Genomic DNA, 72,089 nt, shown 5'->3' with positions numbered 1-72,089 from the left:
TTTTAAATTAACTGACAATGTGTTGAGATACTCCTACAGGGTGCAGACTTTCCACTGTTAGAGAAAAGTTTAAAAGCTGTTGTTATGTCTTTGCATTTGGCTCTGTTCTATACTGCGGTATCATCTGCACCATCCCCAAACTGTCTCCTTCAGTCCTTACAAAAAAGTAGAGACATGGGCTCAGTCTCTCTTCTCTCTCTCACTCACACACTCCCTGTTGATTGAGGCTTCCTCAGTGGCCAATCGCTCAGCAGCGGTTGGATTCCTGAGCAAGAGAGACAATTTAATCAAACTTCAACCAGGAAATAAAACTCGTAAAATATGAATGTTATATAAGGAATTATCAGCAGGGCTTTCTGATAAGCCTATAAATAATATAGATAAATGTTATGTAAAAGGGTGGAGTGACAAGAGGAGAGAACCTTTAGAAATGCTCCTGCCACTCATGCATCAGCTCATGACTGGTAGTGACTTATACCTTTCAGTATAATTCCATTGATTTATTCAAATCTCCAGAGAGTTTTACTCTCATATCAGCATTCAGTTTATTATAATAGCAAGTAAGAAACATCAAATTATGAATTCATAATTTTAGAGAAAGTCACTCCATCCTTTTCCTTCTGTAATGCATTTATCTTATAAATTATCCCGGGGTCTAGTTAGGAGTCTGAAGAGTTTTTGTCACTTGATTATTTTTCGCATTAGCATTATTTCCCCTAAAGCTCTGCATGTCACATTTATCATTCTCACTGCTTTCTCTCACTGCATGGTAATTATGCTGCACCCAGTTTGCTGCAGCCAGAGAAGCGAAATATGCTAAGAGAAAACAATTAACAGAACGTCAAACACCCTTAATTTTCACATGTTCCAGATCTTATCATGTACACCTGTAAAGATAGAAATGTGCTGCAAGGTAGAGGAAAGTCGCAGTTGGTGAGGGTTTGTTCCCGTGCAGCTTGTGAAAGATAAAGAGGAGTTAAAGTGAGAAACAGGAGGAGGACAGTGAACTGACTAAAAACAAGGATCTGCATGGGGGTTATAGAAGGTATAGGTAAGATTTAGTTGGGTTCAGAAGCATTGTTGTGTATATGGGTGTGTGTGCAGTAGGTAAACCAGTGGACAGATAGAAAGTAAATTTGACAAAGAGGCGTCTTCTAGAAAATTGGCCTATTATTGCTGCGTCAGGAAGTATCAACCAGGAAAAGGGATGTCAGGCAGGGGAAGCTGATTTTTGAAATGTAGAAGTTGTGGAAAGGAGGACATGGTAGTGGTTGGGGTTGGGGGCATGAGGAGGGAGAGAAGTGGATGCAGCAGTGAAAAAAAAAGAGGGGTGTTTCATTTGTGATCTGTGTCAGAGTTTTGTTATGCTGCTGCTGCACCACTGAATCGATGAGGAGAGGAGGGTAGAGGAGAGGAGAAAGGAGAAGGAGGAGGGTCTGCCTGATCGGGGTTGTTTCACTGCAGTGGAGGCTTTTTGTCCTCCCCCACTTGCTTCACATTGATAGACCCCATCTCTCGCTCTTTTATGCTGTCCTTCTCACTGGAGTCTCATCTATCTGTCTTTGGTTGACACTGTCTCTTTCTGTCCTTATCTTCATTTTCCTCCAGGCGGGACTCTGCTTTCAGATACCTGGCATCCTGCTGTCCAAAACTAATCTGGCAACCTTGTGTGAAGATTTTTGGCGTGTGCAGACATAACAAAGCTAGCCAACACCCACACTTTTCCTTATTAGCTGCATCAACGTCTACCATATAGTACTTTAGCACAATTGCACAAAACTTCTTCTAAGGTTTGTCTGTGAGGCACTTTAACACACAATTGGTGTGCATGTAAGGGGTGGCAGTCTTTCAGTAGGAATGCACTGATCCAGTCTGGTGGATTAGAATTGGCACAGAGACTGACCTCAGCTTATTGGGAATCAGTGTTGTGACATTATAGTTTTATGTTCTGCTACTGTACTCCCAGGAAAAATAATACCATTAGTCGTTTCAGCAAGTGCCCTAAAACAACATGTTTACGTTCACGTGATACTGCCATCTTGTGGCTGTAGTAATTATGATGGGAGCAAAGGAGGAAGTCAGTGACAAAGCTCACTTAGGGAGAAGGTCAGAGTGGACGGATGGGTCACAAAACATTGGATTTAAACATGGGAGATTGCCATTTGTTTTCTGTTTCCAACAGAAAGTCAACAGTTTTTTTTTTATGCATGAAGATGATCCTTCCCTAATCTTAACTAACTGTTTATTAATGTAAACATGACGGTGATGGTCCCCTAACCTTAATGAAGTAGCTTTTTTTTTTTAACCCAAACCACTATCTTTCCCTCAACCTAACCAAGTTTTTTTTGTCCTTACACCAAACTATAGTGTTGTCAAATCATTAAACAGATGCATTTTTAACAGTGATTTGTTGTGGCTTTGGAAAGCTCAGACAAATGTTGTTGTCCTACCAATAGAAACTGCTTATATGTGTCATTCTGGAGGGCATGGAAAAAAAAACATATTTTATTGTTTAATTTGGAGGACTTGTTCTAATTTGATTCTACACTTCCTTCACATGCTTCACAGTAAATGCATTTTAATGTGAAGGCAGTGGTAAGCCTTAACTATGAAACTAAAAGATTTGAGAGTGACATTCCAACCTTTACTCATCAAGATTCACTCAACTAAGATGTAGCTTTTGCTAAAGTAGATCTAAAAATTAAAAACACTGATGAAATAAATTTTATTACATGATTGGCATAACTTGACAAAGGATTTAAAGAGTGTTTTTGACGCTGACATTACATTTCATTAACTTAAGTGTAAAAACTGCAGGTTGTGGTTGTATAGGAGATTATACTGTAAACCTTCAGACAGAGCCAGGCTAGCTGTTTCCCCTCGTTTCAGACTTTATGCTAAGGAAGCTAACTGGCTGCTGTCTAAAGCTTCATATTTACTGTACAGATATGAGAGTGGTATCATTCTTCCGATCAACTATCAGCAAGAAAGCAAATAATTGTATTTCCCAAATTGTCAAACTAATACTTGAGAACTTATGCACTGTTGCAGCTTCACATTAGAAGAATGATCCTCAGAAAGAAGTTTAAATTGTGGGAAAAGGGACACCGATGTCAGATCAGATACTCAGTATCGGCTGATAACCTGAGTTTGGAATCAGATATATTATTATAGTCACATCGGTCCATTGCTACTTTCAGAGCTGTATAATCCCAGTCACGGTTTGGAGCAGGTCACACCTACTGCCCATGTGGGTTGCTATTTGCAGCCCCAGTGAAAATGAATAATCACTATGCTTTTGGTACAAGCCACGCTATGTCTCATTGATGATTCATAAAGAATGATACGTCTCTTTGAACCGCAACTAACTGTTCATCAAAGCTCATTCTGTGGAAGAACATCACAGAGTAGCATGTTGTTTTTTTCACTATGATCCATTTAATTTGGTTGACAGAGTGCTTAATGGCTGCGGTTTGTGTGTGTCTGTGTTTTTGTTTCAGTGTCATGATTTGGACTACAGAGAGAGGGAGAGAGACATAAAGACAGTAAATTTTGACAAAAGGGAGAAAGAGGAAGCTGATGGAAGGGAGCAGGAAACCAGACCAAACATGGGCACAGGTGACGCACAGAGGATACCCAGTTTCCATAGCAACAGGAAGGTGCAAGACACTGGGAGCTAATCTATCTTTCTATCTGCTGAGTTGAAACATTTGCATGCACATTGCAATGAGTAGTTCAATTCACACACACGCAAAATTTAAATTAACACAAAGACAGAGCTTTGGGAAATGCCTGATGCATTGAATCTACAGAGGGAATGGAAGAGAATGAAAAAGGGTTGACTAGAAGGGGGGAGGAGGAGAAGGATGAGGCAGGAGACTGAGATTAAAGGTAAAGAGGAGCTAGGGAAAGGGAGTGTTCATCCATACCCTGGGTGGCGGTGGAACCAGAGGGTGGAACCAGAGAGGAAGTGGTGAGAGGAGGAGGTACAAAGGCAGTTAAGGGAAGTAAAGGCAGCCATATACAGTACTGGGTCCTAAGATGTTGTCAGGTTATTTTGAAACAAGGACATGTTTGTGGATAAAATAAAGCTTTTTGGGCTTCTGACGCAATTGCTAGCTGGCTGAAATAGTGAAATATTTAGCTAACCAGCCCCCGTTGCATCAACATGTAATGTTTCTCCTTTCTTATTTTGGTTTAAAGCCTCTATGTGCAGAATTTAGGTGATTATAGCATCATTCAAATTATTCTGATGGCATAATGTTTTGAGTGTAGAACAAGACTAAGGCCCTGGATATGCTTAAAAAGAACAAGTTTGTACAATGTGTTGTATGACCACGGCCATCATAGAAAGGGGCTAGACACAATAATCCTTTAATAGGTGAATAAGGGCACACAGTTTTGGAAAGTCACTACAGGAAGGCATACATAGTGTTGCAGTCATTTGTACACACGAAAAATGTTTTGGTTAGTTGAGTTAAGGATGAAAATAGAGATGAAATTAGATGATAAGTGAAGGGATTACCAAAGCTATATCCATTCATCCTGAGGGGGGGAATGAATTACTGAACAAAATTTCATGGCAATCCCTCCAATAGTTGTTGAGACATTGGCGCTAAATGAAAAGTTAGGGGATCCCCAAAGTCATTAGGATTCATATGATTTATGGGGACCATATAATTAGTGGCTAATAAAAAAGCAAACAATCCTGATGAATATGGGTCAATTTTATACTTTTTCCAGCACATTCGTTCTTAGGGTCCCCAAAACATCAGATTACTGGGAGGGATGTCTGTGTGGATTACTCTACCAGAGTGTCTTTTTGCTACAACCACTGGGGGGTGCTAAAGTCAGAAATTTTCAAACTCTACACATACTGTAGTGCCTTTAATGGACTCGTTAAGATAATGTTAACACTAAAGTGAGTAAAATTGCTTTGAAAACTTTAATTTTCTCCACCTGTTGCCATCTTTTTTGGTCTCTAGATTTTAAGCTCCCTTTGTTTGAAGATATGAGCACTGAAGTCCTGTGAATTACATTAAAATTAAAGTCACAATGACTATCAGAAATTTGTACATAGTGGGATATTTGTATTTGTCAAGTTGGGCGTTATTGTTTTAATAGGGTCCTTTTATCAATAGGAAAAGAGGTCTTCGAGACAGGAAATGGGGAACAAAGTAGGACAGGCAATTGAAAGAGGGGCGTGAGTAGAGGAGATAGGTAAGTTAGAAGGCAAGAAGAGATGCATTTATTGCTAGAAGATATTAATCCATTTACTTTTACCATGTGCAGTTGTCTCTAGTTCCCATATAAACACAAAGAAATGTCCCTATCCTGATACATACTGTAGCTCATTGCATTTCTCTGCTCACTGGGCATTTCAACCCCTAGTCATGCAGCAGGGCAATCTCAGCTGTTCAAACATTCAGACACACACACAGTGACGTGCACTTTTATATATGCACATATGTACATATGGGAGATTGAGAGTACGCACATTTCGAGTTCAGTCAGCAGCAGTGTGCCGCTTCCTGTGAGCTAGCCAGGAGGGACGTTAGATTCTGGGCCAGTGCACCATCGCAACTTCTCTTCTGTGTGTTTCCATTTCCTCTGTTATATTGTTACATTACCTTGTGTTTCATTACGTTATATTACCTTATCTTGTGTTACTTACTTGACACTACCTAGGGTTTGTGTGTGTTTTATTGTATAAGATTAAGATACTTGATAACTTATATGGCTGCAAGATGTATTATGTGGTGCTCTGGTGTTCTGCTCAGACTGGCTGCTTCGCCCTCTCAGTCCTGTTCTATCTCTTTTCTCTGCTCTATTGTGCTTAGCAGTTTACATACAAGCCCCCTAATTCACAACCATCCTCACCATCGGATACAAGACCTTCAGTCCCACACTTCAACGTTGCCACTCACTCCCAATCTATTAAAATCTCAATTATCAGACTGAATATCACTCTCCCCAATGGGCTGAATGAAACTGTAACCAATTCTTCATGCATGTCTTTGTTGATGTGCATTCGCTCAAAGCTCAGCACCTCTGCAAAGGCTAAAAACAATACAACAGGCCTGCAGGTAAACGCAATGTGAAATAAAAGAGAATTTTGCTGAGCATAATTGAGTCAGCTATGTTTATGCTATAAAACGTAGTGTTTATATACATACTTTAAATACACATCAATAATCAGTGTTGTAAAAGTGAGATAACTTCTGTTATGATTTGACACTATATAAATAAAATTTAATTGAATTATGCCACAGCCAGTAATGTGGGCACACAGGATACACGAATGTAAATTTTTGAGGTGGTACATGTACAATTCATGTTACAAAACTTACATAATACATTTAGTCATGTAATTATACACAATATATACATATCTTTTTGTAAATAACATTTTTACCGTGGTGGAATTAATATTCAGAATCTTTACTTAAGTAAATTTAATAATACTACCATATAAAAATGTTCTACATTTATTCAGTTAAATTCAATTTTATTTATATAGCGCCAATTCATAACAGAAATTATCTCAGGGCACTTTGCATATAAAGCAGGTCTAGACTGTACTCTTAATAGTTATATTTACAGTGACCCAACATTCGCCCATGAACAAGCACTTGGCGACAGATGCAAGGAAAAACTCCCTGTTAACAGGTAGAAAACTTGAACAGAACCTGGCTCATTGTTGGCGGCATCTGAATACGTATGGATGGAGAGGGAGAGGGGGAGAGAAGAGCTTGGTGCATTATGGGAAGTCACCTGGCAATCTAGGCCTATAGCAGCATAACAAGGGGATGGTTCAAGACAAGCCTGAGCCAGCTCTAACTATAAGCTTTATCAGAAAGGAAGGTTTTAAGCCTACTCTTAAACGTGGAGAGGGTGTCTTCCTCCCTGACCCAAACTGAAAGATGGTTCCACGGTAAAGGACCCTGATAACTTAAGGTTCTGCCTCCCATTCTACATTCTGGGAGCGCAGTGTTCTAGTGGGGTAATAAGGTACTATGAGCTCTTTAACATATGGTGCCTGACCATTAAAGGCATTGTAGGTGATGAAATTCTATTCTGAATTTTACAAGCAGCCATTGTAATGATGCTAAAACAGGAGAAACATGATCGGTTTACCTAGTTCCTTTCAGTACTCGGACTGCAGTATTCTGGATCAGCTGGAGAGTAGACTGATTTGTTGGGACAGCCAGATAATAAGGAATTACAATCATCCAGTCTAGGCATCTTTTTGAGAAAGGATGTGCCTGATTTTTGCAATGTTACATAGGTGAAAAAAGGCAGTCCTTGAAGTTTGTTTTATGTGGGAGTTAAAGGACATATCCTGATCAGCTCCGAGATTGCTAACAGTGTTGCTGGAGGCTGGGCCATGCCATCTAGTGTAAGTATATCATCAGATAATGTATTTCTGAGCTGTTGGGGGCCAAGTACAATAACTTCAGTTTTGTCTGAGTTTAACGGCAGAAAGTTGTCCAGGATTTTTTGTCCATAAGGCACGCTTGAAGTTTAGCTAACTGATTGGTTTCATCAGGCTTCATTGACAGGTGTCAACTGCATAACAATGGATGTTTATGGATTGTTTCCCAATTTAAATTGACAAGACAATTACAGAGACAAGTCCTTTGTCCGATGTTATTAGAAGATCATTTGTGACTTTCACCAGTTCTGTCTCTGTGCAATGATGCACTATAAATCCTGACTCAAAATCCTCAAATAAACTATTGTTATGTAGAAAGTCACGCAACAGGTTAGCAACAGCTTTCTGAAGGATCTTAGAGAGAGAGGGGAAGGTTAGATATAGGTCTAGAGTTGGCACCTGGACACCTGGATCAAGAGGCTTTTTAAGAAGAGGTTTAATCAAAGCTACTTTAAAGGACTATGGTACATAGCCAGTTAATAAAGACAGATTGATTATATCTAGTAAAGAAGTGCAAACTAAGGTTAAAACTTCCTTAAGCAGCCTATTGGGGATGGCGTCTAAGAGATAGGTTGATGGTTGAGATCAAGAAATCGTTGAAGTTAGCTGGTGAAGGTCGATTGGAGAAAAAACAGTATAAATATATATCAGGTTTTACAGCTGTTTCTAAGGTTCCTGTTTTTGAAGATAAATCAGTGTCGGTTGAGGGCAGGAGGTGGTGAATTTTTTCTCTAATAACATATATCTAGAGCAAATACAGAAACCAATATACTGTATATTTAAATGCACTAACTGCTGTTTTTACATGTTGAATCTGCCCTGAGATACACAGTGCATTCAGAAAGTATTCAGACCCCTTCAATTTTTTCATATTTTGTTATGTTGCAGCTTTATACTAAAATTATTTAAATTAATTTTTTCTCTCATCAATCTACACTCAATACGCCATAATGGCAAAGCAAAAACAGAATCTTATAAATTTTTGCAAATTTATTAAAAATGGAAAATAGAATTATCACACTGACATAAGTATTCAGAACCTTTGCTGTGACACATGAAATTTAGCTCAGGTGCTTCCTATGTCTCTTGTCTGGAAGAGATGTAGAAAGATCTTATCTTTGAGATGTTTGTACACCTTGACTGGAGTCCACCTGTGGTAAATTCAGTTGATTGGACATGGAAAGGCACATACGCCTATATAAGGTCTCATAGCTGACAATGCATATCAGAGCAAAAGCCAAGCCATTAGATCAAAGGAACTGCCTGCAAAGCTCAGAAGAGGATTGTGTCAAGGCACAGATCTTGGAAAGGCTACAAAAGAAATTTTGCTGCATTGAAGGTTCCCAAGAACACAGTGGCCTCCAGAATTCTTAAATGGAAGAGGTTTGGAACAACCAGGGCTCTTCCCAGAGCTGGCTGCTGGCCAAACTGAGAGGAGAGAGAAGGGCCTTGGTAAGAGAGGTGACCAAGAACCCGATGGTCATTCTGGCTGAGAGACACTCAAGAGACACTCCACCAATTTTGGATTTATAGCAGAGTGGCCAGACGGAAGCCTCTCCTCAGTGATAGACACATGAAAACCCACTTGGAGTTTGCAAAAAAAGCACCTAAAGGACTCTCAGACTGTGGGAATCAAGATTCTCTGTTTTGATGAAAGCAAGATTCTTTGGCCTCAATTCTAAGCATCATATCAGGAGGAAACCAGGCATAGCTCATCACCTGCCCCATACCATTCCACCAATGAAGCATTGGTAGTGGCAGTTTCATGCTGTGGGGGTGTTTTTCAACAGCAGGGAAAGGAAGACTGGTCAAGGTTGAGGGAAAACTGAACGGCGATATCCTTAATGAAAACCTGGTCCAGAGCGATCACGACCTCAGACTGGGCTGAAGATTCACCTTCCAACAGGACAATGACCCTAAGCACACAGCCTAAACTACGCAGCCATGGCTTAGGGACAACTCTGTGAACATCCTTGAGTCGCCCAGCCAGAGCCCTGACTTGAACCCAATCAAAAATCTCTAGAGAGACCTGAAAATGGATGTCCACCTACGGTCCCCGTCCAACCTGAAAGAAGTTGAGAGGATCTGCAGGGAAGAATGGCAAAAAATCCCAAAATTCAGGTGTGCAAAGCTTGTTACGTCATAAAGAAGACTCGAGACTGTAATCACTGCCAAAGGTGCTTGAACTAAGAACTGAGTAAAGGGTTTGAATACTGATGTAAATGTTATATTTCAGTTTTAATTTTCAATAAATCTTCACAATTTTCTAAAATTCTGTTTTCACTCTGACATTTGTCAACAATTTTAACATAAGGCTGCAATGTAACATGATGTGAAAAAAGTGAAGGGGTCTGAATATTATGAATGCACTGTGAATACAACCTTAATCAGATGCAACATTTCAACACAACAGTCAAATCATAGATGCACTGTCGCGACAAGCTCTCCAAAGACTGATGAGAATTAGGTATAATTGTGTACTTGATACGATGACTAAGAACTGATATTTGAGGGAGTGGAGAGAGAGAGAGGCAGATTTTAGTGCTGAGTCACAGCAAGGCTGCCACTGCTGCTGCAGCACCCTCCCCCACACTGAACCACGCTGACTGGCTTCATCTCTCATCATACACATACAGTACACACAATCTGCTCTACATACATCCCGTGGAGTGTGTTTCATCTCTGACTCTCCTCATCTTTAATGTCATGCTTTTGTCTCAGTCGATTTTATCCCTTCTGGATCTTTAACACCTCTTTTTCTGTTTTTAGCCCATGTCTATTGTTTTTTCGCCTCGTCACTCTTTCACAAACCACCCCCATCCTCTTCTCGTGCTCCCTCGGTTCTTCCAGGCTCCCACCTTCCCTGTGAAGTTTAATTGGGAATGAAATCAGTCAGAGGGGTAGAGAGATCAGAGTACACAAGCTTGTCTGCTACAGGACTGATAGTGCTGCAGCTAATCTTCTCCTCAGCTTGCTGTGTTTTGCTCTTTGACCGTGAGACGAAGCAACGCTGAAGCCAAGCTCTCCATCCCCTGAGTCCCCAGACACTTCACACAAACACACACACCCTCCTTGCAAATACCACTCTGACTTCAAAGCCTTCTCTGAAAATTTAGAAATTCTCTTTAATCTCTGCAAAAAGTGAAAATACAGAAAGCTTTCATGGATTAAAAGAAAAAGAAAAGTGAAAAAAGGATTAGTTGTTGAAGATTTCATTCTCTCAATGACAGTGTTGAGTTATTTGTGCTCTTTTGAATAATCAACATCTTGCAATCTTAAGGCATCATATTATACTCAAAGCTAAATGACATTGGCAAACACACTCCCAAAACACAAGCCAAAGAACTAAGAGCCTGCAGTATTAAAACCTCATCACAATATTCATTCTGTAGCTGCTCTGTGGAGGATAAAATTTGAAAGATAAGTAGCAGAAGTACTACAGGGATGTTTCCAACAATTTGGTTCAATTCAATTCAATTTTATTTATATAGCACAAAATCATAACAGAGGTTATTTCAGGGCACTTTTCATAGAGAGCAGTCTAGACCGTACTCTTTATAGTTATATTTACAGAGACCCAACATTCCCCCATGAGCAAGCACAACAATAAGCTGACAATACCTGGTTCACAAGGCTGATAACCTTGCTAGACATAAAATAATATTAACTTGAGATTCTCAATGTTAATAGACTAACGTTAAAAAAGGGATTAACCTGAATCAAGTCTGAGTACTATTCTCCCACAAATCTGGTACTCTGTGAGTAAGACAAGGCAGATTTTTTTGGATGAATATGCTAAGTCACTGAAAGACGTATTCAACTATTTATAGTTCTGGATGGTGTCAAATATAGCATGAATGTGTGGGATCCATGTGCTGTAAAAATGAAAGAGTGAATGAATGAACAACTGCATGACATAATAATAATAAGTTACCTACAGCATGTTATATTTACATGTTGAGACACACAGATTTATGAATACTTTAACTGGGTAAAAAATAGGATAAAACATTAATCACCATTACAGATACTAGCTCATGTTTAAGTCTATGCATTAATTTGAATATTTGAGGATATATCTTACTTTCCAAATCACACATATGCCAAGACACAGAATATTTGGGATGTTTGAAGTTACTGACACATTATACAGTGAACACTGAGAAACAATAGTAAGTTTTCAAATCATAGCTCCGTATTGTTACTGATATGTTTACCTGCCACTTCAAAAAGAGATTTTTTAAGTATCTCAATATTAAAATAATCCTGAGACTTGGAACTGCAATGTACCCATGACAAAGCATTTAGCAGCTTTTTTCTCAGTAGTTGGTGGAGATCAAAACAGAGATAAAAGGAAAGTGAATATGGATTTATGTTAATCAGGTGAGAATCAGGTGATGATTTCATCATTTTGCTTGCCGTCTTCTGGATGTATAAATAAGCAACTGTTTAATAAGCAAAAGTTTGCTATATCAACAAAAAGGTGACAATATGTCAATGTTGTGTTCACAGCTTGTTTCCACTGCCCCCAGGTGGTAAAAAAAACAGGTTTGTCAACAAAGATCCACAAAGTAAGGTCCTACATTATTATCTAACATTGTGGCCATGTTTTGTGGAAGAGCTGTTTGTCACAATCCATATTTACGACTAGACTAAGACCTTTATCAGGCCATTTTAGTTTAGTTGTGTTTAATAATATTACCACAAACTAACTGACACACATAAACCCTGGGGCTACTTAGTATTAGTACACCACAGGAGTACTATTTGGTACATAAACATTGCACAGAGGGGCCAAGCAGCTAATTTTCATCCCATTGCCCTCTGATGGATATAGACACAGTACATTGTACATTTTTACGTATATTCAGCAACCCAGTGTGGTCCACCACAACTACATGAAAATAGTTTGTAAGACCTGTAACAAAATTGAATTTTAATGTACAATTTATTTCTTTGTTTATTTTCTTTTGTTAACCATTTCCTCATATAATGTACTCTTGTATAACATAGTATTTCTTGTAGTTTAACAGCTGTGGTTTTTCATCTTGATTTAAAAACCTGTTAACTGCTAAATAATTAGTCCGGGATTAAAGGAAGAGTTTTAGTGTCCCTTAATGATCTACAGGCTCTCACAAAGACATTTCAACTTTGTATTGAAACTTAATAGGAATCATTGAATACGTGTAATACTGTGGGATAAAAATTATAGTATAAATCATACCGACTACAACGATTAAAAACCCACAATTAAACAATGAAATTATCTAAATAATACTGAGGTTGCTTTTACAGCTATTTTAAATTTCACTCTAAATGTGTAACACCGGCCATCTTTACGAGGAGGCTGCTGTGATCTACACTCAGTAAGCAATTCCTTAGGAACACCATACTAATACTGAGAGCAAAGCCTCCCTTTGCTCTCAGGACAGCCTCAGTTCTTCAAGGATTCCACAAGATGTTGTAAATATTCCTTTGAGATTCTGGTCATGTTGACATGATCGCATCACATAATTTCTGCAGATTTGTCAGATGCACATTAGTGCTGCCAATCTCCCTGTCTACCACATCCCAGAGGTGTTCTACTCGATTTAGATCTGGTCACTGAACAAGTAAACTGAACTCATAGTCATGTTCATGAAACCAGTTTGAGACGACTTTTTCTCTGATGGTGCATTATCATGCTGGAAGTAATTGTGGCTGGCAGATTGGGTCCATGGATTCATACTGTTGATGCCAAATTCTGACCCTACCATCTGTGTGCCTCAGCAGAAATCAAGATTCATCAGACCAGGCTACGTTTTTCCAGTCTGCAACTGTCCAGTTTTGGTGAGCCTGTGCCCACTGCATTCTCAGACTACTGTTCTTGAGTGTAACTCCATTTGGTCTTCTGCTGTTGTGGCCCATCTGCCTCAAAGTTCATGTTGTGCATTGTGAGATGCTTTACTGCTCACCACAGTTATGAAGAGTGATAACTGAGTTACTGTTGCCTTTCTGTCAACCAGTTTGGCCATTCTCCTCTAACCTCTCTCATCAACAAGGCATTTCTGTCTGCAGAACTAACATTCACTGCATGTTTTTTTGTTTTCTGACCATTCAGAGTAACCTGTAGAGACTGTCATGCATGAAAATCCCGGGAGATCAGTAGTTTCAGAAATACTAAAAACCAGCTCTTCTGGCACCAACAATAGTGCCAGGGTGAAAGTCAGTGAGATCACATTTTTCCCGATTCTGATATTTGATGTGAACAGTAACTGAAGCTATTTACCTGTATCTGCATGATTTCATGCATTGCACCACTGCCATATGATTGGCTGATTGGATAGAATGCATGAATAAGCAGGTGTACACGTGTTCTTAATAAGTTGCTCAGTGAGTGTAGATGCAAGCTGTTTCCCCTGGCATTGCCTTATCAAGCATATAAAAAATAGGTTAATATTGTTCACATTTTTAGTGAAAATTTAGGCTAATAAACCCCATTTGAGTACATTTTGCTCTTGGTTATGACTTATTATCAAAGATCATTATGGTGGCTAAAATCTGGGCGATGATCAGAACAGTCATCCTAGAACATTATATCATTAGGTAATTTTTCAATTGAATAAGTAATAGTAAAATTAAATTATGTATTGTGTATTGTGCAGGTACCCCTGCAGCTGGCTCAGGGACCCCCTTGAGGCCCATGGACCTCAGTTTTGAAAGCCCTTCTATTCTAAGCTGATCCTGCATGGTTTCTCTTGCCTCACTACAAATAGAACCACAATGCTCCACTTCGATCTATTCCTGATTTGGTTGGTTATACTCCTGTGATATTGTTTTTAGAGGAGGGTGAATGAATGAACACACACACACACGCACGCACGCACGCACGCAAGCACGCACACACACACACACACACACACACACACACACACACACACACACACACACACACACACACACACACACACACATATACACACAGGTCTGATGACACCTAGAACACAATAAACACACATAATTTCCTCGTAAAAAATACATACATACATACTCTTTTCTTCTCCTCTGGCGTTCCTCTCCAAATTGATTTTTTGTGCAGAGTTATCATTATCATTAATTTAGGAGACAGGTTCGCTTCAGAGCAATTGAAGACACATTTGTTACAGTCTCAAGCAGAGGCGGCTGCTGGAGGAGCAGAGAGGGGGGGCATTCCCATGCTGCTGAATCCACAGATGATGTGGATGTGCTGAGAGACCATCTATCAGTTTTATTTTATATGTTTCAGAAATAAATAGTATTTTTAGCTGTGACAAACACAGCAGATTGCTTCCGCATTAGGTCAGTCTGTTTCTTCTGAATAACTGACAGAGAAAATGTGATGAATCACAAGTTTTGCTGATATGCAGGAACTGATATGTGGGTTTATAAAGCCTATTGAACAGTTTATTACACTGAGCTACATAAAAATCTTGACTTAAAAAGGTTTACGTCCAAACAACGAACAAAAATAATGCATTTGTTAGGGATTATTTTTAGCTGTGAATTAAGACAGATTTGGTGCTCAAGTGTGTATTTACAGTAGCGTGATGATGTATGTGAGCTTGACACAAAACAGACTACAGTGCCCATTTTCATTCTTATAAAGGAATATGTCACCAATGGCTTTTAATCATTTTTGGAAAATGGAGATCTATGGTACAGAAGAATAAACTATGTCAGGCTTTTGATACACAAGCAATACCTTTTACTAATGCCAATTGATTGTTTGTTTTGATCTTTTCATGGCATTTGTTAATCATAAGAAACAAATATCACCATCCTGGTTGTTGCCTGTAAATATTTTTAATATTATTTTCATATTTGTCTTGGACAAAAAAAAAATGTATCCAAGGTAATTAGGACTGGAATACAATTGGCTATTATACTGTATGCATGCTATATAATTTTCTTCAAGTTACTGTGCTTATATGAGAAAGCAAGAAATCACTGACTAGCTCCATGGCTACCACCATAGCCAGATTAATCTCGTAGTGGGCAAAAATTAGCAAGTGGAACCCTATTTACTCCCTTTTCCCTCCCATCTCCGAGCAGTGTGTTCACTTTTTTCGATACTGGAACAATAAATGCCTCCATGTTTGCTGTGTGGTAATTTGATAAAACACAAATACTTTAGGAATATACACCATTTCAGCACATTATTATGTCGTTTTGTATATTGTGTTTTACTGGTGCATTACCTGTAATCCATTACCAACAGAGGCTTTGGGGGCCTGATAGGGGTTCTGGGGCTCCAGGACAGCTGCCCACTTTGCATTATTAACCATAAACCAAGATGATCCTGCCAGTAGGCTAAATCTGTATTATTAATATATAAAAAACTGACAATCGCGAATAATGTATATCCAATCTATAAGTCTATCTACAGTAGACCTATAGCTATCTTACCTTCGGTGGGATATGAAACATACAACAGCAGTATTTCAAAACATCTAAAATATTAACTTGCTTTGTTGCTATCCGTGCAGCTGCCCATAATAACAAATACTTTTTGAAGTCTCTCTCCCCCTCTCTCCCTTTCTCTCTTTTTGACAGATATCTACTAAAAGCTGCTGCTGACGTCAAAAGCGTCCGCCATCTTTGATGAGAGCTGCACTGCTTTCCCCCATTGAAGAAGTGAGGAGGAATCAGCCGACGCACAGTGCCTTTGCAGCATCCCAGTCATATACAGAGAAAGTCTGGTATCGGTTAGCTGTTGATATACGCAGACCATTCCTCCCATACCGACTGCGGGGCACCGACAACAGGCAAAGGTAAGACTGAAGACACTTTCTACTCCATTTATACCATTTATATTTCTTAAACGGATTGCTTTTTCTGGATTGAAGCAGCAGATGTGTGGAATCGCCTGTTTTCTCTCAGCCTGAATCGTTTTGATGCAACGCCCATTGTATGCTTTTGGGTTTCATCTTGTTTGGGAATATAGCGGATGATTTGAAGGAGTAGGGCAAGAAGGCAGTGAAGGTAATATCTGACTTCTAGTGTGATAAATCTCAAACGCGCAGTGGATTGCTGAGAGGATGGATGCGTTGCGTTATAATGCGTATCTTCGATGTGGGCGTTTTCAGTGTTTCAGCACCGTGGACAGAGCCAGAGAGGGAAAACACATCGAAAAAGTGAAATTAATGTCTTAGCAGGTATAGGAAGTGAGAGGATGTCTTTAGTCATATTTCTCCCAGCCATTTTAGGTGGGATCGTTCCCTTAAAAACCAGTGTCGTAGCAGACTAAGAGCCTCATCTCCTACGCCAAAGCTGCAGCAGGTCGACATCTGATCTCGCAAAAACAAAAACAGCATCACCGGTGATTTGAAAATAGGTGGGTGGATGTGTTCTGATTGAGAGAGTGTCATGTAGCCTAATAGTAAACTGCGCCATGGTGAGGTCGGTGGGAGGAGGGTAGCCGATATAAACAGGAGGGAGGGGGGATGAAGCATGATCCAGCTCCATGAATGCGCCTCTTCCTTTTATTCTTCTTTTTATGCAGTTTGTCGTTATTTGATATGCCACATTTACGTGACCGGGGCATGGAGGGGGCTGGAAAATATCCTTGTGGTATAACGGTAGGTTTTAACAAGCTTGAGATAGGGGAGAGGAGCGCTGAAGAGGACCGCGGTGAAACCCGCACTATGACACCCCCCCCCCTTCAGTATTCCATCCATCCAGCCAAGCCGCCGTCTCCGTAGCGACGCACATAACTGTCAATATGAGCCCCGCACTCACTGTCTGTCAGTCGTGCATGGCGCACAATGGCTGCTTGCCAAATTGTTACCCGAGCAATCCACTGGCGCAAGTATGTACCAATTTGGTTTTCTGCATTTATGATGCAGGGCATTAAACTACGTACACACTGCATATAAAGTTACCGTAAGCTTATCGTATTGCTTCAAAATGTGACCGCAAAATATATATGTCAAAAGCATGCAGGAGCAGTCGAGAGCTGTTTTTTTTATCTGTGTGCGTCTGTGCGGGTCATTTGTTGTGTTACGTGTGATGATGTTCCAAATTCCATTTCATAACCCAGATTGAAATTACCTTTCTACTAGAAAACGTGGTCGCTATCTGCAGGTATGGAAGTTTTGGTTACAAACAAGAGTCAATGTAGGGATTTTGTGTAGTGAATTGACGCCCTGTCACGCACGACGCACATTACCATGGCTGCTGTGAGAGGTATCTGAACCTCGTGATGCAAAAATAGAGACGTGATTGTTGGTTAGGCCTATTCTGAGGTTTGACGATGCGGCAGATCAGATATTGAAGTCGTGTTGATCTCTGGTGCATCTGGAATTATTTTATATAATAATTCCAGCGGTAGGCTGGCTGATGGTCACTGACAGATGCCGTCACTTGAGGGTTGATTGAATGTTTGCCACATCACTGGAAATCTTGCAATGGGCACTATAACATAAATTGACTATTAAATTCACCAAAAGATGTCCTTAAATCACATGCCTTTAGTGGGTGATTTTTAATGACCTTAAAAAAACAGATTTTATTTTAAGGGCAAAAGCAAATTTGTAGCCTTTTAGCCCAGATTATAGCATGCAGTATATAGAGAGCACAGTAAAGCCCCCGAGGATGCTCCGGTTGCCATGACCGCTATACCATATCATGGTATGCGGTTTGCACAGTTTGGACTGCAGAGAGGGAGAGAGAGACAGAAACAGGGAGGGGGTGGAAGTGGTGATGGCAGGAGGTGTCAGGCATGTATTGCACACACTGTGAAGGGGCTGCTCTATGGGTAAATGGTGACTCACAACACCATCACCATCCACTAATTGTTTTTCAGAAACACCCTGGCCGTTGTTCATTTCACAGGGGCATTTTTTTACGCATGCCTATATTGTACTGTTCTGATATCGAGCTAAAGCATCAGTGATTGATGCTGCTGAATACTGAGCTGGCTGGCTGCGCATTGCATGTTTTGGTGCAGGTACACGTTTTATTTGTTTCTCTATGTAGCAGCTCTTTTCTCCTCAATATTTCAGACTCAGGCTCTCAGCCTAAAGAAAGCCTAAAGAGTTTTTTTATTGTTTGAAAGGCATTTAATAGGCCGAACCATTCACTTCATGTGTGCCCATGTATGAGCAACTATACATATTAACCTTATGCTACAGCCACATAAAACCTCTCACTTTGGTCCTAGATTAAATAAGACAGTTATATTTGATATACCAGTCTGAGGGATCTCTGGTATTTCACCAACTGTTTCTCTAAAATGGAAAGATTTGATCAAATTTTGATAAACAAAATGCTTTTTGCAGACTGGATTAGCTTCTGAAATGTTGACATATCAGCATATCAGACACTTGTAGTATTGTTTCATGTTTCACACTAGCAGTTATTTGCAAGAAAAAGTGTTGCTTTTTTCACATGGTTGATATTGCATTCAGGAGCTAATGTCATGTTTCACTCCACAAATGACTGACAACCCACTAAAGACAGGTGCAGTACCACTAAAGGAGTCAGATTCTGACTCCAACTAGAGATTGACAAAATGACTGTATCTGCTTGTGGTACAGATGGAGAAGCATCCATAATTCTTAACTCAAAAGCCTTTATAAAGTGCCACTTTGCAAAGAACTAGGCCTGTTTTCTCTTGTAAAGTGGTCTGGATTGGGAGGGTGAACTAAAATCCTACCGCATTTGTTTCTCAACGTCACTTTACTTATCAGGATTTACCTGCATGACAAACAAAATCATCCTCGTGGATTCAGCAGTGCTTGTTCTGGTTCTGTTGCATTTACATATATGCAACATGCCAACTCCACACTGAAGGAACCCACCCAAACCGGGGTGACCCAGAATCTTCTTGCTGTTCGGAGATAGTCCTAACCACTGCACCACCATGCCACCTCAATAAGAAAGTGAGTAAGTGTATTTCCCAAAACGTTGAAATAGTGCTTCAAAAGAAGAGGAAAAGAGGAGTACCAATTTAGAGGAAAAACAGTGTCCAGTCTGAAGTTATTCGAAGAAAAGGGAAAAGAGTGTTTTTTGCGAGTGTGACCTACTTGACAGCAATAGCTAAGTAGAGGCATAAATGGCATGTCAGGGTGAAAGGCAGCATTTAGGTTTTTTGTGTCCAGTCAGCCCCCATGGGACAACCTCTCACTTTCTAAGGGACACTCTGCATGTAAACAAAAACAGAGAAACAAAATGGCCGCTCCTCAGGCCTTGAAGCTGTGGAAATGCATAGAGAAAAAACGCAGTTGTGCATTTCTTCTCTCTCCAAACCACATCTTAAAAATGTTTTTCTTTTTCTTTCACTGAAACACAGAACTAATTTTTTCAATTTATTATTTTTTTTTAGAAAGAGACCGATATTGGTTTTGTTTTCATTCAGCTATGCTATCTTTTTGACATTTGGGATGTTGTCTTCTAAAACTAGTCAGGTTGATATAATTGTTTCATTGCATTATATAGGGTATTTAAATTGTTATTAATGTAGATCGGTAACAGATATGAGCAGTATACTTGTCATTAATATTTCATGCTCACACAAAAGCATGACTTCTCTAAATTTAGTTTTATTATCTTGCCTCAGTAGTATCCACTCACAGAAGTGATGTGGTTAGTATTATCTCCCAAGTGATGCTCTTGCTTTTGAAGCTTTCTGGAACAAAAAATCGGAAGATCTTCCATGATTTTACCTTCTACATTTATGAGATAGTCAACTGTTAGGCTGATGCACTGTCAGGCACTGTAATCATTCTGCCACCCGTCCTCTCTCCTGCTCTCTCTGGGATTATTATTCTTTTGATTAATAAAATTAATTTAGGGAGAGAAAATGAAATTGATTAGGAAGAGCAGTAAAAGAGTGAGGTGGGGAGACAGAAAGTGTAAATATGATCTTAAATATGAGCGAGATAAACTGCCAAAGTGATTGTTGGGTTGAATAATTTGAAGAAATGCACACTCTCTTTGTGGAAAAAATAGCATAAATGTCTCTTATATAGATCATTGATGCTATTAAAATGATCCAGAAAAAAATGTATATTAAATTCCATATCGCAGCCAGAAAGCAGAAGTACCTTCACTAACATATGCCCAGGAATAAACTTTGGGTGTCAGATTTTGTTATGGCAAGCTGATACACTAGAGTTACTTGTATGTGTGCATGTGTAGGGTATGATGCAGCCTGCTTCAGTTTCACATTGATCTGCACCTGTAAGAAAGCATGTGTAGACATGTTATCCTTGTATCAGTGAAGCATAAAGTCACCCATTAATCTGCACGGCTCAACATGAATACACCCATGTCTTAGGTTTATGTGCTGAGGTAGACGGACAATATGACTGTATCAGTCTTCTGCAAACATGACACTGTGGAGTGTGGAGACGGTTTTCATTCAAGAATCAGTGGATTTTTACGTGGTGTTTTTTGGTGATGTTGTTGCTGTAGGTCTGTCAGTTGTCCTGGGTGATTTATGATGCTGCAGTGCAGCTGACTGGGGTTGTTGGTGCAACTTAGGCTCTACAATGCTTTTACATAAACTTTAAATACTCTGGTATGTCTAAGATAGTTTGCATTCAAAAGGATGATTAATTTGAATCTTGATTTTTTTCATGTGACATGAGTTTTGTCACATTTTAACTTGAACATACAGTACACACGCACTATTACTGCATTACAGTATGAAGACTGCATGCATTATAGGGCATAATTACAAGACTGGCATGATGTATTATGTATTATGCATCTGGTTTGACTTTGTAATGAATTTGTTTTTATCTATACAGTGCTGGCATTAATGTAAATGTACCATGTAAAATGTCTTAAAATGCTTGTGAGCAGTACAGAGTATCAGTATTATTGATTCTTTTAGACTGACCAGCACTGGAGGTTAACATTGCAGCATTTACTGTAGGAACTGAAATATACAGTATTCTACTGATATTCTACTTCTTTGATAGTACACTGAATATCCTTGGGTTTTTTTAATGTTCTTTGCAGACTTGGACTCTGAAAAGGCATTTATTACTATTTTTTGACTTTTTATAGCCCTAGCAATTATATGATTTTCAGCATCGATATATTTTTGCTGCATATACAAAACGTTAATTAAAATATTAGATATTCACAAAAAAAGTATTTTACAGTTCTATAGTGGCTACAGATAAAGAAGGCAGCAGAGATGTAATTTGATATTTTTATGTTTATTCTGTCAGAAGGTATTTCTGATCCTCAGGGTGCACCTAATTGCTTTTTAAAGTCTTTTGTCGTCTGTTTTTATGACTTCTCAAATATCTAACAGGTTCTTACATGACACTGAAGTGACATGACTATTAAAGTCCATGGCCATGAATGTAGAGAATCATTTTTAAAAAATGAATGTGTCCTTTTGAACTGCAAAATAAAGGTCTTGGGATCACATAATGAAATTTTTTGCTGGTGTTTCATGTTATAATCCCGAAGTACAAAATATGTTGCATGCCAAAAAGCTGTGATTAAAGGGTTAATGAAAGTCATCAATATTGATTAGGGCATAACAGTTTGATGGTCTGTTACTGCTGCATCAGGAATTCTGCTTTTTCACTCTGTGGTTTACTTGAGCGTTTCCTGCCTGAGATTTAATCAAACACGCATATTATAAAAAGGAAATCTGCTGTATTTTTTACCCATAGAGCCTTCACATCTCTCTCCCCTGATATTTATTACATTGTAAAACATGAGAGGTTGTGCTTCTAATTCAAAACTGGCTGCAAAGGCCCGTACAGAAATTACTTGGTTGATCATATGTTCATCTGCACCACCAACCTCCTAAACCCTCCACTCCACCTGAACCCATCCCACTTTGTCTCCTTGCAACTTTACTGCCCACATCAGCCCATGAGCAGCCCTCCCTGTCATGTTACGCTTGTCAAAAGTCAAATCTCTATGGTCCTCTAGCAGCCAAATCATCATAGCCACATGGCAATAAATGTGGCTCTGGGTGCTCCTAGAGTGGACAAATGATGAGGCCAAAACATCTTGGATGCACAGGAACCACGAAGGTTACTGTGAGCATGGGGCTGAAGGGCGTTGGCAATGCACATACATGGTGTGGTACGCTATACATATGGGATTATGGCCTTTTTATTTTTAGTCTTTTTTTTCTTGTTTGTGTGTACTTTCTGTTCCTCTCTTCCCACAGTAGCTTAAAATAAACATATCTGTCTGTGCCAATGAGAAGGTCTTGTCTTGTCTACCCATCTATTTTCCTTTCTACTCTGCTCTCCACTTGTTTCCAAGGAGCAGGGAGCCGGCTGATAAGGAGCCATAGAGTTTAACACCAGCGAGGAGAGGGATGGGGGGAAATCACCAAGATTGCCCTTGTCTTCATCCTCAGACTATCTGGTCTCTATTATCTAATGCAGCTGCATTCAAGAGACAATAGGATTATGACATTGTTTTTACTTCAGTGCTGCATGATCATTGATGAACTCTATGTCAGCTTTTACATTAACATACACACAGGTCATAATGTGGCCATCCCTCAAGCTGTTTAGAGTAGGTGGTCACTCTGGAAAGATAAAGTTTATATGAGTAGGTTTGTGACAGCTGTAAACTGCTGTTCCAGCATCCCAGAACCACACTCACTCTCTATACTGATGAGAAAACTAATAAACGCAAGGACTGTCAACAGCTCCCTAAATATATAAGAAGCCACAATGTACAGTTCAAACAGTAATTTCCCTTAGTAACATCCTTTGTCTGCTTTCCCCTAACTACTGTAAATAGCTTAGTAAACTGCCAAGGGCATGGATAAGAAATGTCTTGTAGGATTTACTTATGTGTTGTATAACATGCCTTGTAGAATATTGTGAAGATTATGTTTAAGTGTTTGTATTTCTTTACAAAGAGAACACAGTATGTGGGGTCTTCACCAACCAGTTGTTATGATATTTATCAACGTGATCTCATGGGATTGCATACAAATAGCACGTCAGTTTCAGGACATTTTGCGCGTCGTGTATGCATTTTAAGCTTTTCATTTGTCATTTAACGCAATTTAGTCCAATGAGTCATTCAACACCGTTTTGGTTAGTGTCAGGGTTGGGGTTAGGGGTTAGTAAGTAGAGAAATTACATGGTGTGAAATGACAAGCAAAACCAAAAAAATGCCTAGCGATAACACACAAAATGACTTAAGGAAAATGGCATGTTATTCATACGCCATTTAGTGAGACCAGGCCGCTTGAATGGTGATCACAGAAAGTCATACATTAGGGAATTTATTCATACATTCCTCTATATTCTAAAGCTGTCTCTCCTGCCTAGTCTAACAAACTGCTTTGACATCTCCTCCCATTGCCACACAGTCCTCAGCAATAGATCAACAAAACATCACTAATCACATCACATTACGTTTCATGCAAATGTTCTTATTCGTATACAAACTGTCAGGACAATATGATCTTATAATGTCATAGGCAGCCTCACACCAAGGACTCATGATTACTGCTCAGCCTGTATGATTGAATTCCAACAGTTTATTTAGGATAATTTTTAGACAGTATATTATAAAAAAATTACTAATTACTAATTTTGTGTTGATCAACTAGTAGACTAATAGTTTCACCATTAGTTCCTTTACCGTCTTTAAATCTGGCTTTCACTGTCTAATGAATTCTGTAGTTCAGCTTCAATCCATCTCTGTAAGGTCCTAACACAGAAGCTTTTGAAGTGCTGTCCTCTGTCTGAAGCAGTTAGCCTGCACTGTTATGATCCTCTACCTCTCGCTCGTTAGCCATGTCTTTCTGTGACGTGAATGGTTACAGCGGGGCCAGATGAATACATGATGGGGTCTTGGACTCCTGAGGTCAATAATGCATTACATTCATTCTAGAGTGGGCCACTGGGATATAGCTTCAGCGCTTAATGCTAGCTCCTCTGTGGAGAGAGGGTTGCAGCTGTAGTAACACTTGGGCTTGTTGAGTAATGTTACATCGCTGCTATTATTATTCAGGCATACTGTGGTTTGTGGAAGGGTAATGTCATCATATTGTCATGGTTATAATGAAACCTCTAAACAGTACAGTATTATTATTGTTCTTTTAAACTGCAAAATGGCTGCTGGAATTTTGACAGCATTGGAAATCATTTTATATTTAAAATGTTATCTGTGGCCAAATGACAATTCAGCTATGTCAATTTAAAAAGGAATGCCGATTCGTTCTATTTCTGTTAAGTGATTTGATGTTACAGTCCTCCGTAAGGAGTGATAACAGCCGTAAGTGATGCACTATAATAATCTTCACAAATAAGTCATTTTACGTAACAAAATTTATATTACAAGGGCAATTTATATCAGTCTTTTATCTGATACTGTGCTAACTGTAGCCAGATGGCTAGTTTAAAACTGCCAGGCCTGAAGATGACCCTTATTTCCAGTTATTGTAGTTTGAACAAAGTGTTAATTTAGCTTTTAATTTGAGCGTACCATGAGCTGGTAAAGTAGAGCAGAATCAAAATGTGTAAAAAGGAGGCACTCTTTCATCCTTGTCAGCTTGTGACATATTTTTACAGTTGCCTAACTGTATCAATCACACTCGAGTGATGTTTTCATTTTGTCACTTTTTCTTATTAATTGCATTGTAAGAAGTAAAAAAGGAGCTATAACTTTTAGTATTATGTAATGAATTTACTGATAAAACATGATTTGTTTTAACTGTGGATCATATACTGTATTTGGCAATCTTAATGTGAGATTTAGTCAAATACTTATTAATACAGTGTGTATAGGTGACTGAATTTGGTTGTTGCAGGTGTTATCTAGTCCAAGTTTTACAGAGGAAAGAGGAACAAAAAGACAGATGTAAAAATGGACAAAGGAGATAAGAGAAATTAAAGGCAAGAGGAGGAAAAGAAATTTGAAAGTGTTGAGGTGGAGCAGCTGGTGGGGGCTGGTAATCTTCTCCAGATAGAATCTGATTGGACAGGGTATAAACTATACCATCCTCCACGAGGGAATGTCTGGGGAATGGAAATAGGGGCATTTTCATATGTTTTGTTATTGTTCTTATGGTGATTACACTTAAGTGTCACTGCTGAGATCGTAAAGGGTGATGGATGGTTGGAGAGAGAGCTAGAAAGATGTTCTATTAAACATTGATGATATTTATTTATTTATTTATTTATTCATTCATTCATTCATCCATTCATTCATTTTGTTCATTTATCACTTCAGAGTGTAGTACAGTACATAAATAGAGGTATTAGCCATGTTTTATTGCTCAACCAATTATTCCAAATACTGTTGATTAATGTTCAGTGTTCAGCCTTATTCCAGTAATTCCCTTGAAAACTGTGATAACTGCCACACAAGTCATACATCACAGCACCTTTTTTAGTTTCATTAATAAAATCATACTGCTAAAGTGTGTGTATATGCCTGTATATACAGGACAGAACTTAGATGGGTTTGTGCGTTTAGTGTTCCGTGCTACAGCCTAGTTGTGTGATTTTAATAACTATGAGCATGATGTTTTTTCCTTTGAGCTTTCCTGTTCCTGTTCTTTATTACCCTCCTGCTTAATTAGGGACAAAAGGTCTCAGTGCTTACTATTTCCTGCCATAAATGTCAGCATCAGAGTACGACATAATGACAAGGGGACAGAAACTCATGGGCAAAGGATGTGTGTCAATATGTCAAACACACAAAGAAAGGATTTGTTTAAAATTAAAAAAAGGAGATATACAGTATATGGTGGCTGCTGATTTCCTTCATATTTCCCCAAATCCTGTGTGTTAACAAATGGAACCAGATTATGGATTCCTGATTTGTCCAGTCAGAAGTTTATTATTAAGTTAGACAACGGACTTTGTGTAAGTAATTAAAAAATTAAGTATTTCTCAGATGGGCTGCCCAACAATTAATCAGATGGGACCCTCCAGACAAATCAGTGTCCTTTGAGAGGGATTAGTTCATGGATGAAAGGACAGCCTGGTGGTTAAGGATTCTGTAACTCAAAGTTTACCAGTTTGATTCTTGTAATGGTATCTCTCAAAGGCATTTATCTCTCTCAGGTGGTCTCTACCTGCTCTATCTCTGGATCATTGTGTGAATACCTTGTTACTCATATTGCTTTACGAGATCAGTGATAAATATTGCACTAATTGGTCTGGAGGAAAAGTCAGAATTGGTACAACCCCTAATTTCTTACCTTTGGGTGTTGATCAGCCAAAATTAGCTCAGATGCCTATTGAAATGATTTCTTCATTCCCTTTAATTGACAGTAGTTTGTGCATCAGAGTCTCCTGTGCAGTAGACTTATTAGGAGAGCACCTTGTGATTTTCCACTGCAGCTGAGCTTCCTATCAGTGCATAAAAATGGTAAAATTAACACATTTACCAGAGGAGAGCTGCTCCACAATTTTATCACAGCAGTTGCTGTAGCTACCTGGAGTTGACAAAATGGACAAATGAACAAAGTCTTTCTTTGTTTGCATTATTTATATTTAAAACGCAGAAATAGCAACCATAGATATAAAAAACAAAGACATGTTATTTGTAAAATTTGCCAAATCCCAGAAATCATATCACATGACTCTTTGTCTTAAAAATACTAATGATAAACAAAAAACAACTTAGTTTTTCCGGTAGCTTTTGACTATATACCTATATGGCTTTCTTCACAAAATGTAAGGTGATCAAGTGTCATCACATTACCTACATACAGAACCTCAGTCATTTAGTGATGGCAGCTGTGGGATACATTCAGAAGCTCCAGGAAGAGTTAAGCAAGTGATCTTTAGTTTGGAGTATTTTGTTTCCACTATATATTGTTTCCACTTTTATTCAAATTCCTATTAAGCTATATGTTACTCCTCATTTCTGTAATTATGAACTACTGTACTCACTGATCTGGTTCAACTAATTACTGTTAATGTTTCATTGTGTATTAACATTGCTGTTTAATATAATCTGTCTTCACCTATTTTATAATCAGTGCTGTTCTTCTAGTATCATTTCTGCAGCTTTACCAGTCTACATGCACTGGTGAACATTATCATTAATGCATGAGTTTAAGTGTAATATAATCTGACCCCAAAAACATGCACAGAGATGAATGCATTGATTATAAAAGCATGTTCTTACACAACACCTATTCCACCAGTATTTTGTATCTATGCTGATGATGAACTTGTTCCAGTGCTGAAGAAGGCACTGCTTAGGGCAGCTAAGTTGCAAAATGTGAAGCTTGTAATTGAGACATAAAGTAAAAGGTCAGTGTGGCCTGTTAAAACTTAAATGCCTGAATTTGGTTATATAACTGGACAGGCAGGCAATGTTTGCCTCTCTTCTATCAGCAAGTTATTCTGAAGAGTCTTTTTGACTCAATTCATACATTAAGCACTGCAATGCACAGTCCGGTCAGAGGTTTATATAACCCAACATGGCCCCCTTTTTTTTAAGAGATGCAGGAGAGCGAGAGGAAAAGAGAGAGGAAGAGAAATGTGAGAAATCAGAGCAGGGAGACATGGAATAAACATAATATATAAATATAACTGTTTCTGATTTGACAAACAAATTGTATCTACAAAATAGTGGAAAGATCTATATACAGTAAAGGGGCCACTTAAAAAAGTGCTTGTACAAAGCAGCCTGTACAAAGTGCATGACTTACAGTCCTGATTAAAATTATTGCCACCCCTGACTTTTAGGTACAGAATTTGGAATATCTTTTGATATGAAAATTACCATTTTTTTATAATCAGAATATTTAATAAAATGTCCAGGGTTACTGAACAACAACAACAACAACAACAACAACAAAAATGCTTTTATTAAGTGAAATAAAAAATACAGGCATAAAATGTACCCTTGGTACCCTGATTGTTTCCAGTTTCTTTTTCACAGCGGCAAAGACAAGAGAGCTGTCTGAGCCATTAGAAATGCTATTATAAAAACACATATCAAAATTTCAAAGGCTGCAAGGCAATCGCCAAAGATCTTGAAATTCATATTTAAACAGTTGTTATCAAGAAGTTTCACACTCATAAAACTGTTAAGAGACTTCCAGAATATGGCACGATGAAGAAACATAACGAAAACAGTCTGCGAAGGTTGATGCAGATTATGGAAAAAACACCACACAAGACATCTAAAGAGCTTAAGGCTGACCTGGACCAATCGGGAGTGGTGGTTTCAGCCCATACCATATGCTGCACACTAAACCAAGTGAGGCTCCATGGGCGAAGACCAAGGAGGACACCACTGAAAGAAAGCCACAAAAAAATCAAGATTAATGTTTGCAAAAACTTGCATAGATAAGCCACAGTCTTTTGGGGATAATGTTCTATGGACAGATTGTTTATAGGCAACAAAATGAAGCCCAGAAGGAAACACCATACCTACAGTAAAACATGGTGGAGATTCTATCATGCTGTGGGGCTGTACTGGAGGCACTGAATGTATCAAAGGAATGATGAAATCAGAAGATTACCAAGGCATTTTAGAGTGAAATGTGTTACCTAGTGTCAGAAAATTAGGTTTGAGGTGAAGGTCTTGGGTCTTTCAGCAGGACAACGACCCAAAGAGCACATCTAATACCAAAATATAATGGTTGAAAAGGAAAAGATGTACTGTTTTAAACTGGCCAGCAATGAGTCCTGATCTAAATATCATTAAAAACCTTTGTAAACTTAAAGGAGCTTGAATGCATTGCAGTGGAAGAGTGGCAGAAACTACCAGCAGACAGGTGCAAAAAGCCTCTAGATGGCTACAAGAAATGTTTAGAGGCTGCCATAGTTGCCAAAGGTTCTGCAACCAAATATTAGTGAAGGTTGCCAATAATTGTTTTCTGTACATTTTGTGTTTGTACTTTTCACTATTATGCAAATTTTGTTTTTTTATTTTCTTTCAGAGGGTGTAGACACAACCACTATTAAGAGGGTTGTGACAAAGAAAATATGCCTTTACACCACCACTGCTAAATTAACTTGGGGGAGGCAGAAACAAGCTGTAAAAACAATATTGACATATTGTCACTTTATAAATTTGATTGGGCAAGCAGTTGTCTATTTATACATATTGTATAGCAGATAAAGAGCAGCAGAGAAATATCTGGCTCATTGTAGCAGCTAAATATTTTAACCAGATAGTTGTTAGTTGTTTCTGAGTTTGTCACTACAAATGACACCTTTCACATACATGTAGTCATTGTTGATATAAAAACTTTCATATGGCCAATTTATGTATAAGAAACTTTGAACTCTGTGAAAAATAAAGCTACAGGGGGTTTAGGTTTTTGTACAAAACCAGCCAAAATGGGTCAATTTAAAGCTCTACCAAGCAATATTAAGACCATTAGAGGACAAAAAGAAAAAAAAAACAGAAATACAACCATGATAAGCAAATTGCTTATCAATTTGTCAATGGTTAAATTATTGTGTTTCTGTCCACCTGACAAATTTAAATCAACTCAAAAGATTTTAAGACCTTTGAAGAGCTCCAATTTAGTTTTATTCTCATTGGGATTGGTGCTACATGTGGTCCTGTCATATTTCAGTCATTTGATTCAGTGTTAATATCAAAATATCACTTAATGAAGCTTTATACACACACACATATTAGTCTTTTTATTTCCCAGAGGATATGGGTAAAAATATGTTGCTCTCTCCTTTCAATCCAATATCTAGTCACTGTGGAAAGGAATTATATTTGATTCTTAAGAGCTTTAAATAATTTTACAAGTTAAACTTGGATGCTGGGTTGTAAAGACGTCTTGTAGACATATCCTCTGATAATCTCCAACTCATCTGACACATGACAAGTTGTTTCTAGATCATCTTTAGAGTTAGCTCCCAGTAATCCTACATCTGCAGGTGCCCCACTGTTTGGCTGGCAGTATTAGCCTCTCATGACCTACTGAGGCTAGGAAAGGTTCACAGCTACAGTGCTAACAAGATGTTTATGTCTATCTGTGGCTAATCCTCCAAAATCCCAGTCAACCCTTTCTGTCTGAGACTGGCATTCCTCTTTAAATATCAGTCCCTTCCCAGTCACTCCCCAACAAACAAACACTGCTGCTGCAAGAGCTTCTTATACCTCCATTATACCGCCTTCAACAGTAAACAGAGACTGGGGAGACAGCAGCTCCCAAATGACTACCCCTTGGTTTTATTTGTTTTATGTCTGACTTTTATAAATATGATACAATTTCATTTGGCCCATTTGTTGCATTGTCATGTTTTTTTGTTCTCTAATTTTTCTTCTTGCCCCTGCGGAATACATTTCACATTTTGTACCTTTGGCTTTTAACTGCTCTTGTTATCCACAGCAAATTGATGCTAGTGGGTACGGAGGAGTTGATCAAGAGCATCTTTAGAGGACACATGCCTGATGATGGTTGTATATAACCTACAAAGATAAACAGGAATGAATTATTGTCTAATTAGTCTGAGTTTTGTCTTGAATAAGTCATAAAACAGGTAGCAACTATAAATAAACGTTTGTGGCTAATCCTTGAAATTTTCAGTCAACATCAGGCGATCTCAGCCTCCAGTCAAATGCTGCCACCGGTGCTTCCGTCTAATCCTCCATTTACTAGTACCGTTGTTCAGAGAGCTCAAAGAGGTTCAGAGAGAAGAGCATGCAGGTATGATGTTGTGGGTTTGAATCCTGCAGGTGATTACTGGTGCATGTTAAGTCTTTCATAAAACACCAGTCGCACATCAAATTATGCAAGCTGTCCAAAGCCTGGAGACTTATTATGCCTCATTGGATTTACCTGTTTCCACAGCAGCATCCAGCTATCCATCCTAAAAGCTCTTTCTTATATTTTGTCTCTCTTCCAGCCCTCCCCAGATTCTCACTAGGATCTTCTCTTCCCTGTTGGAGAATTTCTCCACCCCCCACATCCAGCAGCCATGGCAGATGATGCGGACATGCGCAATGAGCTGTCAGACATGCAGCAACGTGCTGACCAGCTTGCCGATGAGGTGAAAACGGCATGCTCACTGCACTGTGGTGGTTTGACTTATGATGGATATGATGACATGATGGCATGCACACGTTTACGCAAACTGACTTACAAAGACCTGACTTGAGTACAGTAAAACACAATACATACATAATGTAAAAAGTGGGAAGATATATATAGGGTAAAAATAGTTCCTGCATTTAATATAAACTTTTTTCAGTAAAAACAAATCAATCAATCAATCAATTTTAAATCAATTTTCTGAATCTAAAAGTTATTTTAAGAAAAGGAAAGCTTCAAAATAACTGCATTCTCATAATATGACATGTTTTTTTTTATCAAAACCTAAAAATTATTTTAAAACAGTTGCAGAAGTAGTCCTTCTGTCCTTGAATGCATACCAACAGAAATTATACAGCACCATGTTATTGTCTGCCTTGGGCTTTGGCTGTGTGTTTGTGTGTATGTGTGTATGTATGTGTGTGTGTGTGTATGTGTGTGTTGTTCTATGTATATCTGATTTGTGTGTGAATGGACAAAATTGATTGTGCAAGTGCATCCATGTTAATGTGAAGGAGTGTGCCCTAGCCTCTGAGTGTGTATGTGTGCGTGTTTCCTCAGAAGTCAGAATGAGAGAAAAAGGGAGAGAGAAAGCCTCAGTCGCGGCCCAGTGCAGATCAGCCCACATCCCTCCAGCTTCACACATGACTCACACTGGCACATCTGAGCAGCATATTAAACACAAACACCCACATGCGTGAACATAGGGCATGCACAAAATGGCGGTGTCAGAATAACAGTTTTTGCCTCTGTTAAACTGAGTTACGTGAGCTCTCAGATCCACAAAGAGGATAACAACTCACGTAATGCCCATTTCAGATCAAAGAACATGAGGACAAGCTCTAATTTACCAGTGCAACTGTATTTTGGTGGCTTGACTTCAGATGAAAATAAAGAAAATAGCTAAAAAAGAAAGATGAAAGAATGAGGAATGAGACAGATGAGTTGAAAAGGAGAAAGAAAAGAAAGAAGACTGGCTACATCAAAAATGGCCGCTCAAATTGAGGCTATACCCTATTCAATTCCTTACCCAACACCCACTGATCAGCAAGGCAAAGCTGTGTCATTATAAGAAGGCTGAGATAACACACAGCACCATCCCTGTCAAGTGGCTTCCTCTAGCAGCCACTCTGCAGCGCCATGCTTGTTAGAGAGGGAAGTGGAACGTGCAGTTACATATCTACCAGCACACAGACTAATAGTAAACATCCAAGAGTTAGAGAGGAAAAGATACAGAGGGGGGATTCAAAGAATGCTTTTTTTTTTTTTACCAGAGTGTAGTTATATTTTATTTGCAGAGCTGCTGTATTCTTGAGTAAATCACTGGTGAGTTACTACATCTCAAAGCACTTAAAATTTAGTTTTGATCCCAAATCCATGTCATGTACAGTAAGCATTCAATTAATTGTCAAAATAAATTCTTAGAAGGTCAGGTGTTGTTACTGCTACTTTCAAATTTCCCATCATAAGGGCGGCCATATTCAATACTAAATGTGCAGACAGTCTGTCTCTGTGATTTCATGTCGATAAATGTCAGATATGATCCTTTTCATGTCCTGCTGATTGTTCAAATTGACTCCACTTTGTTGTGATAAATGCTCACTGACACTCAATTCAATGATCACACAAAGACACATGATTGTGTAGGCTTATTTGCTTTATTTGTTATCCACTCAAGAAGTAACAGTACTTATACAGACGTTCCTTTAATGATGACTGTAGCTGTCTGAATTTGTCCTGTAATCTCAAATGGAAACTAATCATATCTTTTATTTGTCCACAGTCACTGGAGAGCACTCGTCGTATGCTGCAGCTGGTGGAAGAGGTAAGAAAAACTCATAATTCAATTCAATTTTGTTTATATAGGGCCAAATCATAACAGAGGTTATCTCAGGGCACTTTTCATATAGGGCAGGTCTAGACTGTACTCTTTATAGTTATATTTACAGAGACCCAACATTCCCACATGAGAAAGCACTTGGCAACAGCGGCAATGAAAAAATGCGAAGAAATACCTGCCGAAAAGCGACAGGAGGAGAGAGACGAGTAAGCACAAAACTACGGTAGAGAAGTCAAGTTAGTAACGAGCATTGATGCCAAGAATGCGTACAGATGGAGAGGAAGAGGAGGAGAGAAGATTTTGATGCATCACGGGAAGTCCCCCAGCAGTCTAGGCCTATAGCAACATAACTAGGGGGTTGTTCAAGCCAAGCCTGAGCCAGCCCTAACTGTAAGCTTTATCAAAAAGGACTACTCTTAAATGTGGAGAGGGCCTCTGCCTCCCGGAGCAATGATTCATAACACTTTGAATTATGGCTCCACATTGGTCCAAAAGTTTAATTTACAGTTTATAATCAAGGTAATTAAACATGAGACTAAATATGACACTGCAAGAATAGGAAATGAATGTAGTGACACTGGAAGTCTGTCATCTCTGATATACTTTAGGCAAAGTTTTTCTGTACAGGACAGACTGATATACAGTATATTATCAGGAAAACTGCAGAAGAAAGAATTTACTGCACTGAGTCTTGGGTATAATCAGGGAATTAACTGTTGGAAAGAAAAAATGCAGGACCCTATTTAATTCTTACAGTTTTTGTAGTTTGAATATTACACCTATGAGGCTATTTAATTTTGTTCCTGTCTTATAATTTTGTTATTGTTGAAATTTTCATTTCAGCAATTTGAACAAATGCTCATACTTTGTGCATAGTAGGTATTTTGAGTCCTTGATTGGGGAATAATTACCCTTCTATAGAGGGGATTCTTTACAATTTAAAAATTAAAATTCTTTAGTCATGTTTTAATTGTAAATTTGAGGGAGCCAGCATTACAAAGACTGTTCTACACAATGTCCACAATACGCTCCGTGTTCAACAAAGAACACTACTACTTTTCACAATAACTGCTTGATAGCGGAACAGAGAATGACATTGTAGCAATACACATGAAGAATAGTAAAGGAGGACAGTACTGTAAGTTCTCTTACAGGATCAGAGCCAACTGTGTCTTGGTACAGTGAAGACAGTAAGAATTGCCTTTTTATCTTCGGATAGATAGGTGCACTCTAGTAAATCTGTAACAAGTAGTTAAAAAATCTAAGTCAACGATCACTTGCCAGAAAAATGTAATGATTTGTCAAGAATGAGACCAAATTCTCCTTAGAACAGGGCTGAACAAACTGAAAATGAATAAAGACTGCTGTGATTTTGTATCCCATACTGATTTGTGACAATGACAAATCAGTGAATTACTTAGTTAACAGAGAAGAAAGGGGAACCTCTTTTTTAATACTTAATTAGATATTTTGGGAGATACACTTATTTGCTGTCTTGAGCTAGGTGAGGAGACTGATTCTACTCTCAATGCAGTGTATTAAATTCGAAACCAGAGCCAGGAAACCATTAGCTTAGCACAAAGCCTGGTGGCAGGGGGAAACAACTCACCTCCTCTGTCCAAGCTTTTGGGTCAGGTGATGAATTGCTGGTCACTTTACTAATTTATGAAACTAATTAATCCAAATTCAGGAGTTAGCCTGAATTTTCAGTATTGTTCTGTTCTACGTGCCTGAATCCATTAGTCCTGTCAGGCAGGACTGAGTGAACCATGAGCCACCTAAGTGATGGCATGAAAAGCGCATTATAGGAAATGACCTAACACCAGAGAGAGGATACACACATTTTTATTAGCTCATGTAACATTCATTCCAATAAATAATACTGTAATAAACAGAGGGTGACAGACTAGGAGAAAGAACCTCATATTGACACACCAACAAGCAGACGGGGGGGGAGGAGGGAATAAAAGGGAGAGTGAAGGATACAGGAAGAGAAAAAGCATAGACAGCTGGGGGCGGGGGTGTCTGACAAGCTCTCGGTGCAGATCTCAAGGTCATATTGATAATCACTCGACATATCTCACCATGCAGTTCCACCCCTACGACTGTGTGGGTGGGGAGGTACTGAATGAGCGAGACAGAGGAGGATCGAGAGGAGAAGGTTTACAGGTCCCCTGGTTAAATGGGCGCTCAGAAAAATAAAAGGAAGGGAGAAAAAGAGAGAAAGGAGCCTGAGGGGACTGAAAGATATGCAGAGTGAATACAACCCTTATAAAAAAATATCTTAGAATCAGTTTAGAGATTATTTGAGCCATTCCTCTCGCATTAATTAAAATTAACACAAGAGGAATGGCTTTCGTGTAGTTTTCTTCCCAAACTGCTAAGAAGGCAGTGGGTATGTGTGTGTAATGGTGTGTTGCGTAAACTGACACACCATAATCTATGCCTATCAAGCCAAGCTAGGTCACATTTTAGTGCAGCGGTGCTGCATTTTAAGAATCACAGAGGAAGAAGAGTTTTGTATAAGCAAGTGTCGCTATCCTCTTCCTCCTCAGGCTCTTTCTATCAGCATCAAAACCTGTAGCCAACCCAGCCTATCAGCTTTACTGTTGGATGTTCATGCAGGCTCAGCTGTTCAGATATTTCATTCAAATGAAACTCTTAAAGCTGAAGGAATACAGACATCCTCCACTTTAAGAAAATTGTCTTATTTACAGTTTATAAGCCATAATAATGCACAATCCAAAGGTGTAACATCTGCTGACTCTTACACAGATGGAGATCCTGTGATATTATTTGCGTCCTTTGTACAAGGAAATTCAGTGACAATTTATTTTAATGTGAACTCTCCTTTGGTGTCAGCATTTATTATTATTAATAACATTAATCTCCTGGGGTCTATTTCCATGTTTTCTGGTCAGTTGTTATAGCCAAATGACCTTTGCTCCTTCTAATCAATACCAGTCTACATGCTGATGTTACGGGAGCAAAATATCAGGATTTAGACATCATAAGTACCAACAGTTAAATTTTTGGGAAACTTGTGGGTTTTCATGTTGTAAATTTGTAATCCTCTACCTCCACTATGATTTTAAGATGTCTGCTGTTTTTCCACTGTGTATTTTCATTGTATTAGCTCAACATTTTGGGAAATACTTTGCTTTCTTGTCAAGAGTTAGCTCAGAAAAGGTGATACCACACTCTCTAAATATGAAGCTAGAGATAGGAGAGGTTAGCTTAGCATAAAGTCTAGAAGCAAAGAGAGAGAGCTAGCCTGCCTCTCTCCAAAGGTAAAAACGATATCCTACCAGCACGTCTAAAGCTCACTAATTAGGATGTTATATCTCATTTGTTTAATCCGTTCAAAAACTAAAATGTAAAACCAACAGCTTGTGGTTTTACAGGGAGTTATATGACAGAACCTCTTTGGTCGGGCTAGTGACTAGCTGGAACCAAGCTAGCTGTTCTCCCGTTACCAAACTATCCACCTGCTGGCTCTAGGTTCTTATTTAGTGTACAGACATGAGAGTGGTATCAATCATCTCATCTAACTCTCTGCAAGAAAGCAAAATTCAAATTATTCCTTTAATTATCTCCTGTGTAACTCTTCTGCTGTGAAAGAGCAATATGGCCTACTGAGTCTCTAGCCTTGACAGAATTTTTAATTTGAGCTTTTTTTCAGCTGCCCTCCCTCTGCAAGTTACATGTTTAATTGTCTTCAGTCACTGTGTTTTACTGCATTAGAAGAAGCACGGAAGAATAGTTTTCCAACACTGGACATAAATAATTTGTGGTAAAAAAGTGAAAAAGGAGAATGTGAAGTGGAAATGGCTTCTGGCAGCACATATTATTCGGTAGCACCGATTCCTTAAGCTGTTGTGGCCTCTTTACTGACCTCTATTTCATTTTGTTTTCCTCCCTCCCTTTACCCCTCCTTCAAACCTGCCTGTCCTTGGGGAGTAGAGCAAAGATGCCGGCATCAGGACTTTGGTTATGCTGGACGAGCAGGGAGGTAAGTCTCCAAAAGGGGAGATGGTGAGTTTAGATACAACACATAGGTATTAATAACTAAGCTATTCACTTTCGACAAAGCTGGTAGAATGATTTTGTATTTAGAAAAAGATTAGATTATGATTATATTCACATACTAGCAGCGCCACAAGTGACATATCATTTATAGACAGCAATGTTACTGTTAAGTTTATGGTATCAAAACAATTGTGAATGGATGAATTGTTTCATATGCAGTTGCTTGTTTTCATTTAAATGCATTTCCAAAATAATAAATTTTTTCCCTGACTTTTTTCAGTGATAATTTCTGATTTGGGTTTTGATTTATCACATGGTTTGTTTGATTGGTCAAGGCTACCAGTTTAACTTCTGGGAAATGTTCTTTCTTTTAGCTTCCTTTAACCTTTTTTTTTTCCTTTGGCTAAAATTTTTCCTTTTGATTTGCCTAACTGCATTTGATTTGCCAGCAGCTTGCTTGTTTTCATTAGCTATCAAAGACAGTGAAAGGAAAGGGAAAAGAAAAAATTGCCAAAACATTAACAAATCCAGTGATTAATATTTAATGCCAGCCACTGCAGTTGCAAAACCCTACAGCTCAACATCAAGATAAATTATTTCTTCTCCATAATCTAGTTGGATTAACGTATTTGTTTCTGTGGCAGCCATTGGCAGGGGGATGTCTAGGCTATTCTTAGATCTGTTTGTGCTATAACCTTCACTAAAATCACTATGGGAAATTGTTAGGATGTTAAAATGATTAATTTGCAGCCATGTTAGTGTCACAGACTTAGTAACCTTGCATTCAGTGCCTAAAGATTTTACATCATTTACAGCAAATGAGCCTTAATACCAAGTAAGTGGCAGCAAAAATACCACTTCCCCATAAATAAGCCCCATTATATGGCACAGGTCACTTCTTAAATTATTGCAGTTTGGCCCACCCTTTTTTACTCTTTTGCTTCTAAATACTACTGGAACCCCAGATGTCCAAACAGGCCAGAGAACAGCTAAACAGACAGTGCCACCCTGCTGACAGTCCAGAGGAGTAAAAATGCATGGATAAGAAAAACGATCGATTTAGCTGGTAAAGAAAAAATATTCACTTCTTTATCAGCTCATATACTGCTTTGTACAATCCCTGGTTTCATGCAGTTTGTAAATTGAACAAGCTGGACAGCATGTAAACCAATCCTAAAGCCCTGTAAGAGGGAGCCTTAACTGTGCGTCGTTGTTCACTCAGGGGGATGAAAAGTCTTTCCCTCCTCTGACCATCCATGTATCCTCTCATCCCTAGTCAGTGTCCCCAGCATTATTCTGCACTCACAGGATTACTACTCATAAACCAATTGCAACAGCTGACTAGACACACAGGAGGCTGTAAGCCTGAGCTGACCTCTGACCCTGTATTAACGATTTTTTTGCTAACAGAAAATTATGTAGCTGTGTACCACTTGATACTGGAGACAGTTATTAAAAGGTTTAGAGGTTTGTTTCAGGTGAAATAAAATTTAAACTTTTAGCCACTGACCATATTTTCTTAAAAATTACTCTTTAATGAGTGCAGCATGCTCATTGCCGTTATCCCACTTCACTCTAATAACCTTGATTCAACATGAATCCTTTCTTAGTTGAATATATTTACATAAATGCATGCCAACCAGGGATTTTACAAATCTGAAAAAGACCATGAACAAGTTTCTCGGTCTATTCCATATTCAACTATGCTTCACCCTTTTGCACTCTGCCTATACCGTATTTCCTATAATCAGAATGGAAATCTTTTTTGCTGTGGAACAGTCACCAACCCACCATTCATCACATCAGCATAACAAAGGCCCTGACACTCATAACACGAATCCAGTCCTGCCTTGATCCACAGTCTATGGGGGCTGTGGATCAGTAGTACTTTAATAATTCTAGTAAGTGTTGTGGTGCTTGAAGTGGCTGCAAGGGTTCAGTCAGACAAAAGCAGATGTAATATTGCACAATGATGTAAAGCTGCTCATACAGTATATAGTCTTTTGTTGTCATTTTCTCAACATTAGCAAACATTATTTCACCTTAAATTAGTTGTATATCTGAATAGCAAAAAGGAACAACTTTAGTTCAGCATCCTAATTCTTACAATCTGATTGTATATTAGGAGACAGTTGAAAAATTCTTCACAAACGGGAAAAAAAGACCTGTCAGGCAATTCACGATTTTGTTGCTAGAGTAAACAGCTCTCAAGTGAGAGCTTTTTGCTTTGGTCTTATAAGATTTAAAAATATTTGCTCTGAATACAGTTGTGAGTATATGAACTGCACTTTGAACTTAATTTTAAGAAGTTAAAATTTATGGTTTTATGGGTTGTGTACAACAGCTGTTTCTCCCTACTCTTATCTGGTACTGGAAGGCAAATTTTTTTCACTTTCAGATAGAGCCAGGCTAGCTGTTTCCCCCGTTTGCAGTCTTTATCCTAGGCTAGGATAACTGGCAGCTGCCTGCTCCTTCATATTTAGCATACAGAAATGAGACTGGTATTGATATTTTCACCTAACCATCAGCTAGGAAGCAAATAAGCATATTTCCCGAAAAACTATTCCTCAAAATGAATGTTGAAAGATTCTAATTTTTAACTGAATTTACCAGCTACAATGAGAAATTATATCCACTGTCGTTATTTGATTTGTTGTATTTTATTATACAATTTTCTGGCCCGAAAATTCAGTAAGTGCACATAATAGCATTTTTATCCCAACAACTCTATGCATTCAGTAGAAAGTTCAGTCTGAGTCTCTCACCCTGACACACGTCCACATGCACACCTGAGGAGTACACACACAACGTAGTTACTGCTCATCATAACTCATATTTCTGTCAATCAGTCAATGAAATTCATGCCACTACTGTCATCCCTTTGTCCTGACCAGAACAACTTGATCGTGTTGAAGATGGCATGAACCATATCAACCAAGACATGAAGGAAGCCGAGAAAAATTTAAAAGATTTAGGGAAATGCTGTGGGCTTTTCATATGTCCCTGTAACAAGTAGGTACTGACAACGTGCCCCAAAGGTTCTTTACATATGTGGTGGCGTCCAGTTTTTCCTCTTTTTTTTTGTTTTACTTTCTTTCGTCACAGTGAGTGTTTGAAGTTGTTGTCTTCTCTCCTTTGTCCTCTCTTTATCTCTCTCTTCCTCTCCTCTTGCTCCCCCTCTCTTCTCGTGCTTCGTTCTGTGGGGGATAAATGACTTGTGTTTAATCAGAGCAACTGGAGCGCATCGAGGAGGGGATGGACCAAATCAATAAGGACATGAAGGATGCAGAAAAGAATTTGAACAATCTAGGGAAATTCTGTGGTCTTTGCTCCTGTCCATGTAACAAGTAGGTGCTGCTTGCCTGCCTGCCTGCCTGCCTGCCATTCAAAATCAGTAATAAGTAATAATAAATAATCTAAGAATTCAAAGAATACCCAAGGTAGAACTGACATCACGATGGCCATCAGCCAATCCGCTCTGCTCTGGCTCCAAATCAACACTGATTCCGCCCCTTTCACAGCTATATGAGGTGGACACGGGAGGATTTGATGTGCTTTATAATACTTTCACACACACACACACACACACACACACACACACACACACACACACACACACACACACACACACACACACACACACACACACACATACATACAATATACTTAAAGTCGAACTGAAATTTCAATCTCTTCACTTTTTGTGTAAGGAAAAACCTGATGTTACTGCAGCTATTGTGTATTATCTTCCATTTTTCAAAAGAGGTTAGGCTGGCAGTGGTTGACTGACATTTTAGGGCTAACACTGCTAGTAGACATGCTGTTAACTTCATGGTATGCTACTACCTGGAGCATGTCATTGCCCTGTTCAGCGTACCAACACTGAAGAAGGACGTTTCTTTCCTACTATTTTCAACAAGCCCACAGTGTTTTTTATGCACCGTTACAGATTCCAGACATCTGTCCCTTTACAACTTTCCACATTTGGAAGGACCCTTTACTACTCGTAAAGTGGAAACTAGTAAGCTAAGCTAAGTAGCTCCCACTCCAGTAGTGGAAACTAGTTAGCCTAACTTGTTAACTTTAGCACTGATTCCCAGTAGATGTTCCTTTAGTGTTGTGTTCATCACACATTTTGAAAAAGAGGAGGTTTAGCTAGCATTAGCCGTCTCGCTTTCATGGGCCTGAGTGTGATGATGGTCAATGACTGTCAAAATTCACAGCAACTAGTAGTCCATACTCCTTATATCACTATGGCCAACGTTGGGCCCCAAAGCTGGTTGATGTAATTGAACTGATATTTTATGTTCCACTTTCAGTTGGAACATAAAATTCATGCCCCCTGACACTAATGTAGGGGGAGCTACCAAGGCAGAAATAATAAATGAATTTTTAAATAATTTTCAGTAATTACAATTTTGACCAAATAAGCACACAAGTCACTACTGAAAACTTGGCAAAAATTATTTTTAATTTCAGTTCGACTTTGATGCAATTTCAGACAATATATGCAAACACATACTATAGACAATTGCAGGCACATGCAGCAGCCTTGGGTTCCTGCAGAGATTCTCCACTGGCTTGGCCTCCATAGATACAGTACAGTATTCCAGAGCTCATAGCTCCACAACTGGCGCCATCGCTTCCTGGTTGGCCTCTGAGAAATAGCATCAATGCTTCCATATTACAAACTGTATCATTGCCCATGTAAACAGTACCCAAACTTATTAATCTCTTTCCTGCTGCCTTTGTGCAATGGAACTAGACATGTGCAAATAGACTGGTGAGCCCAAAATCCTATAAAGCCGAGATCGAAAAATCCAGTCCTCCACATAATCTCTCCTCCACTCAGCCAAGGCCATGGTTCATCAATAAGTACCTTTCTTAACACCCTTCTACCAAGTGCCCTTCTCCAAGTGCCTTATTCTCTAAGCTTCCACTTATCCAAACACCTTTTAATAGGATTCATATACATGCAGGTATAGCTATTGTAGAAGTCTCTCTTGTAGCATTTGCACTGATTCCTACTGAAGAGGAATATATTTTTGTGTTATTAATGCAAATGATGGAATGAAGGGACTTTTACAGAGATATCAAGATATCACACAGCCGTTGGCCTTCCCAACTGTAATTCCACTTAGATTCCACTGAAAGAGCAGGGCTGGGGCTCCTAAAGCATCTTGGCACTCAGATCATTTATTTGTCGACCCAGTCTGGTAATTCAGTGATCTTGGTTCCAAAATGCCTTTGGTCAGCCTTGTCCAGAACTATTTGACACTTCTCCTCATCTGCATGATCTCTACCACCACCACACCGCTCGAACATCCAGTAGATTCTCACCTTTTTGCAGGCAACGAGACCTTTATGTTTTCCCTTGAACAACCCCTCTCACCACCACCATTTTTGAACCACGAAGCACCAATGACATGGAATCACTGGCGAAAATGAACCTTTGAATGCTCATGCATGCATAATGATGTAACTCATAACAGCAATACTACACATGAAGATGCTAAGACCATGATGCTGATATTAACAATGAAGGAGGTGTTGATGATGTTGATGGTGATGATGAACAAATCTTTTTATGTTTTATTTACCATGAGAAGTCAAAAGCCCTGTCTTATTTTGAGTAGCTCAAAATCCCTGAGAGGAAAAACACCGCTGATAAAGAAAAAAAATGATTTAGCTTAAAACAGATACATTTCCTAAAAAAGATCATAAAAGATAAAAATAGTCCAAAAGTTGATTTTGTATTTGCACACAGCAAAATTTCTAGTGTTGAAAATTATGCAAAAATATCCAAGCAGTACTTTCATATAATTTCCACTTGTGAGCACTGAAAAATAGTCATATGTGCCACTTTCAGGATGATTACAGACATAATTTTGTATTTTTATAGATTGGATGAGATCCAAAATCATACACAGACAAAAAATATATGTTGATTGCAGCCCTTGGATGAGAAGGAAACAAAGAAAGAATGGTTTAAAAAAGGAAGAGAAAGGAGAATGCTACATGACAACATTGCCAAATGTTGAAGAAAAGTAATGAACACATCACAAAGAGGCAAAAATGACAGTATGACACATTCAATGGAAAAGATCTGTGTTGTTCCTGAGAGCTGGAAACTGGGTTAGGACACTTGCGCTGTGTGATATTTTCGATGATGTAGTCATGTTTGTTCTGTAAAATGGGTACATCATGCTACTGTGCATGTACTCTGTGGTACCCTTGTCTCTACATAGCTCCGCTTGGTGATCCACTCCACTGCTGCCTCATTTTTCCCCTCTGGTTCTGCTACAGTTTCTTTGCAGGGTCACCTCTCCTGCAAAGTGCTGGGCTAAATTAGCCTTTATCCTGCACTGGCTTTTCAACATTACTGTTCGCTATGCTCCCTCTCCCGCGGGGAACTCACTTATATGTAGGTCAGCACATCAGATAGTGGCTTGATAGCCTGCTGGGAAATTGACTGAGACTGAATGCACACATAGATGGATGCTGGAAAGATAAAAGAGACATATTTTTGTTGGGTTTTTTTTCCAACTCTCAGAAAGTGAGATTTTATTCCATTGTACATGTTGAGATATTTCTTTAATCCCTTCAGCGTGCAGGCTGTCTTGCAGAAATAGCTGGCTGTTGGTTTTTTGGTGCTTAATGTCTTCAGATTCTGGCAATCTGCATGGCACTCTTAGTGGATTCTGCTTGGTAGATTGCTCAACTTGCAGGTCATTTAGGGAATGAATTAGATAGAATTCCTTCAGTTTTACCATGGATCCACAATACTCATTGGATCTAATAAGATCATCTGTGTTCAATCACAGCAAAGCTGATTAGAGAAGTGCATTATATCCATTCTGAGACTGTAGGGAAGCAAACTGCAAAGTAGAACAAAGTGGATATGAAATGAAAGGAAAGTGAGAGGAGAGGAAATGAAACTACCATACGTACAATATTAAGAAACAAGATAAGTAGCACAAAAAAGCTGAAAAGAACAAATTAGGTAGAAAAAGAAAGGGCTCAGACAAGGGTAGCGCGTGTGTTTACCACAATGGTGTGTGTCAGCAGGGACAGGGAGCTAAGCAAACCCTTGCCTCTGTCCATTTCTATTTATAAAAGCAGTGTAGGAGGCTGAGCCATCCCCATTCCTGATACAGCTAGAATATATCCACACAGCACGCCAAGGTTATACAAAAATAAGCAACTGACACTACAATACAGGCAGAAGAAATGGCAGAATATTGTTGAATAAAAATGTATAGATATGTGATTAATAACTTGGGAATATCAGTGGTAAACTGCTTGACAGGTGAAAGATGAGTTGCTGTCCTGCCACCAAATTTGCCTTAAAATTCTGGACATAAATTCTGGAAATGAAACTAAAACAACAACTAAGGAAATAAAAAAGGTAACTATTACCTTCCTCTCGGTGAGACGTTTGACATTTACAAAGCCATGCAGCTGAGCTGTGTAAGGATAGCTGTATCTGTCAGTACACTTTTCTACTCTCCAGTTGAGGGATGTGTTAGTGCAAAAATCTTTATGACACTCTTCACTCCTCTGCCTCACTGCTACCTGACATCCTAGCTTGTCCAGAGATCCAAACCTGGAAGAAAAGCAGTGACATTTAAAAACACAAATCAAAGAGTGGGTGGTAACACTAGATCTAGGAATGGTTAATCATGGTGTTATTCTGTTGACTCCCTCCAGTTTATTATTTTGTTTTGTTTCCTTTGGTCATTTTGCAGTTTGGTCTCCACATTTATCGTCGTCCCCTCCAACAATGTGACAGTCCTGTACACTCTGTGTTGTGTGTCTGCCAAAAGCAAGTCTCCTCTCTGTTTTCTGTCACACCGGGACAACTGTGGGAGTGGGGCGGGGTTTGTCATTGCAACAAAACAGAAGTGCCAGTAGGATGGTCAAAAAATATTTTTAAAAGGATCCTAAATGTTGCAACTATTAAAATGCATGCCTAGATTATACAGAATACACAGATGTGACTTAGCATACAAGGCTTGCCTTATTCTGAACAGTATGTTATATAACTACAAGATATAACATCACAGACACTACTATTGTGCAACAACAGAATGAACCTGTACCAAACCCAATCTACCAACCAGTCCATGCCTGCTATGCTTTGCTTGACTTAGTCTAGCTCCCACTATATATTTATGTGCTGAATGCATGAAAGCAAATAACACCTTTGTGTCTGCTGATCACGCTAGACACTTACATATGTATATATATCTATTTATATATAGATATATATATGCTGTTGCAGTACCTCAAATCCAAGGCTCTCTTTATAGATCTTACTAGTGGGAAGCCTGCCTGGTTGAGGTAAATGATAAAAAATTCAGTCAAACTGTTGAGTAACTGTCCCTCCTTGTCCTTCCCATCGCTGCCGGTGGCCAGGATGAAGAGTGGAGCCAGCAAGGCCTGGGGGAACAACCAGGATGGGGTTGTGGCCAGCCAGCCTGCCCGCGTGGTTGACGAGCGTGAACAGATGGCCATCAGTGGAGGTTTCATCCGCAGGTAAGAGGGAGGATTTAGGTTTTTGCATCATACCCCTAAAGCTTAAAATGGACGTATAAGGGAGAAGGAGATGGAGAAGATGTACGGGATTTAATTGTAAATGCAGTAAACCCCCAAATAAAACCGTAACTTATCATTTTTACACTTTGGTTTTTGTTTGGATTAAACAAACAAGATACAACAGGTTAATTAGTGAGTTTTAGAGGTGCTCATATGCAGATTTTTTTTTAACCTTCAAAAAACCAGGCTAAGCTCTTTCCCCTTACTTCCAGTCTTTTAGCAAAGCTAAGCTAACAATCTCATGGCTCCGGCTATATATTTACTGTACAGACATGAGAGAAGTATCAAACTTTTTCAACTGGCAAGAAAGCAAATATACATATTTCAAAAAAGGTCAAACTATTCTTTTAAAAGATTTGACTTTTTGTGGTTTAGCACAAAAAGAGAAAAACTAATGCATTGTGCATCAATCTGAGTCTTGAATGTCGGAATTGGTTAAAGGGTCATGCCACCAATTTTATACAAGAATTACTTATCATGGGAAGTACTACCCCGTGAAAACAGTTGTATAGCCTAACATCTTCCGTAACTCTAGAGGGGCTTACTAAAGGGTAGACATTAGATTACAAGGCAAGGTGTTGCATGACCAGCCAGTGTGTACATCATGAACGTGCAGCCAGTCTGTATTTTGCTCAGGATTTACTTTGCTTCTTAATATTCTTTCTTTCTTGGTTACATTGCTGTAATTTGTTGACAGTAAAATTACCCTGGTAACGTTAGATAGCAGTCATTGACTGTGTGGGATCTAAAATTATTATAAATTGTAAACTAGCTACATCCGATTCTAGAGGAATGCCTCCTTTGCCTTGTTTCTGTTGTCCTTTCTCCTCTCATTCTACCTGTCTTGTCCACCCAAGGTTGTCAAAGACCCACTCTACTATACATCTGATTGGCTCTGTTGGTTAGGTTTAGGCATGAGTAGTGGTGAGATGGTTAGGGTTAGGAGAAAATGCCAGGCTCAGAGCCAATCAGAGGCGGGTCGGGGTTGGTTTTCACCCACATTTGGTCGGGAAAAAAATAATACGCCTGTATGTGGATCTTAGAGTTATAGTCAGCAAATTGAATTTACACTGGGAAATACACAGTGCAACAGTCGTGTTTATAAGGCTATAATAATATTTGATAGGTCACCGCTATAGACAGAGTATATTTCACTCTATGCATAATTACTCTAATCATTAGGGACGAAGGATATTGACAGATGAAGTGTTACATTTCCATCTTCATGCTTTTTGTCAGAACGACTGCTTTTAGTGTCAGAAAAGGGAAAGAGTTATAGCGAGAGAAATGCAGCAGAGGAATCCTATATCTGATCAGACTGTGGGGTCTCTGGTTAAGAAACTATTATGACAGGGAGTGTTGTTACACGATGTATTAATATGATCATGAATGCTACTGGAGTTGATGTTATACAGGGTTGTATCATCTGGAATGTGAGGTCACAAATATTTATATTTATAGATGTTTGTCATTGTCCTGAATACATTTTTTTCATACATCAGAGCTGCAACAAGATTAGTGGACTTGAAAAGAATTACACCAAGTTATCTTTCATCCAATACTCTGGCTTATGACCAAATAACTAAGCCTAAACTGTACTGTAGTTTGTGTTAAGTGCCAGCTGGCAAATGTTAGCATGCTAGAACACTAAACTAAGATGGAGAATGTGGTAAAATTCGTCCCCACTTAACATCAACATGTTAGCATTTTTATTGTCAGCATTATATAACAGGCTTACTGAGCTGCTAGCATGGCTTGGACTCTTGTTGAAACCTGTATCTTGAAGTCCCACAACTGTATGGAAGTGCAACACTACATCACTACTCCTTTAAACTGATTTGAAGGTGTGTAAATTTCCAAATAACCGTTGGCATCCAAAATGAGAGGTAGGTGCCAGGAGGGCAATGCAGTAGACGAAGTGAGAAATAATCATGGCCTGTACCAAGAGCTAGGTGGTGCACTGAATCAGGTAAAGCCTGATTTTTGTTATGTTGTATAGAACAAAGCAGTACGACTGGGACACAGATGCAACATGGTCAGAGAAGTATAGCTGGTCATCACTCTTGTTGAAACCTGTATTTTGAAGTCCCTCAAGTGTATGGAAGTGCTGTGGGCATCCAAAATGAGAGGTAGGTGTTTCACATTAACTAAAGGTTCTCTGGTTGTTGGAACAGCCGATGTACATGTGTAAAGGACACTGAAGAAAGCTGGAGTTCAGTGGAAATAAGGAGAGGCATAGAGAAGGTGAAGAGATTAATGAATTCTTCTAATCTTATTTCTACATCACTATTTCCCCGCAGAATACTTGTCACTGCGGTGAGAAGTGGATTGCTAAATTCAGTAGTAAAGACACAGACTAGTGAATGTTCAGTGAACATTTTCAGTTCAGTTAACCATCACTTAATGTGGGTAATGAAAAGGGTCAAACGGATGTCAAATTCAGTCTCTTTAGGGAAAAAACATTTAAAAAAAAACAACATATAATTGATATTTTGCGTTTGTTGACTGGAGGTCATAGTTTACGTCTTTTTATTCAGACACTACTTCTAGTAATATAAGCCTGTGTTATCTAGTATTGTCTATTTCAGATATAGACCCTTATTGAATCTCTGTAATGTGTACAATGATTTTTTTTTAATCTCATATCCTTTCAAGTGTGCTCAGAATGGTGTTTTAGGCTTATGTTAACCTGTTAATTGACGTGAACCAGTACTGGGTATCAGGCGACATCATATTTAATACTCTGTGGTGTTACTGCAGTCGAAAATGTGTTGCAGTGTTTCCTATTCAACTTTTTTCCGAATGAAATCTTTATTGATCATTTTAAATTGTAAAATGGGGATATTGTGCGTAATGCTTATATAAAAAATACATTTTAAAGTAAGCATTATGAACATTAAACAATTAAACCGGTTACAGTAGTGAAACAGAATCTAAACTGCTTTGCAGAGGAGTGTCCTTCTGTCCAGATGCCCTGTCTGAGGTCAAAAAAAGGATTAGAGGTGAAATATGGATGAGAATGTTACAGAGGGAGCAGGCAACGCCTTTCTGAACCCGGTCAACATGGCAATTTGTGGTGTGTGTGACCTAGTGTTCATGCAGACATAACCTCTGACCTAAAGTGTGTGTTTGTGTTTGTTTAGGGTAACAGACGATGCCCGGGAAAATGAGATGGACGAGAACCTGGAACAGGTGGGTGGCATCATCGGTAACTTGCGCCACATGGCCCTGGACATGGGCAATGAGATCGACACCCAGAACCGCCAGATTGACAGGATCATGGAGAAGGTACACAAAAATATTCATATTCATATTCATTGTACAGTACATTTTGCATATCATCATAGCTTTAATTAAGTAAGTCTAATTGCATTCTGTAAAGATGAAGGTCATATACCTGAATATTTCCCCTTAATTTCCTGTTTTCAATTAATTACCTGTAATTACTTATTGCATGTCCCCTGATATAAGGATCTTTTAAATGATGATCTGGCTAAGACATTAAGACAAACCTTTCTAAGCAGTAGTGTCTTATCTAACTGGGATTCATCTGGGAGAGGTAGACTGATCTTCACGTTTTATACAGAACTCATTTGAATTTGAGAGCTGCTCAGTCCCCTGTTACCTGTTGAGAGAAAAGTGCAAATCATTTATTGACCTGTCACAAGCCCATTCTTAAAGCTTTTTCTCACACGGTTGAAAGATTCAAAACCACAATTTAGATCCTGAAGCACTCCATTAAAACCAGAGATTTTGTAATATCTAGAAAAAATTGAACCTTTTCTGTTTTTTCATTTACATTTACATTTACATTTATTCCTTGGAGAAATGCAGTGCCCGAGAAGGAGCATAAGCCTGTATGATTGAGGTCAGGTAGATGGGTGCACACTCTGAAGTAACTCTGTAGGCAAGTATTAGTGACTTGAATTTGATTTGAGTGGCCATGGGTAGCCAGTAGAGGTGACATGTGCCCTTTAAGGCTGATCGAAAACCAGATGCAACACCACATTCTGGACCATCTGTAAGGGCTTCACTGTGCTTGAAGGGAGGCCCGCTAGGAGGGCATTCATTATTTTTTCTGCCACCATTATATGTTATATATCTCTAGCATTTACATTAAGTATATTTGTCTTCATACTGGGTTCATGGCCAGGTCTCTTTTGAAGAGGTTAAGCATAATCACGGCCATAGTCAGGCTATGCCAGGCCAAAATACTGAGATTTGAGCTTCAAGTCCTCTCTTCCCCAAAAAAAGTTTGACCAGACATCAAAAATTATTTCTAGTATTATTTGGATATTTTAGAATCAGTACATTGGAACTGATATTCTTCTCTTCTCTCTTTCTATCCTTTTCATTCACCCAGGCTGATTCCAACAAGACCAGGATTGATGAGGCCAACCAGCGTGCCACAAAGATGCTGGGCAGTGGCTAAACGCCCTGAGTCCAGAGCATGAGCGTCCTGGCATCCCGCGCCGCACATCGATAGGCGCAGACATGCTTTCATCATGGTATTGACCTTCTAGGTTTGCACACATGCACATATCACCTCCCCTCCCTTTTGTAAATGTTGTTCTGTGTTGTCTGTCAAGCTTTTTCAAGATGTCTGTCCTCGTAAAAAAAGATTTCTTATACTCCTTATATTATTCTTTCCAAAGGTTGTATATAGTGCTGACTTGATGGCTCTCTAGCGCACCTGTGAAGTTTTTATTCTCTTTATCTCCATAGTTTTATATATATATATACATATATATATATATATATATATATATATATATATATATATATATATATATATATATAAAAAAGTACACTGCTCTGGATGACAAGTATATAATACGAATGCTAAACAAGCTGTTTTTATTCTTTTTCCTTTTCAGTATCTCAGTATCGTCTTAGTAAAAACTGTGTCATTCCATTTAGGCTACTGTCATGCTCCTTATTTTGGTGTTGTCACGACAAAAAGGGAGAAGACTGATGGAAAAGCATGAGTAGAGATTTACTAAGTGACGGTGCAGATGAATGGGATTGCAAAGAGCACTTACAATCTAAAGGCAGTTGATGGTACATTTTCTTTCATCACAATCATACTGTTCATACTGAGTTACTGTTTAGACAATGTGCAACTAGACTCTCTGTAGCTGTATTAGACATTGCATTCCAAGTGATGTGAATTGTGCGTTCTCTGCATGACAAATGGTAGATTTTAGTCTTATAAATAAAACTTGTCTGAAAAATAAAATATATAAAAAATTTAAACATGGCAGTAGCAAATTGACAAAACGCATGCTCAGTATTAGGACACAGTTGATCGTTCCATACTCCTGCAAGTTTGCAATAGTGCCACTCTTTCTGTCTCAATATATTTACCGACTGTGACCATCTCGTTGTACAATAATGCAAAAGAGATCAAAAAAGTAAGAAAAAGATGAAAAAAATTCGAGGACTGGGGGTTGTATTGCAAAAAAATGACCTGTTTTCTAAATGATTATGCAGTTCAGTGATGAAGATGTTGATTATGTGCTGAAAGAGGGGGACTGGTTATGTATTGTAACATAGGTTTTGGATGCTCTGAAAAAAAAAAAAGGTTTGCAATGTAAAGCAAAGACGCATATTTCTGAGAGACCTTACTTTTATAAGAAGACTGTATCTGTAAGTTTATTCTACCCATGTGGTTTGTTATTGGTAAAGATAATGATGATATTGAATAACAATTATAACTATACTCTGAAACAAAAAAAAAAACATACAAAAGGGTTTTTTTTGTTGCTTCTGTACTTTAGAGCTATGCACACCAAATCGCCAAAATGTGGAGTAGTTAGAGTAAGGTGATTAAATACCTAAACCTGAATGACACAATAGGTTAAACTGTGAGATTGATGTCCTCAACGCATGTATTATTAAAAACTCCCTCTCTGTATCCTGTCAATGTGTGAAGTAGTGGACATTTTGTAGCTAGCTGAATTGATTAAAATTAATAAACCCTAGATGCACCCGTGTCTGTCTTTATTGCTCCTGTGAGTCGAGCGGCTTTTGTCTCTTTCTGCAAATTCCAGGGTGATATTTACAGAGAATACCACTCAGTTTATGCATTTGTAGATGTAGATTATCACAAATGTGGCAGAAAGTCCACCCTAAGTCCAGGAATGTTACTAAAACCATGATTAATACACTGACATTCACCTAAGTAGAAGATTTTTATATTTATGTAGGCTGTGTACAGCTACAGTATGATTTTGCAAGAAAGAAATGACTTAGATTCATCATCCTTATTCTCTGAAATGTAGAGAATCCAATCAATATACATGAGTCAATTTTGACAATCAACTACAAGAAATACATGATGCTTAAAGGCCCTGAAAACTTGGTTTCAAATCTTAAGTATTTCTCTGTAACATTAAATATATTAATGACTAATATTATATTGACTAAATAAGCAACAATCAATTGAGAAAAATATCTTATAAATACAGAAAACTCTCAAGAAATAACCACTCTGTTCTAACTTTATTTCCCAAAATGTCAAACAGAAAAAAAGTCTTTAGTTCCTGACAATATTCTTACTACCTTATGACCTCAGAGTAATGTTAGCACTTACTGTACTAGAGCTACTGTACAAGGTATAGTAGATGTCAGAATAATCAAATAGGGTTGGCCAAGATTTGGCCTGATGGTGGTCTTGTGGAAAGGTCATTATGTTTTTTCAATATCAATACTGTAGCTTATATTCCTTTGGGTACATGAATGTCCGAGGCAACTATTGTGCAGTAATGACTAATGTGTCAGGAGATACACTTTTTTTCTGAAAATCAGAAGTTGGTGATACTAGCAGAAGCTCTATATGTTCAACAAAATCAATATGTTCTTTCTGTTGGGAGCATAAACGTGTGCACCAAATTTCATGTCAATCCAGTTAGTATATTTTGAGATATGTTGGTCACAGACAAACAAACAAAACACAGATGGACATGGATAGACAGAAGAACTGAAGAATGGAAGGATGAAAAGGGGTAACCACATAACATCTGCTCATTGCAGGGGGTGAAAATAGTATCTCTGAATATAAAAAAAAGCATAAAACTATAAATCAACACATTTTCCCCTTCCTTAGTCTTTGTTTAGGTTTAAAGAGTACAGAGTCTGGAGTGGAAATCATTACAATAAGGGTGCATTTCACCCATAGAGATCATACAGAATACTAAAACTTTATAAATAACCACATTTCCACATGTAAGGGACTATTTACTTACTACTATGTCTGCACACAATATAGTTCTTTATGCACATTATTTGTTTAATTCATTAATTGATTATTTTGTGTTCAAATTCATGCAAAACAAAATTAGTAATAAGTAACTGCAATTTAATAAAACCAAATGTTTTGAAAGTGCTGGTTCATTAAGGAAGACACAAAATGTTTTCACACACTTGGTATAATTAGTTGAATTTAGGTGAGTTATTAGGATTGATTAGACTGTTATTTAGTTGAGGACTTGCTTAATGAGGCTTTGATAAGGTATAATGGACTTGCATTAATCAAGTTTTACTTCAGGATAAAAGTCACAGTGTGCCTTATAGTCCCAAGGCATGCTGTGAGTGCCACGGGATGAGAGGATATTAGGAGAATTGCTCTACCTTCATAACTCTGCAGAATTGAGATGTTCCAAAAGATTAGGATAGATTTGTATGAACCAACACTGAAATAGTTCTATCAACACTAATCGTAAAAGAACTTGGTGCAGTTACAGTGCAGCATAAGATATGTATGAGTATTTCCAAAATTGACTTAATGAAAGGCATGGGCAAGCAGAAAAGTTCTGAGCCTTGAATTAAAAGTAATGAGAATCAGGGCAGACCTCAAGTTTTCTGGTAGATACTGTATGTGATGTATAAAAAGTGAATGCTGCTTCTCCATGTTTTATTTTGACCCTAAGGACAAGTATGCAGAGCTGTCCCAAACCATCTGATAGGTCTGGATAGTTCATAATGGAGCAACAGATCAGAAATGTATTTTGGCCCTTTAACTATTTATGCTCTATAACCCAAAAGCAGTTCAATCAATTCTTTGGCAAACAGGAAGATCGGAGGACTGGACTGATGTAATCCACTTTCCTGGTCTTAGTTAGGTTTTAGCAGCAGAATTCTGAATCAGCTGCAGCTGTCTGATCAATGTCTACAGCCATGCTGGCGGCTCCATCAGGCAGCACTTGCTTTGAGCCAAAACATAACGTCATCTTGCTACCATGCTCTCAGTGACAATACTAATCTGCAGATGTTTACCAGGTGTGATGTTTATCACAGCATCTTAGTTGAGCATGTTTGCATGCTTATGTTTGCTAATTAGCACTAAATACAAAGTACAGAGTGACTTCTTAATGACGGCTTTTTGGGCCTGTGGGAAGAAGAGGCCAGAAAGAGGCCACAAGAGAACAGCTGACTATTTGCATATGGTCTGATGCCAGGTAATTAAAAACAGTTTTGAAAAAGCTTGAAGGAAGCCTATCAAGGCAGCAGAAGGTGTACTGATCCGATACCAAATTTTGAATCTGTATACCTCATTATGTGAAACTCAATGGGACCATCTTTATGTAAGGTGACACGAGGCCATGGATTACTGTGACACTAAACACAAAGTCAGCGATCTTCAGTGATTGGTGCATTGGTGCAACCCTTATGTGTGGGCTTTTGCACACACTGAGGCAGTCCATAGTTAATGCAATACAGTTCTTTAGTGCTGCCGTCCTGGGGATTGTCAATATGAATGTTAATATCAGCAACAATGGGGGGGTGATCCGTTTGCTGGTTGATAACATGTTGAGACCAAGGCCATTAGTGCTGTGTGTCAGGGTGCATCATCTTTAGCCCGGCTGATGGGCCATACCAATGGTATGTTGGTATTTTGATTTCAGATCTATTTCGCTGGAGGCCAACTACCCCAAGAAGATAAGCCTGAGGCAGCAGAACAGCCCCTTCCTGTTTTACATTTAAAAGATGTAGTAAGTATTTTATAAAGACCTTTTGAACGAACATGAAGTTATAGCTTTTAGTTCTTAGTGAAACCCTATGTATTTATCTGGCTAAGGAACACAGCAGCTGAGCGAGCTAAAATGCCTTGCAGAATGTAAAGTCTGGGTAAGCAGAATAAGTTTATGTTGTGCTCCATGTTCTTGTTACTGAACAAGAACAAGAGTCTACAGCCATGCTAGCAGCTCTGTGAGGTTGTAGCTACTACTATGAAGTTGTAGCACAGTGATGCTTTGAGCTAAATGCTAAAGTCAGCATACTAACAGGCTCACAATGACAATGCTAACATGCTGATGTTTAGCTGATATAATGTTTACCATGTTTAATCTTAGTTTAGCATCTTAACACACTAACATTTGCTAATTAACACTAAATACAAAGTACAGAGTGACTTCTTAATGACGGCTTTTTGGGCCTGTGGGAAGAAGAGGCCAGAAAGAGGCCACAAGAGAACAGCTGACTATTTGCATATGGTCTGATGCCAGGTAATTAAAACAGTTTTGAAAAAGCTTGAAGGAAGCCTATCAAGGCAGCAGAAGGTGTACTGATCCGATACCAAATTTTGAATCTGTATACCTCATTATGTGAAACTCAATGGGACCATCTTTATGTAAGGTGACACGAGGCCATGGATTACTGTGACACTAAACACAAAGTCAGCGATCTTCAGTGATTGGTGCATTGGTGCAACCCTTATGTGTGGGCTTTTGCACACACTGAGGCAGTCCATAGTTAATGCAATACAGTTCTTTAGTGCTGCCGTCCTGGGGATTGTCAATATGAATGTTAATATCAGCAACAATGGGGGGGTGATCCGTTTGCTGGTTGATAACATGTTGAGACCAAGGCCATTAGTGCTGTGTGTCAGGGTGCATCATCTTTAGCCCGGCTGATGGGCCATACCAATGGTATGTTGGTATTTTGATTTCAGATCTATTTCGCTGGAGGCCAACTACCCCAAGAAGATAAGCCTGAGGCAGCAGAACAGCCCCTTCCTGTTTTACATTTAAAAGATGTAGTAAGTATTTTATAAAGACCTTTTGAACGAACATGAAGTTATAGCTTTTAGTTCTTAGTGAAACCCTATGTATTTATCTGGCTAAGGAACACAGCAGCTGAGCGAGCTAAAATGCCTTGCAGAATGTAAAGTCTGGGTAAGCAGAATAAGTTTATGTTGTGCTCCATGTTCTTGTTACTGAACAAGAACAAGAGTCTACAGCCATGCTAGCAGCTCTGTGAGGTTGTAGCTACTACTATGAAGTTGTAGCACAGTGATGCTTTGAGCTAAATGCTAAAGTCAGCATACTAACAGGCTCACAATGACAATGCTAACATGCTGATGTTTAGCTGATATAATGTTTACCATGTTTAATCTTAGTTTAGCATCTTAACACACTAACATTTGCTAATTAACACTAAACACAAAGCACAGCTGAGGCTGATGTCATTAGTTTTGCACAAATATATTCAAAAACTAAGGATTGGATGAAAAGTCAGCAAAAGTCATTACAGTTCAAACTGGCACTCAATAGAGTGCCTACCTCTGCCAAGGCGAAAAATGGCCTGTTAAGGAAATTTATTTTTAAAAAATGACTGATCCACCCCTTTAACTTGATTGACAACAAATTGAATGGGTTCTTCCCTGGCCCATGCCCCATCTCTCCACCAAGCTTGGTGCAAATCAGTTCAGTAGTTTTTGCTTAATGCTGCTAACAAATAAATAAACCAACAGACACAGGGTGAAAACATTACCTCATTGGCAGAGGTAGGAGTGTCTGTACCACATTTTATGGAAATCCATCCAAAGTTTCATCCAAAACCAAAAATTTTAACCTCATTGTTGCGCTAGAAAAGTCAGGGGAACACCAAAGTCACAAACACCAAATTAGGGATCATCCTGTAGAAGAAACCATAAATGCAAGGCCGGCTCATGGCATAGGTGACATAGGTGGTTGTATAGGGCGCAGAATGTCTGGGGGGCACTGCAAGAGCGGAATATGCCACTAATATCATTTTATTAATCATGGTTACAGTAACAACATAATCAACAGAAACAGCCTTTTAATTGCAATAATAAACATACTGCACCCCCTGAACTGTCAGTCACAAGTTGACAACATGATGGAAAAAACTCCTTACAGTGTTTCATCTGCCCTGCACTGCACTTGTACTGTGCCACTGTGAACTGAAAGTGGGGAATCATGGGTGAAGATGGGTGAATTGCTCAGTCCAGGACGTAACACTGACTGACTGATGGCAAATGCTAGATTGGATCAGATGAAGGGACGCTTCAATTATTATTAGCTCAAATTATTTCATAATTTAAAAAAAATGAAAATGTCCAAGCCTTCAGGTGCACAAGGATGAAAACAAAGAAAAGAGAAGGAGGAAAAGAAAGTCCAATATAGAGGTATGTCTTCTTATGTTAGCATTAAAATGTCATTTTGTGTGTAGATGTTTCATTTGTAGTAGCAAGCTAGCTAAGTAGCAATAAAACTAATGCTAGATAATGGTGCGATAATAGCTGCTAGACTCAAATGCAGATTGAAGGATATGAATCTGAATGGCAAGCCAACAGTGGTAGAAGACGTATTCAGATCCTTTACTGAAGTAAAAGTACAAATACAGCAATTTAAAAATACTTCATTACAAGTAAAAGTCTTGCATGAAAAATCCTATTTAGGTAAAATCACATAAGTATTAGCAGCAAAGTGTAGTTAATGTAATAAATTAAAAGTACTGGTTTGGTCTGATATATTATTATATATAACATCATTAGATGGTTAGATTAGATTTGGTGGAGCTGTCAAAAACTCATAGACATCTGAAATGTGACTGCATGACTGCACAGGAGCTATTTGTCAGATGATGCCTTGGGATGAATGGTATTGAACTACAAGCAGCCTGTGAGTAAAATTCTGTAGTTACCTGTATCATGCTTCAATGGACACAGCTGCCTGACCAGTTGGTTGGCACAATCAAAAAACACCATATCAACTAAAGATTTTGTAGTAACAACAACATCATTCACTCCACCCACCCATACACAAGCTATGACCCTGGTGATCAGATGACAAGGTTGGTTGTGTTGGCGTTGTACAATATCTTTGCAGCACCAAAGTAGAGTTTTTTTTTAGGCAATTATTTTCTGACTTTTATTATATACAGTACACCTCGGGAAAAAATAACAAGGTCCGGACTTTGATAATTTCAGTGGTGGGTACGGCCATGTACAACACAACAGAGCTGCAATATGTGATAAGTCTTGTGGTCAGACAAGAAGGTGAGTTTGGCCTGTTGAAAGTAAGGTCAATTAGCCAAAGGCACGGTAAAAATGGTTTAAAATATTTTTATCGTTATAATTTTTACCATATTGCTCTGTTGTAACATTTTGCTGTATTGAGCTGGAAATTAGCAATGGACATAATACACGAGTCATGGGCTTTGATAGCTTTTGTGCTTGTTTTGTATAGTGAATGTAGGAAAACATACAGTTGGAAACATAATTATGTATAAGTAGGCGAGCACATTTGAAATATAATTCATTTTAAATGCCATTATGTTGATCCACATTTGACAACTGATATTTAAATTGTCATAATTATACTGGAGCTCAAAAGGCATAGTCAAAAGGCACTCATGATCTTACTTCTTTAATGCAGTTACCCACAATGGCCAAGTAAATATCACACCTTGTCGTGTCCCTTGATGCAGATGAGTAGTAAAAGCTCCAATCACAAGGTTTCAAGAAAATCAATGTTGATCTAAACAAAGTGCAGGAGGAAACTTCATCTATATTTGATACACAAAAGAAACCAGCCCAGCACCAATCACTAGGGTTCAATATACAACAATGACACGGGTGTTGAATTGATCAATACAGGGTACACAAAGGGCCCGAAAAGACGTAAGTGCTGGACCAAAAGTTGATTACATCTAACTCTGGTACTTAAGAGAGTGCACAGCCACAGAGTACGATACTCCCATAGTGGGTGTCTCTACAGATGCAGCAAGTGAAGCCAAGAAGTTTAGCTTTGGCTGGGAGAGATTGGCCTGTGATCTGAATTGCAAGGTTAAAGGCAAGTGGATCCACACCTTGGTGAAGAGAGAGAGACAAACATGCATCTGTGATGTCATTGCCACTGATTCCCACGGATCAGACAAAGAGTGATTTCAGAGAGGTTACTTACGTTTGGATGAAGATACTAATAAAGGTGCAAAAGAAGCCTTTGTCTTTATCTGGTATTGCCAGACCACCGAATTCCATCGCATGCTCAGTTTTTTTAGAAATCTCTACCATTGGTAGCGAGTGTCAGGCCCTTCAACAGCAAAATTACCAACCTCAACCTCAACGAGGCAGCAAGCAAGAGAAATTCAAAAAACCCATTTAGGCCATCACCTTGCTTTTCAGCACTGATGCTGTTCCAGTGTACGAAAGTGCTGGTATCAATGTTGTAAAAGAAATCTCAACACAGCAAATAAAGGCGGCACTGAGTACATGTGTGTTTATCAGTGAAAGCCCGAGAAAGTTCTTTAATGGTAGCAGAGCTGAACATTCTCAACACTCACTGAAGTGGAAAGCACAGCTCAGTTAAAAATGTTGTTAAATTTTGACTTCTTTGACTTTTTTTTCTTTTTCTATTTAAGCAATTTGATTAATTACAATACAGTGAAACTACTGGTAATATGAGAAAGGATCAATGGGTTCTACTGGTAAACTTCCCGTCCTTGAAATCAATCAAACTATTTCAACTATTTTAAATTACTGTTTTTCAACAATGATGTATTACAATGAATTATTGGATTTTAGGGGTATGTATCACTGCAAGAGACAAATTTGCATGTAAAGTGTGTTTAATTGAGACTCTACACAACAGAAACTTGACTTAAATGAAAAATAAAAGTTAAAATCCTTCACTCTTACTACTTGCAAATTTGAGATTGAAAGAGTTATTCGAATTTCATATGACTTAAAAATTCTCTGTAGCTGCAGGGTCTTTGCAGAGGGAGATATGTTTGAACAAAGAATTGTTGGTTATGATCAATAATAAGCAGGCTGACGCTATGTGTATGATCAGAATTGGATAGCTGTAGCCTGTTTTATTGCATTTGATCTGAATATATAGTGGTATGTTATGCTACTTTTTCCCCCTGCATTTATCAAGGGTGCAAACAACGACAATAAAGCTGATATTGATTTTGTTTGCAGTCACTTTCCATGTATCTGTATTATCTGCATTTGTCACTTATTATTTCTCTGATGGAGCTTTTATACTTTTATAAACTGTAAATATATTAGATTTAGTTAATTTTTTATGGGATATATTTCACATAAATAGAATTATAAAAAAAAAATTAAGATCACAGAATAAAATTGTAAAATGTAAGGATTTTTGAAAATAATGAACAATATGGCAGATGTGGGTTAAATTCTTGTCTGTGACTGGTCAGTTCTGCTCATACCATGTGATTCGTCATGTGATCACTCAAAGTCACTCTTACATTCTATACTTACACTTTGCTGTTAGTAAATCACTTGAATAATGTGTCCCATTTTCTGCTCCTAAGAGGATTCTTTAGTCAAAAAATGTGTTTTGACATTAATACATACAGGAAGCCTTTTAAAAGCAAGAGTTTTTGTGTCGGGTTTTGCGATACTGGTTTAATATCTGATTTCTATAACTTATTAACATATTCTCAACTTTCTCTGTCAGACACACACACAAAAATACACACAACCACACACACACACACACACACACACACAAACTGCTATCATTGCTATCTTAAACTTTCTTTGCCTGCAGGAGGCAACATCTACATCTGTCTGTATGTGCAGGTCTAAACTACTGCTGCTTTTACTTTTCTTTCCTGCAGGTGGCAGAGGGTGACATGTAAACCAGGTCTGACAATGTCACTACTCCATCTTTTGGAGAATCTGCAGCCAGTTAAGTGTGAATGACTGACTGAGCTGCTCATCCAGTTAGCTACATCGCATTTCTGTGAGGAGCTTTGTTCTGTGTGTGAAATTTAGCTAACCATTCTGAGCCATTCTTATTACATTGACAAAAGAGGAAAACACACCAGAAAATGCAGGTATCCTCAATCAAGATAATACAAATAGGAACCCGTCTTTTAAGGGAATTCCAAACACTGAAGCTTTTTGAGACTGTTAAGGAATTAAACATCCTAATTATTAAAGTAATTTGAGCCAGTCTAAAAATTTACTTTTTAGGCCAGATTATTTTGTTTCAGATAAAAAAGCACAGTTTTGGGTCAAAGGAGGCTAAGACTTGACATTTTGCCTCAACATCTCATATTGCCTTTGCTTCATTGGTTAGTTTGCTGTTCTATGAATCCATCCACCTACTACTATTCAAGGTAGGGCCCTAAAACACAGAGGTGAAATGAGACAGGAGCTTGATCTAAAAGTAATGACACGTGGGCATGGATACAGGTTGATGGAGCACTCTTCTTTTACTTCCTCTACTGTTCATCAGTCTCCCCTTAAATAACCAGTTGTTGTGAAATCATAGTTTCATGACAAAGCTTCAGAATGAGCATGTCTCTTTCAAATGGTAAAGATTTCTTTACACTGCGTACTTCTAGATAAGGAAATAAAAGTTTTTTTTATCCGTTTTGGTCAGATTGGGTCATCACAGAACACAAAGTGAAACGAGGAAAAGGAAAGAATCCTAACTTTTTGGGATTTTTTGTATGTTCAACATATACAAAAGTAGAAGGTATTATGTAGCTATTAACATTTTTGCCAGCCCGTCTCTCAAGAGTGAGGGAGGGAGAAAGAAAGAGCAGGGAGAGAGGGGAGGACATAGAAACACTCCTTTGCTGTCAGCAGTTTCATACAAACACTAATAAGAACAGCAAACTTTTTCTCTCCAAATCTCATAATAGCAAACAGTTAACATTACAATTATCTGAAATCAAGTTTCTGGCCACCTCACTTACTCACTCTCCTTTAAGCTCTATTTTGGTCTCCTCCAACTCCTGGGGGAAATATCTGGTGCTTTAGTTGCCATAAATGCTCCACTGTGTTTACCATCTACTTGCTAACTATGTCTGTCTCCTGTTTGTACCCGGGCAAGTACCGTACAGTAGCATTTAGAATATTTTTTGCAGGTGCATCTGGCAACTATGTTAATGCCATGAGATTCCAAACAACCAAAACAGTGAAGCTGCATGCTGAAAAACAAAACAATGACCTGACATACACTAAAATGCTCGACAGAGCCAAGGGGAACTACCTATAATCATTTGATCCACTGTTAATGTAAAAACATTTGACTAGTGCAGCTTTCATGTAAGAGAATAAGATAACACACAGTATGTCTCACTGGCTCAGTGCTGTGTTCCACCCAGATGCAGTAATGCAACTAGTGCATCAAGAAGTTTCAGGTTCAGTATGTTGCTCTGAAGCTGTTCAGCAGTAGTCACTGAGGGATAGCAGATTGTTAGCCTGCAAAAGGTCTTAGGCCAAGAGGTTGGGAAGAGGTTGATATTTCTTCAGACTTCAACTGTTCACTCTGAAATACAGCTTGATAAAGCCTTAAGCTGTAATAATAAAACATTATTCATTTAAAAGCAAGTTAGAAAGCAAAGGAAACAAATTACAAAAAATAACATATTTTATGCTAAAAAAAAGTCAGCAGATGTGTAACTGACGTTTTTCCATTAAAATATGACTGATTTTTACTTAACTGATTACTGATATATTTTTTAGAAGAAACACATAAATTTGAGTTTTTTGAGAACAAATCTCTTTTAAAAAAAAACTACAGAAAAAGACAAAAAGCTATTTTAAGCAGCAAAAATTTGACAAATAATAACTTTACTTAATGTCCACTCAATAGTTGTTCCCCAAGCATTCAAACACATTTTCCATGGTCTTCCTTCGAAGATTTAGTGGAGACAGCTCAGTTGTCATCACGTGAACTAATTTGGAAAAACCTTGTGAGTGGTCTTTGAGTTAAGATTTCATTTTGGTCACATTCTTAACAATAATATTATCATACACATAGACATATACGCTAAGTATATGTACATTTACACACAGAGGACTTTTTCTTATTTCTTCACAAGTAAATTATGTCTATAACATTATAGCATGATATATATATATATATATGTGTGTGTACATTCATGTACTATATCTGTCCGCAGGCAAACCCCTGAGCTCCAGCAATACCCCTCATTTTCTTAACCTCCACTCCCTCACTGCCTTATGTCATTCTATCCTTCTCTCACTCTCTTCTAATTCTCTCAGTCTCTCAACCCCCTCCCTCCTCACAGCAACGTCTCAAGCACCATCACTTCTTTTTTATCAGCTTGTCTTCTCCAATCATCCCTCCTCAATTTCTTCCCTCAACTTGCCCTTCTGCCTTTTTTCTGCTCTAAGTGGTGTCTGCAGCCTCTCTCAGTCGCTGACACAGTTTGGGATTCAGTTGGACGTAGTCAGCAAATAAAGCCTGCAGAAACAACACACATACACACACACACTCACCCAAAAAATTAACAGTGGGTTTGCACGTGATCTTATGCATGGATACATTCTCAAATCCAATGAACAAATGATTTGCCACAGACTGAAAAAGACATACAGACATACACTGATCAGCCACAGCATCAGAAACTGGTAGATACTAACCACTGCATACCGGGAACACCCCACAAGACCTGGCGTTTTGGAGATGCACTTCACCCGTCAGTGGTTTTAATGTTATGGCTGATCAGTGTATTGCAACCACTAATTTTAATAAGGGACTTTACAAAACCTATTGTGGTCGTGAGGGGGGCTGAACGTTTCACTTTGTGAAAAAGTGGGTTGTTATTGTTTTCTTTGAACCCTACTCCCAAAACATTAACTATGTCATCTGAAGTGCAGCGAAATATGTAACAAATTTGATGAATAAATTTGTTCAACAATATGCACTTTTTAAATATAATCTCAATTGAAATATTAAAGGTATTAAAAGCAGATTGTGAAACAGACAGGGCCTCAAGGGTATAAATGCAGAGGCCACCTTGGGGCCCTTACCATTTAAGTTTTTGACTGGGCTTTAGTGGTGCATGTCAACAAACTTTTTTTTGGTTTGGTTTTTAATTTAATTAATCAAATTTGCACAAATAGTTTGCTGCACAGATACAATGGGACCTTAAATGGCCCTTATAAGGGCCTTCAGTTGCCCACAAAGTTGCCCACTTTGCCTGGTTTGTAATCCAGCCTTGAATGGTTTCACTGAACAGATGCAAACAACTACTGTAGATAAATTAGATCTGAAGGTGACATTTTTGAACAGTAATGTTTTTGTTCTAACATTAAACCTCTTTAAACATATACTTATATTCAAATGTACACTTTAATGACAGAAGAAGCTTCATACCTTTAAAAAAAAAAAACACCATGAGTATGACACACTCTCACACCGAAACAAAATTCAATAGTTACTTTACTACTCTACTTTACTAAAAGCTGACATTGCCATAGAAGTAGCAAAGCATGTCACAGCACTGTAAGAGCCTGAGGGGAAAACAGCATAACAACACAATACTATACTGAGCTCCTTTAAAAACTGATAAATCTTTTAGATTTTTATTTGATCTCTCTCTTTCTATGTTGATCACCATTTCTAATTCATTCAATTATTCAACTAAATCTCACTTTATATCTACCGTAAATTATTTTATTCAATTTGTTTTTCTTCTACAATAGTGTACTACTGTATGTTGTATAGTCATGTATTTGGATACTGTAGTGTAGTGCATATTGTGTATATAGTGCTTTTTTGTAATGTGATTTTGTATACAGTCACTTTTTCTTACATTCTGAATCATTATTTATATATTGTAAACAGCTGTAGTTACTAGTTACTTTACACATTGAGATTTTACATACAATTCAGGTGATGAAGTTTAAAAAAATAAAGTATAAAGCACTGTTTATTTATGAAACTACCCAACAGTATATAAAATGCTTCAAATTAGCTCCACTTTCACCAACTACAACAGTAAAATGCTGCTTACACATGAATGCATCACTAATGATAATCCTATAAATTTATATTTTAAAAAATATAACATTCAAAGCAGCCATTTTTTTTGCCACTGAGTACTTTCACTTTTCTACTTTTCTACATGTACATGTTTCTGATAATATTTGCACACTTTCATTCAAATAACAATTTCTAAGCAGGGCTTTTATTTTTAATGGAGTATTGTTTGTTACTTTTACTTAAGTACATGATCTCTATATTTCTTCCACCGCTATTTATATATTAAGCCAGTTTGGAATAACACAGCAAATTTGTTTAAACCTGGCAGTGTTTTTTGAGGTAGTTTTTTTTTTTCTGTTTGCCAATTTTTACAGAGCATGTGATGTTTTTATAATGTTGTAATAATGTCCTGCATTTCCTCCATAGCATTTTTAGCCCATTTTAGGAGTAGGCAATTTTTCCAGATAAAGTCAAAAGCTTTTCTGAAATCAAAACAGCAAATTTTTTTTTAAATCACGTCCTTAAAAAAAAATTTTTCGAAAAATATTTTGAAGTCTATTGTCTATCGTATACATCTATAAGGGTGTGAAGGGTTAATATATGGTCTGTTGTTTGATATTTTAAATTATTATACTTTCATTGTAAACCACGTATAACATGCTTTGGCAATGCTGTTCTTAATTAAGGTCTTGCCAATTAAACAAATTAGAATTTGAGAGTGCAGGCAGATTATTGGTCAAACAGATAGATCCATATGACTTGAATATCTGCACATCCACAATGGCTGACAAGAAATGTGCATAGGCAAGAGGGGTGGGGCAGCTCTCTATTATGAAATGGGACCAACCCCCCTCTCTCCTGTACATTAACACAGGGCAAAAAATTCCACCCCACCCATCCCTCCAACAGCTTCTCATCACACTGTACTTACGAGCTATTTAACATGCAAATTACCACAATGACATTTCCTGTCAGCAGACAGAGCTAAAACCAGCTTTCTATGTGTATGTGTGTGTATATTTATGTTCTGTGAGAGAGCTGTTTTATTGAAGTAGTTTTGACAGTTAGTGGAAGGGAGGCACATGAGACAGAAAGAGGACCCACAATTACTCACAACAAAGAGAAATAGTTAAAGATTACAAAAAGCTACCAGCTCTCATTAACATTGACATCCTCTTCAAAGATCTGAGATGTCTACTACCTCACAATAACCTCTTGTGATTGTGTCCCCATTTTTCCTAGTTTTAATGGTGCACCCAATCATTTAATTTCGGACATGCTTTGTCCTCAAAGGCACGAAATAACCTCTACTGTCGTGTTGGGCTGTGTCGGGTATGTCTTGTAAATATTTGTCAGGAATGAAGAGCAGAGCAAACACTGGCATCTGGTGGTAGAAAAGGGTTTGTTTCAAGTAGGAGGAGGACCATAGAATCGTTGGCTTACACATAGGTCTGAAGCAACAGGATATTTATTGTGTTGTTATATCATTCTATATTTGTGACGATACAAGAAGAATGGAAAATTATCATAAAAAGCATACACATGAAACTGAAAAGTGGGTATTTTGTCTATTTTTTCTAATGTTGACTATTAAAATGATTAGATCCCCCACACATTACATTACATTATACTTCCATAAGGTTGACATCAGGACTATATTTTTAGAAAGCATCCTCCAGAGCCACTGGAGACATTTTTCTCAGGCTAATTGGTTTTCCTCATGATGAGTGAACTGAACTTCATGTGTAAAATTAGAGGATTTCCCCTTAAAGGTGTTCAGAGATTTACTTTTAGAAATAAAAAATAAATCAGGGAATGCACTAAGATTGGATGTATATGTGAATTTCATGGCATTTACTGTCTATTAGGAAACAGACAATGCAGTCACAGAGAATTCATCAAAGTGAGTTTTAACTCTTTTTTGGGATAGTAGTTCCTAATCACAAGGCCTGCAGACCAGCGGCCACAGAGCATTTGCTACCAGGCAAGGAGGGAACAATATGATCCCTAAAAAACTGAATAATAATTACATAACTTTATGCTATTTGCATGAAGGGTTAAAAAGTAATCTCAAGGAGATAAGTTATGCATCAGTCTGCAGTTAGACAAGCTGTCTATTTAGTACTGGCTACTCTCCCTAAAAGTGCACAGCTGACTCCACAGGTACAACACAGATGCTCATTAAGGTAAAAAAGAATTCCGGAGTAACAACTAAAGGTTTAAAGGAGTCACTGGAGCTGGTTAACATCTCTGTTCATGAGTCTATCATACACAAATCATGGTGCATAGAGCATGATGTCCATGGCAGGACATGTAATGTAATTAACAAGCAGTGTGAATGTTTAATGAGTTTGTTCAAAAAAGACATGAAAGATTATAATTGTGTGTTATTAGCTGAAATACAATGTCTTTTCTTGTGATTTAGATGAAGATCAGATCACATTTAATGATTAATGCAGAAAATCAGGTAATTCCAAAGGGTTCACATACTTTTTCTTGTCACTTATATTAGCTAAAATATCTGCTCTTACAATACAATATACACCCCTAGCAGCCAATGAATGACAAAGCTTTTCTATGGATATAGTTATGTATAGTTATAGTTATATAGCTATGTAAAACCACAAGCTTTCCTTACCCTTAACCAAAGCTAAACCTAATTACCATAGGACCCAAGATGTAAAAACCCAATCTCCAGTTTCAGAGTCAGTGGTTTATTACAAACAAAATTTAAAAGAGAGACGGTTGTCAAATAGTCGTGCCTTGCTCCAATTCAAATTACTGGTTTAATCTGAAATAAAGCATGGGTCATGAAAACATACGGCTTTTAAAAGGTATAAATGTATTTCCCTCTCACACAACAAAAATGTAGATCATATTGTTGGCAGGGTGCTAGAAGGGTGCTGGGTCAAACAACAATCACACGATCTATAAGAAGTACATATTATTCCACAAAAGTATAACATTTTTAATATAAGACTATATTACAAATACACAATTACACAAATGTACAGTAAATATTTACTGTAGACAATTTTATAGTCTGGCTATCATAATTTTTTCTAATTTTTGCTCTAGATCTAGGTTAGTGTTCTTTTTTTTTTACATTTCAAGTACAATTGTGCATGTTGTCTATGATTCATACACTTAACGATCTTAATAAAGTTTAATAAAACCAACTATGCTTATTTTCACAAATACATTAACAAATTAGTAAACTACTTCACACAAAATGTAAAGATAAAAATGTATATCCAGCAGCAGAGTGTTATCGGAGTTCAGGGTGTTCAGAGAAAACTTTCAAATGTTTAAAAAAATATGTCCATTCAACCATACTGAAAATGCAAGGTCTTAATTTGCAGATGAAAACAAATAGGAAAAGAGTTTAGCAAAGGCACAGCTTATCCAGTGGGTGGTAGCCAATGTGTGTAAGTTTTCTCAAGTGTCCTTCAGCAATACAATATACTTCTCTCTGCCCCAGTGGTTCTGTGAAATGCTGCACAACATTTTGAGCAATCTGATGAATCACATCTCAGAGTGATCTTACTAAATTGACAAACAGACAAATAACAGAGGCAGGGCTATGGGATTTTACAATGACAATCAGTAAAAAAAATCCTCATGTTGAATGGATGAAAGGTCGGGCAACATCTCGAGTCGATGTCAGTACAAATACAATAAACTGTAACTGGAAAGTAGTGTGACCTTTACAGTGGTTACTGTTAAAGGGCTACTGGTAGTTTCTAACTGATAATGTGATGCCATGGTTATGGAGTTGGTTGATGAGACTGTTTTTATAGAAGGCAGCTTCTGAAGTGTAAACCCCTCCCCTGTCAATAACGAGGCAGAGAGACAGAAAAAAGAGAGATAAAGTGGGATAATACTTGGATAAAGGATGTATACAGATATAGATAAGATGGAACCATCACCAAATCTTCACATTTATGACAGAGGAAAGGAAGCTTGAAAAAAAAAAAAAAAAACAGACACAAATGACCTCCTGGGAAGAGAGTGCAATTCATTCAGCAAGGTTTCAACATAAACTATTAAAGCACACCAATGATTCACACTGGTATACTGGGTGTTCCTTCGTTACCATCAGCACACAAACTGTAGTCTATTTTTACTCAATTCCACATATATCGTCCTTCTGCCATAAATTCTTACTCGTGCATATTCATCCGCAGCTGAAAACAGTCCACAGAAAATGTACTATTCACTCCCATTTGAGTAATGTCTGTGAAAAACTACAGTGCCCAGCAGTTTTAAAAAATGACTTAGGATTTGTAAAACTCTTAATCACCTTGAGCAATTTTTTGTTTTCATTTGATTTTGAAGGATGAACAGATTTTAAAAGATTGTAAAACATCAATTTAGCATGCATTTTAGGAATATTTTAATTCCACACAGTTTACAAAAATGTTAATAACTTTACATCGAAAATAAACTCTCTAACCTGTTTCATGGTAAACGAGACTCTACAAATGATATTCAATATAATGACTCAATTTACACTCCTTAACTCCTTAGAACTTTTTCTTGGATCAAATCAAAGCATTAAAACTGTATAATCCATGTTGTTTTGAGACATTTCTCTAGTTGCAAGCATCACAGTTATACAGTAGTTGCCACGCTCTCCTGATGTTTCTAATATGAGTAGCTTTGAGTAAGCTTTTCAGCTAATCACCCACACCTAACTGTGATATTCATACACATTTAAATGCTTGGAATAATCATCTTAAAGTTTTTACTGCCTTTAAATCAACTCTGCATCCAAGGGACGACTTTCCAAAGCAGATCTGCTTTGGACAGTAAATACCACAGTAGATCGTTACAATAAGTAGTTGTTTGAAGAATCATGTAGCTACCATGGTAAGGAGTTTCCTGCCAAGGCCGAATTTGAACATGAAGTAGAAGAGTAGTCAACCACAAAACAGCTTGACTAAGGAGAAGAGGCCACCATGTAAGCACTGTACTGGACCTGTGGATAGAGTGAGGCAGGGAGAGAAGGAAAATGTGTTTGATATAAAAATGGAAATTAAAGGTAAGAGAGAGGGGAAAAGATAAGGGGAAGCAGATAACAATTGCAGGTTAGGGGGAAATGAGAGATGAAGGAGAAGTGGTAATCTGAGAGAAAATGGGGAGGAGGGAAATGGCACAGAAAAAGGGTAAAGACATGAAAATGAAGTGATAAAAGGAAAGGGAAGGCAGTAGGTGGTAGAAGTTAGGGAGAGGAGAAGGGGTGAGAAAGCACAGGTAGAAGATAGAAGAGACGTATGAGGGTGAGAAGAAATACAGAACCAGATTGAGGGAGCAGGAAGAAGGAGTAAAAAAAAGAGAAAATTCAAGGAAGAAAAAGGAGCAAAGCAGGAGGGAGGGAGGGCAAGATGAGGTGAGATGTCAAAGGGAGTAATGAGCAGCGGGAAGAAAGTGATGAATCACTACAGATGACTCATCAAATTCCCACTCCGCTGGTAGATGCCGGTCTAAACAACATAATGTGGCTCTGGCTGTGATCAAAACATTGACAGCTGCTGGAATGGCAGACCTAGTTACAGGTTCAGCAGGGAAGAAAAGGTTTTGATTTTCATAGCCAGGAAGTAGTCTTCCAAATATCCAAGATAAAAAGGACAATGTGTTGTTAATATTAAACCTTTTTCTGTCACTTAATACAGCATTCCAAACTGTATTCCTCAGGGACATGGATAGTACTGAAATATTTATATAATTTATATAATTTTTCTGGTCCTGAGGCACACTCAGGCAGAGCAAAATCTGTCAATGCAGGCCTGGTTATTTACTGCCTCAAATAGGGTGTGCCAATTATTGATTACATGGAAATGTTGTAAAGTCTTCTTTAATCGTACCTAGGGGTTGGAAAGCACGATGAGCAGTTAGATGAGGAAAATTTACTTCAGTTTGGAGGATGGATTGAACCTTCTTGAAATGATTGCAGATATAGTTTGTAGAACTGTCTTGGGTAAGTCTCCCTTGCAAAAGGGGTTTTTCTAACCTCAAAGGGACCTATAGTTCGTTTGTTTTTTGCTAGGTACAGTATACTTGACCTACATCAACATCACAGCCTACACATCACTGATATGTGTGGTATTTACTTGTATAACATGTATAACACAAATTACAGTCTATTTTGTTCAGATAGCATTACATAGATTATGTAACTTATGCTGAACAAGCAGTAATTACAGTTTAATGGTAAATAGTTATCTAAAGTTTGCCAGTATTAGCTGACTATAAGCTACTGGTCATACCAGACCAAATAAAGCTGTTAAGCAAAACCCCTGCATTTAATGAATTGAGGAATTGTGCATTTTACTTTTTATGAGCTCGTCTATTGATTTTTAAGATAATGGATGTTCTGTTTCTGCTTTTATAGCAGTATAGTCTTATTTTAAAGTGAGACTATGTACGTTTTGATCAATAGCAGCCACTGTGGCTACAATTAAAGGATACTGATAAATGCTAAAATGTTGTGTAACAGCAGCACAAAATGAGAATAATTTAGACTCAGTAATGTAATTTACACATCAATATCTATCTGAAGTTGGCAAACATTAGCTAACCATAAGCTTCTAGTCCAAGAAAGCTGCAGCAGCAAAACCCCTGAGTATGAATTACTCTTTTCACTTAAAGGGGAAAAGGTGTGGGCACGCAATCATAAAAACACAGCTCCATGGCACTACTAGTGGTCAGAAACTCCACAGGGTACCCTTTAGGTATGCAGCAATCGTCTTAGTAATGTAGCTTAGAACAAACCAAAACTTGAACAAAACAGCAAAAACAAGAGGGAGTTTTTGACCATTAATGGTGGTCTGGAACAATTTTTTGATGATCATATGTTCTACTTGCACATACAGAAGAAGGCAGGTGATATGATACACATTCCTGCCTATTACAAAGGGAGGTGCATGCAAGCTACATGACAACCCTCGTTTCACGATGTTCCACTGACAGTTGGTGGCAGTAAAGTGTGAAATAATGTCAACAATGGACAAGAAAAAGGTAAGGAGGATTTCAAAACATTCAAAAAAATCAGCTCAGAAAAAATTTTAATGAGGAAGGAAATAGATTCAACATTTGGTAGGCCTTAAGTGTAAGTGTGTTTACAAGAAAATTTTACAAGGTAGCTTTAACAACAACCAT

At 38.1% G+C, this 72,089-nt stretch overlaps 1 protein-coding gene across 1 annotated transcript; it reads left to right on the top strand.

Moving 5' to 3' along the window:
* Nucleotides 1–16,133: 16,133 nt before the first annotated feature.
* On the top strand, nt 16,134–50,346 carry LOC120789072 (synaptosomal-associated protein 25-A). Its single transcript, XM_040125541.1, has 8 exons — nt 16,134–16,224; nt 31,249–31,392; nt 33,217–33,258; nt 37,237–37,285; nt 40,532–40,649; nt 45,721–45,840; nt 49,044–49,188; nt 50,264–50,346. Exons 2-8 carry the CDS (start codon nt 31,321–31,323, stop codon nt 50,330–50,332), a joined length of 615 nt encoding a protein of 204 aa, XP_039981475.1. The 5' UTR covers nt 16,134–16,224; nt 31,249–31,320; the 3' UTR covers nt 50,333–50,346.
* The last annotated feature ends 21,743 nt before the right edge of the window (nt 50,347–72,089 follow it).

The sequence above is a fragment of the Xiphias gladius genome, chromosome 4 (assembly GCF_016859285.1).
Source record: "Xiphias gladius isolate SHS-SW01 ecotype Sanya breed wild chromosome 4, ASM1685928v1, whole genome shotgun sequence".
Taxonomy (NCBI): Eukaryota; Metazoa; Chordata; class Actinopteri; order Istiophoriformes; family Xiphiidae; genus Xiphias; species Xiphias gladius.
This window is presented reverse-complemented; position numbering and strand designations above follow the sequence as displayed.

Bases quoted from the DNA above. Each gene is read 5' to 3' on its own strand.
- LOC120789072 (XM_040125541.1), top strand. From the start codon at position 31,321: ATGGCAGATGATGCGGACATGCGCAATGAGCTGTCAGACATGCAGCAA. The intron at 31,393-33,216 runs GTGAAAACGGCA...ATTTGTCCACAG, and splicing joins CTGACCAGCTTGCCGATGAG to TCACTGGAGAGCACTCGTCG. The intron at 40,650-45,720 runs GTAGGTGCTGCT...GCCGGTGGCCAG, and splicing joins TGCTCCTGTCCATGTAACAA to GATGAAGAGTGGAGCCAGCA.